Source organism: Rhipicephalus sanguineus, chromosome 4 (genome assembly GCF_013339695.2).
Source record: "Rhipicephalus sanguineus isolate Rsan-2018 chromosome 4, BIME_Rsan_1.4, whole genome shotgun sequence".
Taxonomy (NCBI): domain Eukaryota; kingdom Metazoa; phylum Arthropoda; class Arachnida; order Ixodida; family Ixodidae; genus Rhipicephalus; species Rhipicephalus sanguineus.
This window is the reverse complement of record NC_051179.1, coordinates 69,091,838-69,163,926: the sequence shown is the minus strand read 5'-3', so window position 1 is coordinate 69,163,926 and position 72,089 is coordinate 69,091,838. Positions and strand designations below refer to the sequence as shown.

At 47.9% G+C, this 72,089-nt stretch overlaps 2 protein-coding genes across 2 annotated transcripts; both read left to right on the top strand.

Annotated features, from left to right (window-relative positions):
* The first annotated feature begins 23,564 nt into the window (after positions 1-23,564).
* LOC119391281 (solute carrier family 22 member 7) lies at positions 23,565-28,928 on the top strand. The gene is made up of 2 exons (XM_049415222.1): positions 23,565-23,930; positions 27,477-28,928. The coding sequence occupies exons 1-2, from the start codon at positions 23,565-23,567 to the stop codon at positions 28,926-28,928; spliced, it is 1,818 nt and encodes a 605-aa protein (XP_049271179.1).
* Positions 28,929-32,097: 3,169 nt separating this feature from the next.
* LOC119390194 (switch-associated protein 70) lies at positions 32,098-51,959 on the top strand. The gene is given in 11 exon segments (XM_037657762.2): positions 32,098-32,312; positions 35,384-35,550; positions 35,975-36,161; positions 37,012-37,215; positions 39,291-39,437; positions 40,366-40,477; positions 41,048-41,205; positions 42,760-42,905; positions 48,406-48,520; positions 48,522-48,605; positions 49,746-51,959. Coding segments are annotated over 11 exon segments (1,605 nt in total). The 5' UTR covers positions 32,098-32,177; the 3' UTR covers positions 49,896-51,959.
* The last annotated feature ends 20,130 nt before the right edge of the window (positions 51,960-72,089 follow it).

The following is a 72,089-nucleotide window of genomic DNA, read 5'->3' as shown; positions in this document are numbered from 1 at the left end:
TGAATGACAGCAGGGAGGTGTCTCCATTTCTAAGCCGCAGCCTAAATGGCTTATCAGGGTGCTTTTCCATGATGTGGCGCATGATGTCCAATCATCATCTCTGCCCAAGTCACAGTACAAACAATGCACTTAAAAAAGCCATGATCACATCTATAGTGCTCCAACAGTACACCTGGGGAGCCAGCTCGAACCAAACACAAATGGCAATGTACGCTGTAGATCCACAATGCTTCTGCTCAAGGTGTTCGTGGAACATAGAGTTGTGAGGCACTTTAAATAGTACTCTTTGCAAAGTCCACATATTACTCCTTCAGTCTAACCAAGCATTTTGTCTCAGAATGGGAAGGCTGCGGCTCAACACTACAACTCGTTCTCATGCCATGGTACAGGCTGCACCTCATTACAAGGTAGGCATGAATAGCTAGATGAGCCTTGCCACATGCAGAGTACGTACAAAGATTACAATATACATTTGAGATGCTCTGATCAGATGACTCCTCAACTGCTGCCTGCTCCTGTTTGCGAGGTGCCAGTGCAGTTGTTCCAGAACCTAGAAACAAGTTGGAGAATTGCACAAAAGTTATTGCATCTGAGGTGCGAAATACAAATGAATATTTGAACTTGAGAACAGGAAAAGAATGCATGTGCTATGTGTATGTTCCTTCAAAAATAACAATCTCAAGCGCAAAAAATTTGAGTAAAGGTAGTGGGAATTCAGGCGTCAGGGCGTCCGCGCCAGTGGCTCGACGCCATCTTTCCTTGGAGAATTCTCGTGTCCCTCTCCTCTCGACCGGACGGGTGGCAACTGGTCATAAATCGCCGTCACTTTGCTGCCACCCCCCCCTCCTCGAAGGTTAAACCGGTGTCTCATTGGCCCAATTTTGGCGGGATTTGGACCTGGCTCGCGCTCGCCTAGAAGCGGCGGGTGCGCGACCAGGTTCGGGGGAGACCACTTGGTGAGTGGGGACCTCGAAGGGTGCGTACGTGTTTTGACCGCTCCGGCCGGCGGGCGATCCTTTGTTCTTTGTTCTTCGCCGCAGGCCGGCGGTTACGTCGTTTTGTCGGGGCTCCGGCCTCAGCGGCGCGCGCGCCCCACCCCGCGGTCTCGAAGTCCCGAGGCAGCGCCTCGCGATCGTGCACCGTATGTTCCTTTTAAGGGTTGCTATGGTCTGTTCTGTTTCCTTCTGCTCTGGGGTGCGAGATCGCGGGAGCGCTGGCCGAGGGTAGGTCGGCTCTCCTCAAACCTGGTTCTTCTTTTTCTTTGTTTGTTCGTTTGTGGGTGTGCCATTCACGCCACATTTGGTAACATTTGTATTAGCTAATTGGTGTCCTGTGTAACTATCTTACGTGCGATTGGTTGTAATGAATTATTGTTCTCTTGTATTAAAAATCCCCCGTCGTACAGCGAGGCGTAGTGGTAGAGCATCAGCTTCGCATGCAAGAGGTCCGTGGTTCGAATCCCGGTGCCGGACAATTCCCAACAGGATTAAAAAAAAATCCGCATGATGATGGAATTGTGTAAAAAGGCCTGGGTTGCAGCCTCACTGGCGACCACAGCCAGCAATGCACTCCCTCACCAGAGCAGGATTGGCCACCCTGGTGTAGTACTTGGCCACTACCTCCCCACATGAATACACCAATTAACCCTCGGCCCTCAGTCCCCAGCGGCTGCGAAGCAACTGACCAAGGCGGCGGCCAACCTGCGACGCAGCGGAGGGTGCTAAGAATCTCTGGGTCCGGACAGGCCGCCATGGAATCTGAACTTGGCTACGTATAACGCTAGAACTTTATCTAGTGAGGCGAGTCTAGCTGTACTATTAGAGGGTGTTCATGGGATGTATAGGGCTCAGTGAGGTTTGGAGGCCACAAGAGGCATATACAGTGCTGAAATTGAGACGTCCCTATGCTATCGTGGCTTAGCTGACAGAAGAGAACTAGGAGTGGGATTGAACCTTATTCATAAGAAATAGCTGGTAATATAGAGGAATACTATAGCATTAATGAGAGGGTGATATGTATCGTAATTAAGTTTAATAAGAGGTACAAGATGAAGGTGGTACAGGCCTACGCGCCTACATCCAGCCATGATGATCAACTGGTTGAACGCTTCTACGAAGACGTAGAATCAGCAATGATTAAGGTAAAGACACAGTATACTGTACTGATGGGCGACTTTAATGCAAAGGTAGGCAAGAAGCAGGCTGGAGATCATGCAGTTGGGGAATATGGCATCGGTTCTAGAAACGCCAGAGGGGAGTTACTAGTAGAGTTTGCAGAACGCAATAATTTACGCATCTTGAATACCTTCTACAGAAAACGGGCTACTCGTAAGTGGACGTTGAGGAGTCCTAATGGCGAAACTAAAAATGAAATAGACTTCATAATGTGCGGCCACCCGGGCATTGTACAGGATGTGGAAGTAGTTAACAAGATCCGATGCAGTGACCATAGAATGGTAAGATCTAGAATTCAACTAGACGTGAGGAAGGAACGGCAGAAACTGATACGCAAGAAGCCGATTAATGAACTAGCTCTGAGAGGGAAAGTACAGGAATTCAGAGTTTCACTTCAGAATAGGTATGCGGCTTTAACCGAGGAAACTGACCTTAGTGTTGACGCAATAAATGATAATCTGACTAGTATCATTAAGGAGTGTGCAGTGGAAGTCGGGGTACAGTCGTCAGACGGAACACTGGTAAGCTATCCCAAGAGACGAAAAACCTCATTAAGAAACGTCAAGCTGTGAAAGCCACAAGTGCAACAGACAAAATAGAGCTGGCGGAGCTTTCGAAGCTAATCAATAGGCGTAAAGTAGCCGACATAAGAAAGTATAATATGGAGAGAATTGAGCATGCTCTAAAGAACGGAAGAAGCCTCAAAGCTATGAAGACAAAACTGTGCATAGGCAAAAATCAGATGTATGCATAAGGGACAAGGAAGGCAATGTCACAAACAATATGGATAGAATAGTTGAGGTAGCGGAAGAGTTCTACAGAGATCTGTACAGCAGCCGAGACAGTCAGGATGATAACGTAAGAAGCAGTATTAGCGCAGAGGAATCTGACATCCCACCAGTATTGACAGGAGAAGTAAAGAAAGCCCTAAAGGGAATGCAAAGAGGCAAAGCAGCTGGTGAGGATCAGGTAACATCAGACCTGTTGAAAGACGGTGGAGAGATTATGTTAGAAAAACTGGCCACCCTGTATACGAAGTGTCTCTCGACGGGGAGGATACCAGAATCTTGGAAGAATGCCAACATTATCTTGATCCATAAGAAGGGGACGTCAAGGACCTGAAAAATTACAGGCCCATAAGCTTACTGTCCGTTGTCTACAAGCTATTTACAAAAGTAATTGCTAACAGAATTAATACGACATTAGAGTTCAATCAACCAAGGGACCAGGCAGGATTTCGTACAGGCTTCTCAACAATAGACCATATTCATACTATCAATCAGGTGATAGAGAAATGCGCGGAATACAACCAAACCCTATACATAGCCTTCATAGATTACGAGAAGGCATTTGACTCGGTGGAGACATCAGCAGTCATGCAGGCACTGCGGAATCAGGCATCGACGAAGCCTACATAAACATAATGGAAGAAATCTACAGCGGCTCCACGGCCACTATAGTCCTCCATAAAGAAAGCGAGAGAATCCCAATAAAGAAGGGCGTACGGCAGGGAGACACGATCTCTCCAATGTTATTCACCGCGTGTTTACAGGAGGTTTTCAGGGGGCCCTAGATTGGGAAGAATTAGGGATAAGAGTTAATGGAGAGTATCTCAGTAACCTGCGATTCGCTGATGACATTGCATTGATGAGTAACGCGGGAGACGAATTACAGCTCATGATTACTGAACTGGATACGGAAAGTAGAAGAGTAGGTCTGAAAATTAATATGCATAAAACTAAAGTAATGTGGAACAATCTTGGCAGAGAACAGCGCTTTGCGATAGGTGGAGAGACACTGGAAGTTGTAAAGGAGTACGTCTACTTAGGACAGGTAGTAACCGCGGAGCCGAACCATGAGAGTGAAATAACTAGAAGAATAAGGATGGGATGGGGCTCATTCGGCAAGCATTCTCAAATCATGAATGGTAATCTACCACTATCCCTCAAGAGAAAGGTATATAACAGCTGCATCTTACCGGTACTTACCTACGGAGCAGAAACCTGGAGACTTACAAAGAGGGTTCAACTTAAATTGAGGACGACGCAGCGAGCGATGGAAAGGAAAATGATAGTGTAACCTTAAGAGACAGGAAGAGAGCAGAGTGGGTCAGGGAACAAACGGGGGTTAAGGACATCATAGTTGAAATCAAGAAGAAGAATGGATATGGGCCGGGCACGTAGCACGTCGGCAGGATAACCGGTGGTCGTTAAGGGTAACTGACTGGATTCCAAGAGATGGTAAACGCGTGAGGGGGAGACAAAAAAATTAGGTGGGTAGATGAGATTAAGAAGTTTGTAGGTATAACGTGGCAGCAGAAAGCACAGGACCGGGTTGATTGGCGGAACATGGGAGAGGCCTTTGCCCTGCAGTGGGCGTAGACAGGCTGATGATGATGATGATGATGAAGCAAGCCAAACGGCCACCAGCGCACCATGAGCGCGGCACGTAAGTCATGCTGTACATGACATGCTTGTCATGATTTTCATGTTAAGTCGTGTTATTTATGTTCGTCACACAGTCACGTCGCGCAATACCAATTTCGGGGTAGATCAAGCTAGCGAAACGGCCGCCAGCGCACCATGAGCGTGGCACGTAAGTCATGCTGTGCATGACATGCGTGTCATGATTTTCATATAAGCTAGTGTTATTTATGTTCGTCACACAGTCACGTCACAAGATACCAATTTTGGTGTATATCAAGCTAGCGAAGCGGCCGCCAGCGCACCATGAGCGTGGCACGTAAGTCATGCTGTACATGACATGTGTGTCATGATTTTCACGTTAACCCATGTTTTTTATGTTCGTTACACAGTAACGTCGCGCAGTACAAATGTTGTATATATCAAGCTAGCGAAACGGCCACGAGCGCACCATGACGTGGCATGTATATCATGCTGTACATGACATGCGTGTCATGATTTACACGTTAGGACCTGTCAGTTATGTTCGTCAGACACTCTTGTCACGCCGTATCAATTTTGGTATATATCAAGTTAACGAAATGGCCGTAGGAGCACCAAGACAGTGGCATGTATATCATGTCGTTCATGACATGCATGTCATGATTTTCATGTTATGACTCGTCAATCACGTTCGTCATGCAATCATGCTATGCCATACCAATTTTGGTGTACATTCGATTAACGAAACGAGCAGGAGAGCACAAAGTCGTAGGCGGCTAGATCGATAGATAGATAGATAGATAGATAGATAGATAGATAGATAGATAGATAGATAGATAGATAGATAGATAGATAGATAGATAGATAGATACGCTCAAAGTCGCAGAAGTTCGCTAAGAAATGCTTCGCATTTAAAACAGGTCTAAAACCTGGGCTTTCCAAGGTTTGGCTTTCCTAGCTTGGCTTTCCTAGCTCTCGCTTCAGGATCCGCTCGCGGTTCGCTTCTCTACAGCGCTGCAGTCGGTTGGCTTCTTCCTGAGGAGTCCTGACTGTAGTCTTCGCCATTGCTAAGCAAACGTCCTGTCACTTGTTTCTACACGGCGAGAAAGAGGAGCGCGGAGGCGAGCCCGCGGGCGCGCAGGTTTTATCGGAGAGCAATGACGTCACAACAACCTCGTCACTCCGCTCCCTCTCACCAGCTAAGCTCCACTCTACTGTCACGTGTATATTCCTGCCTCATTCCTCCTCTCCATCTAGCATCCGCTCTCCCCCAACTCGGCGAAGCTGCGCACGACGCGGTGGAGCAAACAGCGAGTTCAGTCACGTACGCCGCTGGTTCAGTTTCTTGTCGGCTCCGCTGTAAAAAGAAACTGAACGTCTCGCTGCCTGGTGGACAAGCCTTGGTACTGCACGAAGGAGTCCTTCGGATCGCTGCACGTAATCTGCTGTCTAGGCCACCCTAAGTCGTGCTTAATAATACGCACTGCATATTATTACGCATCCCCGCATGACTCTATGCTTACTACTAGGCAAAATGGGGTGGCGTTGAGAAGCAACGCTTTCTTCGCTGCAAATAGCTTAACCGAGAATCCGTGTGTATACGCGGCGCACGCGCCTGGAGTACACGCATGCTCGGCCAACCGCAGCCGCACAAGCTTCACCTGCTGGCATTCCTCCATTGGCGGCGCATAACCGCTATATCACGCACCTACCGCTGTTTACAACATCTAATCGTGTGCGCCTTCATCAGTGCTGCAGATGGAAAGTTTTTTATAAGAGAGTTTCACGACGTTTTTCACGTTAACATTCCAGGAATAGACATTCTCAGCAGTGAGTTTCCAGTTGCACTAAAGAGGTCCAAAACAAATTGGTTATCAGTCCTTTTAAAGGCGCTGAAGTGCCCAAAGTTGACGAACACGATTACCTTGGCGTAATCATAACGCGCAAGCTAAACTGTGATCTCAAGATTACTGGTGTCACTTCGAAAGCCTTGCGTAAGTTTTTTGTATTAATACATTCAAACCCAACTATGTCAAACTCTGGTGAATCGAATAATCTTTTATATCGAGCTATTTTCAAACACGACAATGCTTTAACATCAATGCATAGGAAAATTTGCGACTACATCATGAAAAATGTCTGGAACACTTGATATATCGAACGTCGGGCAAAGCGAAACACCCCATGAAGTTGCCTTTTCCTCACGGAACGGGACGTTCCCGCATGCATCTGGGAGAGGGAGTGGTGTGATTAGGGGAGTGCCGCGCACAGCGAGTAGAAACTACCGCTTGCCGTTGTACGCTTTACCCCATGATTCCTCGTTGTCGCGCCGGTCAGCTTGTCGTGCGGGGTCGCCATTCGCTTCTCCGCTCCTTTTGTCAACGCAATAAGGGATATTCTACAGCATCATCTGTCGACAATCTCTTAAGTTCAATCCGCCATGTTTTGTTGTGCGCGAAAAAAACGAAACCAGTCGCATATCACAGCCTTTCAGGTGTTAGCTACTGCGATGACTGTCCAATGCTTCTTGCGCTGTTCAGGCAAAGAGGAATCCCTGACAATGCCGAGAACAAGTTACACTATTTTTTAATCAAATTTATCAGTTACCTGAACGAAGAAAAAAAAATGTACTGACGCGAACTTATTTCGTGAACAAGATCGGCACTGTGCTTTGGTTCGGAAATGATCGGCGAATGCAAAAGCCCCCTTTAACCTCACTTCTTATTCCTCCATGCAATGTAGTTGCTTGCCTTCAACATAAGCTAGACTTGCAGAACATATATTACGATATCATTGATCGGCAAAAAAAATTGGAGCTCATTCAGACTCACCCAGAAATATATTGCTCTGAGGGCTAACTCGCCACGCCACGGTGGTCTGGTGGTTATGGCGCTCGACTGCTGACCCGAAGGTCGCGGGATCGAATCTCGGCCGTGGCGGCTCCATTTTCGATGGAGGCAAGAATACTTGAGGCCCGTCTACATAGAATTAGGTGCATGTTAGAGAACCCAGGTTGTCGAAATTTCCGGAGCCCTCCACTACGGTACCTCTCATAATCATATCGTGGGTTTGGGACGTTAAACCCCAGATATTATTATTCTTGAGGGCTCACTCGGACTCAGACTCATCATAATTTTCCTCAGCCGGACTACTCGGACTCAGACTCACTAAACGCTTTCTCAACCGGACTCACTTGGACTAGGAACACACCAGCATATTACTCAGCCAGACTCACTCAGACTTACTGCTTCACCGGAGTCTGAGTGAGCCTGAGTGAGTCGGCTCATGAGTCCGTTAGCTTAAAATTAGGTTTTTGTATCATGGTGTCAATGCTCTTTAGTGCCAGTATCTCACATATTCGGTGCTCTACGATACGCCTTTTGATCTTGTACCTTCAAATATGAGTTATCAGGGGTTTCAAGCACTAAGGACATTTTTATGAAATACGCTACTGACACGAGATATTTTTATCAAGAACTTCCGTAAAAGAGTTTGCGAGGGGAGGTCATGACAACCCCCGCCCCCGCCCCCACTAACGCCTCTGATAAATAATATTAAGGTGGCGCATGAGCGTTAGTGCATTGAGATATGTGTGAATAGACTTTAGTATAAACGTAAGCCGATATAAGGCTGATATTAATGCTGAATATGAGTAGATAGGACCGTAGGTCGGTAACAAAATGTAGAGCTCATGAGACTCACTGAAGAAATATATTTGTCGCTTAGGGCTCACTCGGACTCAGACTCACCAGTGTTTTCCTCAACCGGACTCACTCAGACTCGCTATAATTTTCCTCAGCCGGACTCACTCGGACTCAAATTCACCAAATATCACTCAACCAGACTCACTCAGAGTCAGACTCAGAACCTGATCTGAGTCTGAGTGAGTGTGAGCGAGTCGACACATGAGTGAGTTTGCCGACCTATGTACGATATAAGCATTTTAGAAGAGACGGCCGACGCCGCGCATGCGCGAGCGAGCATGATTGATCAACATTAGCTTGTCGGTGTTGCAGATTGAGGAAAGCAATGATTTACGTATATAAACGTGTGTAGGCAGTGCCACAGACGCTGCTGCGCGCGTCCGCTGTAAATCAGGGCCGCCACACGAGACTCGATCGGCGAAAAGATTCCAACAGGCATCTCTTTGCAAGCTTCGCAGGGCAGTGTGCGCCAAAGTACAAATCCGCATGCTGCGTCTGCCCTTCGCTTTACAACCCCTTATCCCTCTCATGACGGCCAACGCAAGCGGAACACGGACGAGAAAAGAGAGTGACGACACAGGCGCTGTCTAACAACTGAATGTGTATGAGTAACAACACCAAATGTATATATGGGTAAGAAAAATTGACAACAAAACCGCGCTCCCCTTCCCCTTCCATAAAGATAACCAAAGACCACAGCAATAATATCATGCGTATAAGATGAGAACCCCACACTTTCCAGGAAAGCCACTTCCTTATCAATCAGAGCAATAGACGTGCAGCTTACGCGCGTGTCTATCTTTTTTTATCATTCCGAACGCCTCCGCGATTTCCCAAGTAAGCTGGCTCTCGTACCTAGCCACCACGACTGTCTTACTCGGCTCAGGTTCGGAGCCGTACTGTCGGCTATGGAGGGCGAGGTGTGAAGACGGCGCCCCTACAAAGAGCGAGCATGCTCTCTCAAACGGATTTGAGACACTTCCCCGTCTGTCCTATGTAGGAACTACCACGTGACAAGGGTATGGTGTGCGCAACGCCGCAGGAGCAGTCAGCGTACCCTGTAGGGTGCTTTATGGAACACTCACCGTGAAAAGAAGCCACCCCTCTTTTTTGCACCCTTCTGTCAATGGAGGCGCACACATTCTCCAGCCGGCATTGACGTCGTAATGACCGGCCACCTTCTTCAGGCGGTGGGAACCAGAGTGAAAATGGGGAATGACAGCAATCTTGCTACGCCTTTCTGGATGCAAAGCGGCTGCACCCACACCATTTCTTTGCTCCTGCTTGAAGCGGTGCAACAATCGCTGCGAAATAGACCAAGCGCAGGAAACCAGCCGCTTCTAATCTCTCCACCTGACGCACGAAGCTTTCGCGCATAGCATGCGCACATGATCTTAACAGCTGAAGAAAGACACGCCATGGCCAGCGCATTCTTGACAATTTTTGAATGAGCGGAACTATAACTTAGAAGTGTCTTAAAGAAACGGGGTTGTACGGCCAGCAAACGTGTGTCGGCTTGGAATCGAATGGATAGATCCAGGAATTGCAAGACGCCGTTCCTTGGAACTTCTGAGGTAAAGGTTGACCAAGCACCTTGTATGAATAATTCAGGCCATCAACCATTGAAGGCGTAAAATTTCCCGATCTTTATCTCTTTCGTCAGTATGATGAGGAACGTATGTACCAATAACGTTTGAGGGCTGGTGATTGCAGTGTATTGGTTAAATGAATATAACCACTTGAGGAGTTGCATCCTTAGAGCATTAAACAGACATTAAATATGGAGTGAGCTGCTCTGCTATTATCGTTTTTTTTGTTAGAATTCTGTTAAATTTGCGCAATGTACAGTCCACCTGCCTGGGCCTCGCAAGAGGCGGCAAGTATTGAAAATAAATATGTAAAAAAAAATCACAGCATATCCACGGGGTGAATGATGATGAGTGGGGCGAAGCTACGGAGGGAATCATCTGTAAACCGTGAAACTCTTCCGTGAAATGCGCCCAGTACATAATATAAAGAGTGTGAAAATCGTGTATATATTAAACATCAAACTTTTATTGTACTGTTGGTTTACGTGGTCCCTTCATATCACTTGTGATCGGTGAAATGCAAGGAAGAAGTCCGCTCCCGAGCGAAAGAGCGCCAAGAGCGACCGCATTCCCCGCTCGCCCTGTGCGAATTAAAGGCAAGCTAGAGGGAAGACAGGACGCGCGTTCCACGACGCGAGGTCGATAGCATGCCCAACGAAAGCCAACGGAACGCGATCGTGCAAGTGCTCCGGCTTCGCATCGCCTCATGGTTCCATTTAGCGTACCAAAACCAAACATATTGCTCAAGGTGTGCCTTGCGTTTTTCGTAGAAAAATTTCTTTATCACGTACATAAGACGAAAAGTTGAAGCTCACTAGAGTGTATCGCCGCAAAGTATGTCTTTTAGTGTGATTTAACTCTCGTACGGCAGGGTCCCTCGCGCCGTTGCCGGTCCACCTCGCCCGTTGACGATCGGGCGAGGGGCTACATGCAAACTACTACTACACTTTAAGAAAAACATCTGGCGTTCTTTCGTTCTGCTTTTCAAAAACATCTGGCGTCTTTCGTTGGTTTATTTCATCAATCAACGGCGTTTTGAACAAAATTTTTATGTTTAATCACGCACAGGAGAAGAAATCTCACCAGGCACTACTTGGAGGTAAACAATGGCTGCTAATGGCAATGAGAGACAGAAGAAGTCGGCTTTTAGCTAACACTTACACTTCTACTTCTACTAACGTTTCCTACTGGAACATGCCAATGGCTGCTAATGGGGAATGAGAGACAGAAGAATTCGGCTTTTAGTTAACGCGCACGCTGCGAATTTTTATTGTTCAACAACGCACAGGAGAAATCTCCCACCGGCACCACCTTGGAGGTCAAAGCGTAAGACTTGTTACTCACTACTACGACCACGACGACTACGAGGGACGAACGGGTGCCGCCTTAAGGAGCTTCGCCCCTAAAATAAAAGTAGCGTTTATAAGGGGGCCCGGCAACATTTTTTCTACTGCCTTTATTCGCCTGGTGTGCGACCGATGGCGGCGCTGCGAACGGCGCCTGTATGACGTCAGCGCGGGGATTCGCGCGCTTTCGTCTGCTACGTAGGCCCAGCGCCGTGTTGCAACCACCATTGTGCTAAATCTCAACAAAATAGAAGGTCAGTTGGTTATCTTGCGTGCGGTGGCTATGACGCTGTTTGGGTAGAACGAACAACCGGGGTCTGCTTTTAACGTTCGTTTAGAACTACGCTCTTGGTTTTTTTAGAACTGCGGCCGCTTGTCTCCGCAGCGAGTGCTGCGCAATGGTGAAGTACTGCTCTGTGCCTCAGTGTACTTCGTCCGCTCGTGAAAGAGGCGTTAGCTTTCACAACTACCCTAAGGACCCGAAGCTGAAGAAGGAGTGGATCGTCAAGCTCAGAATGGGAAAGCGCCAACGCCTTCATCGATCGTGTGCAGCAAGCACTTCGCGGACAGCGACTTCTGCTACCCACCGTACGCGCCACTCTTCGGTAAGCTTGTGACCGTGTTTAAGCGCCTCGCCAATACTTAAGCCGTTTATTGCACGCAGGCTATAAGCATAGGCGACTTACACCAGGTGCGGTGCCGTCCCACAACCTGCCGCGAAGACCCCTAGACAAGGAGCCGACGACGTGGCCTCCGAATCGCCTCGTAGGTAAGCGCGCCTCGTGAGCTCAGCTGAGCGGCGCAGGATATATGAGACTATGGCTGCGTCTGGATGGTGTACATACGTATTTCACCTAATAAGCCAAGCGCGCGCCTAGCGGACTGCTTATCATAAATTCATAGCGAAACCTGTTGCCGCTGTTCAGTGCACATTCTCTAAAAATTTTCACCTGAGGCAGTGCAGACACTTTTTAAAAGCGGAGCTCTTTAAGCTTTTCGTTAGGCTGCGTGGCGTGAAATTCGACCCAGCTTGCCTTTGCCACGTTGATCTCTGTGGCCACTGTGAGTGGTATAATCAGCGATTAACTATTTGTTATTTTCTAATACCATGCGACGGCACAGGGGCGTAGCCAGAAATTTTTTTTTTTTTTTTTGGGGGGGGGGGTTCAACCATACTTTATGTATGTTCGTGCGGTGCGTTTGTAGTGCGCGTGTATATATACGCAAGCAAAACTGAAAAATTTCGGAGGGGTTTGAACCCCCCACTCCCCCCCCCCCCCCCCCCTGGCTACGCCCCTGCGATGGCCTTGTGTGGTATTATATGAACTACGACGTAATATTGTTCTCACTGAATTAACATTATGGGACAAACTGCGACCATGGGCACGGCAGGGGGGTGTGCAACAAGGCGGCACTTGCGCCCCAAGTCACACCAGAACAGCACCTGCCCCTCAAGCCCCACCAGCAAGCGCTCACCCTCCCCTCCCGCCCATTTACTGCGATACAACACAGGCTTGCGCCCCCAAGACAAAACCCTGCCGACACCATGACTGCAATCCGAGCACGAATATCTCAAATTTGGTAATTTGGTGCTACGATGCATTTCTAGTAAATGCCTTGAACGATTGACTGCCGGAGCAGTGTAATTTAAACAGCTGCCCTACAGTAATAAGGTCGAAGTCTGGGTCAGTTGGTACATGACGCTGAGGCAAAAACAGTCAAAAGACGCGGACAAGTGTCACTTCTTCCCTTGTCCGGCGTCTTTTGACTGGTTTTGCCTCAGCACCCTACAGTAATGCCTCATGTGTTGCTCGCGAATGCCAGATTGGCAGATTAATCGACGATTTCACGTGTACACATTGCTCGTGTTCTGTGCCAAAAATTATTATTTGTAACGCTCTGTGCTCATAAAAAGTAAATGATCGTTACTGAAGATGTCAAATCTTTTTCAGTCGTGTCAGCCAATAACAGTGAAGCAATGTCTACGAGCATGCTAGAAGCGAGAGTGAACCATGCAGTAAGTATGTACTCTAATTTTTTATCCTGACGTGGCGATACGCAGATTAGGTTACTACGAGCTGTAGTAGAACCCATCGAGCAGAATGTCTCATTGCACTTGATATTACTTGCCAGAGAGGCTATAGATTTCAAAACAGGAGAAAGTGCCTCAGATCAGGCTGGCCGACGTTTCGATAGGGGACCTATCTTTGTCAAAGGCGCCTTGTCATCCCTGGCGTGTTAGGTTTATGGGGTTAGTGATGACGTCATGTCCAGCGGCGGCGCGTCTGTTGCTGTTGGTAACTGTGCCTGGAAAGGAGAGAAAACGCGAAAGCAGAGGAGTAAAGCCCTTGTAACATTTCAAGAGAGTTTGCAAACACGTTCGGGTCTGCCATGTCAGAGTTAAGGTAGCTGCAAAGAAAGAAAAAAAAAAGAAAAAAAAGAAAAAAAAAAGGGGGGGGGCGGGTACAACCAAGCGAGAGGGCGAGTGCAGCCATCACAAAGAGCTGCAGAAGGTGGTGAGGAAGAGAACTACAGGCGGGGAGAAAAACCGGGAGGCTTACGTTTAAATGTCCGCCAAGGAGCTGCAGAAGGTGGTGGGGAAGGGCAGCTACAGACGACAAAAAAAAAAAAGGAACGTACTCGGGCGGCGCGTACGTTTAAAATGCCGCCTGCCTACTTTAAGTGATATTGAAAGGGTTGCCTGAAAAGCAAGCTCCTGCTTAATGGGTGAAGTAATTGGCTGGCATATGCATCCAGTGTCGTCGGTGGCTTCCAAAAATTGGGCGCCCGTCAACTAAGAGGGTGAAGTAATTGGCTGGCATATGCATCCAGTGTCGCGGTGGCTTCCAAAAATTGGGCGCCCGTCAACTAAAGAGGGAAAAAAGAAAAAAAAAAGTCGAAAGGAACGAGGGGCGGCCGGGGGGGAACAATCGGAATAAGACTCGTAGAACTTCCTGAGAAAGCGAGGGCTGTGACAATGCTGGCCAGAAGCGGCCTTTGGAGCGCGGAAGGGGGGAAGGAACCGTGCTTCGGATTCACTAGAAAATGAAAACATCTTAAGAGAATAATATCTACACGTATGTGCACATTTATACATGCAAGGTTAAGAGATATTAAAAAGAATATTGATAGTGTATTATGGGAGCTGGTCGGGATTTTATTTTACGAATAGGTTAAGGTTTTTGAAAGCTGAGCGTACTTCATGTCTCTTAATATTATAGGAATCATGCTATGGCTTTTAACGATTCCAAATTACCACGAGCTAGATTTATTCCTGATGGGTGTAGGGATTGAAATTTGTGTATCAAATACGATTCCATGTATTTCCTCTCACGTGGTGACCGGAAGTTTGTTTGTAGAATGTAAAGTTTGGCTTGATCGAAATTGTGGTCTTGTTGATTGAAGTGGCTGGCTACTGCTTTTGGTAAGTTGTGCTTTGTGTCTGCGCGGTGGCCGTTCAGTCTTACATGAATTGGTTGTCCAGTTTCGCCTATGTACTGTTTTTTACAGGTGGCACACTCAATGCAGTAGATCAGGTTGTTTGAGGTGCACGTGAAGTTCGATATTACCTTGTGAAGGTAATCGGATGCTGTGCTTTTTACTTTGGTGGCTGGCTGTATATGTTTGCACGTAGAACATCTTGGACGCCACAGGGTCCAGACGTTGGTGTAGTTTTTGTTGCGAGTTTTGCATGTACGAGCATATCTTTAAAATTGGCGTTGCGTCTGTAGGCAACCTTAGGCGGTTCGGGGAAGATTTTTTTAAGTTTCTGGTTGGTTTGTTAGAATCGGATAGTATTTGCGAGGATGTTGTTTATGTTCGGAAGTGCGTTGGAAAATTTTGTAGTGAGAAGAGGCATTGTTGTTGTTGTGGTTTTAGGGCGTGGTTTGAGTGTCTCAGTGCGATCTAGCTTTAGTGCGTCCGTGTAAGCCTTATGAAGGAACGCGTTTGGATGGCTTCTGTTTGCTAGTGTTTCTTTTAGGGTAGTAAGCACAAGGTAACATCGAACTTCACGTGCACCTCAAACAACCTGATCTACTGCATTGAGTGTGCCACCTGTAAAACAGTACATAGGCGAAACTGGACAACCAATTCATGTAAGACTGAACGGCCACCGCGCAGACACAAAGCACAACTTACCAAAAGCAGTAGCCAGCCACTTCAATCAACAAGACCACAATTTCGATCAAACCAAACTTTACATTCTACAAACAAACTTCCGGTCACCACGTGAGAGGAAATACATGGAATCGTATTTGATACACAAATTTCAATCCCTACACCCATCAGGAATAAATCTAGCTCGTGGTAATTTGGAATCGTTAAAAGCCATAGCATGATTCCTATAATATTAAGAGACATGAAGTACGCTCAGCTTTCAAAAACCTTAACCTATTCGCAAAATAAAATCCCGACCAGCTCCCATAATACACTATCAATATTCTTTTTTAATATCTCTTAACCTTGCATGTATAAATGTGCACATACGTGTAGATATTATTCTCTTAAGATGTTTTCATTTTCTAGTGAATCCGAACCACGGTTTCCTTCCCCCCTTCCGCGCTCCAAAGGCCGCTTCTGGCCAGCATTGTCACAGCCCTCGCTTTCTCAGGAAGTTCTACGAGTCTTATTCCGATTGTTCCCCCCCGGCCGCCCCTCGTTCCTTTCAACTTTTTTTTTTCTTTTTTCCCCTCTTAGTTGACGGGCGCCCAATTTTTGGAAGCCACCGACGACACTGGATGCATATGCCAGCCAATTACTTCACCCTCTTAGTTGACGGGCGCCCAATTTTTGGAAGCCACCGACGACACTGGATGCATATGCCAGCCAATTACTTCACCCATTAAGCAGGAGCTTGCTTTTCAGGCAACCCTTTCAATATCACTTAAAGTAGGCAGGCGGCATTTTAAACGTACGCCGCCCGAGTACGTTCCTTTTTTTTTTTTTTTTGTCGTCTGTAGCTGCCTTCCCCACCACCTTCTGCAGCTCCTTGGCGGACATTTAAACGTAAGCCTCCCGGTTTTTCTCCCCGCCTGTAGTTCTCTTCCTCACCACCTCCTGCAGCTCTTTGTGATGGCTGCACTCGCCCTCTCGCTTGGTTGTACCCGCCCCCCCCCCTTTTTTTTTCTTTTTTTTCTTTTTTTTTCTTTCTTTGCAGCTACCTTTAACTCTGACATGGCAGACCCGAACGTGTTTGCAAACTCTCTTGAAATGTGACAAGGGCTTTACTCCTCTGCTTTCGAGTTTCTCTCTTTCCAGGCATCAGTTACCAACAGCAACAGACGCGCCGCCGCTGGACATGACGTCATCACTAACCCCATAAAACTAACACGCCAGGGATGACAAGGCGCCTTTGACAAAGATAGGTCCCCTATCGAAACGTCGGCCAGCCTGATCTGAGGCACTTTCTCCTGTTTTGAAATCTATAACGTGTATCCATCCGTCGGCTCCCTTCTTGATCTTGGACTCTATGGGACACCTTGAAACTTACGAAAAAAAAAAAAAGAATTCAGTGTCTAATCGAAGGCGAAGAAGTTTTGAACGCTGCAGCCATCTAATTTACTGTGTCGAGTCGCTGTTATCGGACCTTCAAGTTTCTCTGCCGTGCTTAGCTTCCCCAAAACCGCGTTTGCTGAAGCTTAACTTAAATTTCGACGACATTTTTTCTAAAAAATGCTAAATTGCTTCCAAAGCGTATTTTCGAAGTTGTGCCTCAAGATCACCTCGGTCAATTTCCTGCTCACTTTGTAATTTCTACGGACGCAACGCAAAATCTTCAGAAGGCCGGAGTGGGCACCTTACCCCATCAGCTGAATTGGTATTTTGCTCACCGACTGCCCAGCTTCACCCCAATATTTCTTGCAGAATTTACGGCAATCACATTGGCTGTTAGAAAACTACATTCTCAAAAATCGCAAGTTATCATTATTACAGATGCCTTGTCAGTTTGTCCGATTTTAACGTCCGCAAAACAATCACATCTACTCAGGATATTTTGGAACCTTGTACCATGCAGCATATCAGAAGTTCGGTTGCTATGGGTCCCCGGACACTAAATGAAGCAGCTGACTCACTCGCTACGGCGTCTTTAGATGGTCCGGTGTATTAGCACTCCTTTTGCAGCACCGCTTTTTTCTTTCATTACAGGATAGAGATTCAAACGTCTGTTATTTTTTTAAAAACACTGAAACAACTCTCATACAATCAGAGGAGTACCGGCACGTACAGTTCCCATGGAACACCACCAAATGCCTTTCACGTGAATGCGAGGTGACCCTCACAAGCTTTCGAAGTAGAGTTCCCCGGTTAAATTATTACCTTCACAAATCTGGCTCCTCATTAACTAATCTCTGTGCAGTTTGCAATGAACCGGAAAGAATGGATCACTTTTTCCTATCATGCCGCCGTTTCGCCTCACTTCGTGGAATGTTTCTGGAAATGCCGACTGGTAGGCTGGGTTTACCGTTCACTACTTCTAGCCTGTTGCCGTTTGGAGCCGATCAGTTTGGGACAAGCCGCAGTGCTATTATGACTTCACTACACAATTTCATTCAATCAACTGGAAGATTACGCTGCTAGTGCTACCGACCACTGAAACCAACATTTTTTCCCCTTCTTTTAATACTTTTCTTTTTTTTTTCAATATTTATCTTACGGCTTCTTGAATTTCTTAACTCTTTCACTTTTTATTTACACCGCGTTTCGTTCTTCTTTCTTTTTGATGTTTCACAGAGTTTACATTTCCCTTTGTATTTGTCAGTGAGGCCAATCCCCCTCGTGGGTGTGAGCCAGCATCCTTTAGGTGACAAAACAAAAATACAAATACTATGGCGTCAAAACATGGAGTGTTCGCTCTGTTACGGTGTAAGGACAGTGTTCACAGACGCGTTAGATCGAAGCTTCATGAATTGAAGTTTGCTTTTGACGGAAGCATTACGTGACGCAAATGAGATTTTTCTTGGTTGTTGCAGCCGCAGTGCACGGTCGCGCATGTGTCCACACCGTGCTGCCTTCACACCCCGCGTATATGTGAATACACTGTAAACCACTTTGCACCCTTAAGGGGGTTTCAAGCAAGCAAAACACCCTTTTGCCTAAACAAATCAGCAAAAATTAGGGTGTAAGGGTGCTTTCCTTCCCCAAAACAGCCTTTAGGGGGTAATGCTCTAACTAAACACCCTTTAGGAGTTAAGGGTGTTATGTGTTATCGAAACACCCATGGCCCATACCACAGCGTGCCAGATGATAACTGGGACTCGCTGATTAAAATGTCGTTGGATCTTCGGCGAGTTTAGATTAAAAGATATGTCTCTTTTAGGGCTATCTACAAGCGTACCATAAATTTACGCCTATTCTCCGAATGTTTAATGTTCATTTATACGGAACAGAAATATCTCCACCGGCACTGAACGGCGGCTTAAGATACTATGGCTATATATACCAGATGGTCAGTGTAAGGCTGTGCAGCACGAGCGCTCCGTCCATGTGGCATTTTACAATACACTTTGTTGTGTGTGCCGCGGTGTGGTGCGTGCGCACACCTTCTACGCTGATGTCATCTATAATTGCATGTTCTCTAACTGGTAGATTTTTTTTTCAAATTTGTCAGTGATAAGGGTGTTTTGGTCATTGGAAACACCCTATGGTATGGGTGTTTTGATACGTGAAAACACCCTTTTCCTAGGGTGTAAGGGTGTTATAGACACGGCAAAACCCCCTTAAGGGTGTAAAGTGGTTTACTGTCTACTTAGCGCGCACAACCAGAAGTGCATGTGTGCCTGTTATTTTGCGGCGAACGACGCGCTTTACTATAAAGTATTTTTGCGACGCGAAGCGGGTCTAGAACGAATGCTATGGCTTCAGTGCAACGGTTTACGTTTAAGCCAGGAAAAGTACGCAGATCGTGTTTCCAAGTTAGGCTTGTTTCGAAAAGGGTCAGTGCAAGCCAATATCCCACAGAGCTAGCGATAGTTACCGCGGCCGGCGCAGGATGCCGCGACGTGCCCGCGCGCTCGCTCGCGATCTCGCTGAAGGTAAGCGGCCAGTTCGAAGAAAAAAAAAAGTGCTCAATGTCATTGCGCGCGCAGACGAACTAGCATTCAATAAAGAAATCGCAAACGCCACTGATATTTTCACTTGCCTACAAATTATCGTTTTAGGATGTTCTTTTTTCTTTTTGCACAATCTATACTGCCGCACGATTCATGGCCGATTTCCCGTAGTGGGTTGAGCCATTCCTCTAGGAACTAGGAGGAGGAGAGGTTGAGGAAAGGAAAAGGCGCAACTTCTGCAACCCTAAATGGGAGCACGGCTCAGCGCCTTCCTCTAGGAACCAACCAACCAACGGACGTAGCTTCTTGCTCCCTTGTCTACACCCCCCCCCCCCTCCCACACACACCTCCCTGTGCGTACCTCTGCGTAGCTTTCAGCGCGCTTGCTGGTGCGAAAGGAGAGAGAAAGCGTTTAAAGCGTGCGACAAATCTCTGTAACTCCGCTCGTATTCGACGGATTCAAAAATGTTTGCGGCAGTTGATTCGTAAGGCAATACACTCCTTTAATGTAACCATTCGATGATTACTTGGAAAAGTGGTAGGCACGCGGGGTTCTCTCTCTCTTTTGCATTTCGTCTCCATCAAATTGCGCTCGCCGTGGCTGGGGGTCCAACTCGTGTCGTCGAGCTTAGCAGTTGGCAGCACCTTAGCCGCTGTAACCTACCACGACGAGTGAAAAACTTTACTGTGACTCCTTTCGGTATGCATGCAGCAGTGAGGCTGATGATTCACCTGGGTTGATTGGCACCTACCCACACGGGGAGATCGGCCAAGATTGGGGCGGATCGTATGGAGCTTATGGCATCCGTAAGAAAAAGGAAATTGTTCCGATTAATCCTATAATTTTATATTGCCCAGCGAAAAATATGACTGTCATGTAGCATGGCACGCCTTCATCGTCCTCATCATCCGTAAGAAAGCGGTGGGATTTGTCACTTGGACCACTGCGGTCCACGTAAACCATTGAGGATTTGTGTACTTGTATGGTCCACAGCACTTGCGAAACCTGCGGTTAATTTGGGTTCCGGGGCATAAAGGAATAGTATCGAATAATGTTGCGGACACTTTGGCAAAGGCTTCCCTTGCAGGCACAGTCCTTGATCTACTTCCAGTTACGGCGTTCGTCGCTGCGACCAGATTTAAAAAGCACGTCTTATCATTGCTTACTCCAAGTCTCGCTTCATCACCGGATTTTCAGCACCTTCAGTTTCCTTGGAGCAGAAAATGGTGTAAAACAAGGCAGACAGAAGTAGCAATGAAGTTGCGACCGGGTATTTGGATCCATCCCACCGCTGCAACCAGTTGTTGCGACCGGTATTTAGATCCGTCCCTCCTCGGCAACCAGGTTGTTGCTACGATAGGGCAGCGTCGTACCCGGACTCCGTTTGGTAGCGTAGTCGAGTCTCCGGGTTGAGGAACTGATGCTAGCAAGATGGGAAAACAATAACAGTTTACTGGCACTTTTTGTACATTCAATTACATCGTGACAAGGTCAGAGTTCAGCGACGAGCGAATTGGATGAGCCTGTTACCGAGGGCTCAAAGCCCCATTTCTCACTTAGCACCGTCGTTTTAACCCCTCAGTATTCGCAACTTTCAGCTATGGTGGCGCCGCCACGCGGCAACCGGTGAAAACCGCGTTCCGGTGATAGAACGAAAACTTGCCTGGCGACAACGTGCGGGCTGTGCTTCGTCGTCGGTGTGTCCTACAACTTGTTGTGCGTGTGGCCAGTGAATTACGATGGATTTTGTTGGTGCAACATTGTGGAAGTTTTGCGGTTCAGTAATGGGTAAACAGCACAACAGAAATCGCGTGTACTGCGTGCCAAAATGCTCAAACCGTATACTGTGAAAGGCGTCGTAAACGTGGCTGGTTTTCCCTTGGACCGGCGGCAGAAAAGGCAATGGGATATCCACGTGCGCATCGGGAAGCTTGTCATACGAGAAAATTATGGTTTCCATCATGCTTCTCAAATCGTCTGAATTTTGGGACACAACTGAATTCCTCGGATATTACGTGCCAATACCACGATACGATTATGGGACGCGCTATAGTGAGGAGCTCCGGATGAATTTCGACCACCTGGGGTTCTTTATTGTGCTCCTAAATCTAAGCACGCAGGTCATCTTTTGCATTTTTCCTCCATCGAAATGCGGCCGCTGTGGCCGGGAATCGAACCCGCGTGAATATGCATCGCAACACCTTACGTACTGCGCTACCACGGTCCTGGGAGACAGCAGGCGAGTGCTCTTCTTTTTTTTTTTTGATTAATTTAGAAGACGACGGTCAATAAAACTATGCCTTCGCGAGCGAAAGCCACATCAAAACAGCCTGCCGCAACTGACACCGGCGAGTGGCGGCTAGGCAGACGCCGCTGCCGTCCGCGATCGAGCGCGAGCACGCCGTAGAGTGAGCAAATTTTGCTAACACGATTGATATTGTACTCTTATGTCAGGCGTCGACATACTCAATCCGTTTTCTCGACACCCTCAATATTAAGAGCAAAGGTGCAAGCGAAGCAAGCCGGTTAAGTAAGACGGCCTGCAGTGTCACTGCTTATCTGCGAATGCATCGCAGGTGCCTTCGCATCGTGGTTCCCGATCTCGCGAGTGGTGTGGACACCGGTGCTTTTTTTTATTAGTGCCACACTGGAAGCACCGCATTATTGAATTAGGAATTAGCTTGCATGATAAAATAATTGTAGCACATCTTTTTCATGCCACCGATAGCGGCGATACCGGCAAATACCTCGGCATCCTCGGACATGATGATGGGAGCGGTAAGAAACTGAGCAGCGGCACGACGTTGCTTGTCTCCCGTGCTGCTGCCACTATGGCTATACGGCCGTGCGATCGCCGGACCGGGCGGATGAGAAAAATCTGCCGAGTTTAACGCACGCCGTACGCCCGATCCAGCGACCCCGTACGGCGAAACATCACCATTCCGGCTGCTACACAGGCGCGTAGGACGTCAAATCGGATGCAAAATCGTGCCGTGTGTCTCGCAGTTTCTGCTCTCAAGCGTTAGCCACTCCATGCATGGGAAGTTCAATGCGGTGGGAAATTATCCTAGCCGGCAAGCGGCAGCAACCAGCGACAACACATGCGGTGATCGCTCCGTGTGTACGGGTGATCACCGCATCGACAGCCATATTGGATTTCTTGTGGCGCCCCCTATAGTTGCTGAAAGTTGCGAATACCCTCAGGCTGGCTCCTCATTCTTGATGACAACCAATCACACACACGAGACACGACCCTACCCAACATGGCACAGTCCATTTCACTGTCGCTGAGGGGTCATTGCACTCTTGAAACAGCAAGGGTCCGGCGGTCGACGGCACGCTTGTGGGGGAAGCAAGGCAACAGGTTCCTCGGGCTTGTCCCTAGGACTCTTCCCCGAAGGGCAGAAAAGGGTCTGCGGCGACTCCTGTCAAAACATACAGGTCAGGTCGTCTCGGCAGCACACCAAGCCAAATCCAGGTGGCCCATTGTCGGTCGTTTCCTGTCCCGGGGATTCCGTTTCTAGGAAGGATGCAGGTGTTCTAGCCGTGTGAGAACGCATTGCCCGTCCATTCTTATGGTCAGCGCGTCGCCACGTACTGCCAGTCATAACAATGACAAGATTGCGATGTAGAATCCCAACTCTTAATTTACACATGCACAGAGCTGGTCTGGCGATCTCTCCCACATGTTCCTTTTGCAATGAGGTAGAAAGAATCGAACATTTCTTGCTGGACAGCCGACGTTTTTCCTTTCTCAGAAAACGAACTATTGAAATTGTAATGCGGCACCTTGCTCTGCCGGTTACTTCTACTGTACTGCTGTCATTTAGGGCTTCTGTTCGGGGCACTCGGGCGGGAATATATGCAGTGCTAAAGAGAAATTCATATGCGAATCAAATCGTCTTATTCGGCACGTCAACCGCTAATAATTTTTAAATTGTCATAATGAAATAATCATTTTGGTCACTTGGGAGGTTACGCAACACCGTCTAATATAAAACTGGAATTCATTAAAAAAATAACCCTTCATTCTAATTGACACTGCAACGTCTATTAGCACTTAAAAATTTCAGACTCTATGATCCGCCCGACTCTTGGCCGATCCTCCCCCTAAGTGGGTAGGTGCCAATCATCCCAGGATCATCATCATCATCATCATTTGTCACTTCCTTGTCGCACGAGCAAACGAAGAAGAAGAAGCCACTGAAGGGAGCCAACGATCGCCTTTCGGTCTCGTCGGATTTGCGCTTGATTCAACCGAACCACTGTGAACGCGCACAAGTCGTTTCGCATAATGAGCAACGTGAGTCTCGCTCCCACCGCTGGTGGAACAGTAGGCGCCGCCACCGAGCGGAGCCATACGTGCGGCGTCTGCGTCCTGCCCGACCCGACGACCGAATTGCACGGCGTCATCACTGGCCTGCACGACGTCGTGGGTCACGGGGCCTTCCAGCGGCGCGTGCTCATGTTTGGCGTACTGTCCACGCTGGTGCTGCTGTGCCACGCGTTCTCGTACTGGCTGATCGCCCGACCAGTGGACCACTGGTGCCGATCGCCCGACGGCCTGCTCGAGCCCAGCGGAGCGTGGAATAACGCCGCCATACCGCTTCTCGCTGACGGCAGCTTGAGCCAGTGCACAGTCTACGATACGCCATCACAGGTGGGACTGCTGCGTTTTTCTTTTTACTGCGAAGCTCCATACCTCTAGCCCATGCGCTCCCAGGGCGGAAGGGGAATCGTCATAGGCATAGGCGTGCGCAAAGGGGGGGCTGGGGGGGGGGGGGCGGCCGCCCCCCTAATCACCTAAGAGGGGGCGCAAAATCTGCCCCGTACTTTGACCCTTCTAGTCACCTAAGAAGGGGGAGGGGGCGCAAAATCTACCCCATACATTGACCTAGTAGGGTGGGGGGGGGGGGGCGCTGCGATGTACCTTCGCCGCCCCCCCTGATGGGGAACCCTGCGCACGCCTATGGTCAAAGGAATCGGCATAACATGAAAGCGAAACGTGTCTTCACAGAAGCAGTTGATTGTTTATTGTACATTGATCTATGGGAGCTTGTACATCTAGTGTTTGGCAGTCATAACATCGTTTGACGTGGATGCATCCACGTTGACGCCTAGTGGCACATCTCCATCGACACGACTAAGCCCATATGATCATGATTTAACCGTTGTGGTAGCTGAAGTTGTGAACATATATACCTGGACACAGCATATCGTGAATCCTTGCAAAGATGGCATCAACGAGCACATAAAAACACTGGTACTCGATATGCACTTCTTCAAAGCGTCGTTAACCCACATATGCCCAAACTCAGAAAAAATGACAAAACAAATATTTTTTTTCACAAAAAGTGTACTTCTACTCTCAAGAGAAAGCACAAGTTCTTTATTTACTGCCAGGCAAACGCAACACTGTTTTTCAAGCCGTCTTATACATATAGGACACTGGGCATTAGGGATGCTATATGCGGGTGTGGTAAGCCTTGAAACATTTCACGTGCACACCGACATTGCGCTTCTTCCTCTCCATGACGTCTTTCATACAAAGCACGCGTTTGCCCGGAGAAAGCGGTCAGCATTTCACGTGCACTTCTTCCTCTCCATGACGGCTTTCACGCAAAGCACGCGTTTGCCCGGAGAAAGCGGTCGGCACGTGGCAGCATGAAAAAGCACGCAATGTCTAGGCTTGCACACGTTGAGAATGAGGCCTGCTTGATGTGCTGTAGGTGGCGCTAGTCATCAACTCAAGAAATAGCGATGTTAGAGCGCATCAAAGAAGCGTCCTATATGTAGGACACTGGGCATATATGGGTTAAATGAGGAGAGACACGGTGTGGTGTGCGCCTCCGAGTTATAGGGTAACCTTTGCCTGTGCTCAGGCATACACTACCACACAGCGTTTCAGGAACACGGGAGGCAGAGATTCGTAGCTCGAGCCGCCAATGCGCGAAGGCGATATCGTCCCGCTGCCCTCCGTATCGCTCCACGACGACACGACATTCGCTCGTCGACATCGTTGCCTTTCTGCGGCGCATATTGCGGCAGTTTTATTAGTCGGTGCTATCACACTCAAAGCAGTAGGCGGCGAAGAAACAACGGTGCATGGTGTATGTGGAAGCTGCACTACTCCGACAACGAGCTGTCACACGCTAACACGAAGCGAAAGGCAAAGAACGTAACCGCGTCTAGGGCGGCTCCTCAATACTAGTGCGGTCAGCGTCCCCCGCTGGCATCGAGATGCTCTAACCTAGGCGAGGCGGTGCCGCCGTCTGTGAGCGGTGAAGTGAAATACTGCGTCATGACACTAACTATAGGAACTCCGCAAATTCATCAATAGATATAATAAAGCTTTACAACGTGCTGCCGCACAATCTCAGCAGGCGCACAATCTCGGAGGCCACGCTCTAACTGCGTCGTCGCCAAATCGCCCCCTATCGGTGGTCGCTGGTTGGTTGTAAAACTTGGCTGGAGTCCCTAGTTAGTGTCATGACGCAGTACTCCACTCAACCGCTCACAGACGGCGGCACCGTCCTGCCTAGCCCCGCCAACAAAGAGCATCGTGCGAGAGAATGTGTTAGACATATAAGGCGCGTTTGTGGGACCTCGTGCATGTGACTCAGTTGCGTAGTCGTTATAGCGCTGTGCGCTTATCGTCGCGGACCGAGGGGCCATAAACTCGATTCCCGGCGGCGGACCTTTCTTTTCTCTTTCTCATCCGTTAGTTTACATTTTACGAACGTCATATCCGTGACGGAAATACGTCAGTGAAGTCTTGGTGGACCCCGGCATAAAACACTCTTCGTGTTAAAAAGCGGAGAGTCGTCGTCAGCAGCAACGCTAATACACACGGCAAAAGCGGGATCGTTCAAAAGTGTCGAATGATCGTGAGTCCGCAGAAGCACGTCACCGTCTGCAGTCGCTCACGCCGGAGAAACGAGCGAACGGGCCTCTACTGCAGGAACGCGAGTACAGGTTCGCTGTTAATCACTCCCTATATGAATGTTGCGGTTCCACGAAATTTATGCATGGCTAAGTAAGGAAAGCTTCTGTATCACAAATACTCTCTGAGCTATAGCCCCTGTTGCATTCGTTTGCAGGTTGCCTTGCCAGGCGCGCAGAAAAAAAAAATGCCCCATTGACGTTATTCTCTTGGTGCGCGCACAACTCCCGAGATGTAGACCACCACTGCTAAAAGACGCCAATAGCTGGCGGCTCGTCTTCGAGATAAATTTCGGAGATATTCGTTCGCTTCCCAGTATTTCCAGATGTTTCCAAGCGCCTCGTCCCTTTGTCTAGCCTCCATTCTCAATGTTGCTGCTCTGCAGTCTCGTTAGCCTATACTTCCTCCGTCTTTATTAGCAGCTAAACTGTGGCGGCGACAAGTTGTCACTTTTTCCGTCTCTAAGCTTATAAGCTTCCCCCCCGTTAGTCTTTTCCAAGGTACGTCTAGTCCTCCGAATTTGCACACGACACGCACTTCGCGACAGTTGGTCCTCTTGCGGACTAACGACACGATTTGAGGACTAAAGCTGACTTTACTCCCCCTTCAGCCGGTTTTTTTCTTAGAGTATACTTGACCTTGCTTGACTAAAGAGTACTTGGGCGGTGAGAGGACCAGGGATTAGAGGACCTGTGGTCGTTTTGTCTATTAGCCCTCTTTCTCGGGGAGACTGGGTTGCGCGATTGAAACGTTTGCATGCTGTTGCTGAGCTGTCAGTCAGTCAGCAAAGCGTCGAGCCGTCGTCGACACCTCTTGTCTGGAGTTTCGAGGACCATGGTCTTCCCGTAGCAGCGTTATGCAACTCTTCGGATGCTACGCGGCTTTTCTGTGGGCCTGCCTCGTTCCCACACTTGAGGTCTGGCACTCAGATTAACTTGTCTTTATTTTTCTTTCCTCTTTTGTTGAAATTTTACCTCATAAGGGAAGCTGACATGCTCTACTTTAGTCAAAAGTAAGTGCAAATATTGTGTGTTTTCTTGAAATCACTCGCTTCAAATAATTCATTATATTACTCAATACGGCAAAATGTAGTTTAATCTCTGTCACTTCATTTCTGACAACCCTGGAGGAAATCCATGTAGTCGAAATTATTCCCAATGCTTCCGGGTACTATACGGTGTTTGCCGTAACAGCTGATAACCTCACATTCTGTTCCTGCCTGATTTGCTAATTCTCCTTTCCCGGTGCTGATATCCCGCGCAGAAATTGAAGACGCAGGAGGAGGTCCCGTGCAAATCCTGGCACTACAACACGACGAGTCCGCAGGACAGCATCGTCAGCGAATGGGACCTGGTGTGCGACCGATCCTGGATGCTGACTTTCTCGTCGGCCGTTTACATGTCGGGAGCCATAGCATGCGTGCCTGTCTCCGGCGTCGCTGCAGACCGCTGGGGCCGCAAGCCCGTCATCAACGCCTGGGTGGTCGCTCTCCTGGTCGCCGGCTTCGGATGCGTCGCCGCCAGCTCGTACTCCCTCTTCGTGACGTCGCGTTTAGTCGTGTCGGCCGGCACCAGCAGCATTGCGGTGATCACCTTGATCCTGCTCTTCGAGGTGACCCGCGAGGACCGACAGGTCCTGTTCGTGCTCATATACGCCAGCAGCGGCCCGTTGCTCCTACCCGTCGTCTACCACCTCATCGAGGTGTACCGACTCAACTGGCGGATGACCCAGATGATCCTCATGCTGCCGACATCGCTGCTCGTCACCTGCGTTTATCTAGTCGAGGAATCGCCCGCCTGGCTGCTGGCCAATTGGAAAACGCGAGCAGCCCAGCAGGTCGTCCTCCTAGCCGCCGCGGTCAACGGAGTGCCCGCGCAAAGCGCGGCAGAGGCGTTCCGCCACATCCGCGAAAGATTCGAAGGGACGGACCTGGGTCGAGACACGACATTCGTGGCCTCTCCCAATGCGTTATTCCGCAAGCTTCGCTGGGCCACGCTGCCCGTCGAGCTGTGCTGGTTCACAACGTTCTTCGGCTTCTACGGGATCAACTTCCGAGGCGCCGGCGCGTCGCCGGTCGTACCGACGGCTTCAGGGTACCAACTGTTCGTAGCCCTGCAGGCACCCCTGGTCGCGGCCACCTATTGGAGCATCCGGCGTGCTGGACTACGCGTGACGCTTTGCGTGCTGCTGTGCCTGACGAGCGCGGTCTGCGCCATACAGAGCCTCCTTAAACCAACCCCCGCCGAGGGTGACGTCATTGGCGTGGTGCTTCGAGTCCTAATCATCTTGGTTCTGTGCCCAGTCTACTTGCACACGGCCCAAGTGTTTCCCGCGGAGGTGCGCTGCATGGGCTTTTGCGTGTCGTACGCCATCGGTCAGTTCGGGGCGCTCGGCGGTTCTCTGTTGGCATCCTCGAACGAAATGACGTTCGACACGTTCCTGGGCGTGACGTCCTTCGCCGCTTTCTGTGGTATCCTGTCCATAACGGACTCGCGGCCACTCGCAGATGCTCCGAAAGCATTGAGGCCTTTCACGCCGTCGGAAGGGATCAGCGCCTTTCAACACCACGGTGCCGAAGAGGCGAACAAAGCGTGGGAGGCGGTAGAAGCGTGCAGGAAGACCTCCGTTGTTTCCTTTGCCGCCGTGGACGTAAAGTCGGACCCTACACGGCCTTCTTTAGCGGCGACCCCCAGGCGCAGATCGGTGTCGAAATAGGCCAGTCCTTGAAAATTGGAAGGGCGATGCCCTTTCAATTTACTCCGTTATGTTCGCGACGTGGGGAAGAGTACCATATTAATAAGGTCGACTATGAGACACCGATAGATTTTGTGATCGTGGCTTAAAAGAATATTTTTTTACGAACGCCTTGCTTTCGTGAGCGTGTGATATGCTGGTACCTCATATGTTCGTGCACTTGTGGCCAGGCTTGCTGTAAAATTGGCCACAAAACAGCAAACATATCAACTCTTTCGAAAGGTTAGTCTGGTGCACTGAACATCAGTGGACGCAAAATACATTGAGCTTATCGTTAATAGAATGGCACTTACACACACAGCGCGTTTGTCGCTTGCTTTTCAACCCTTCTAGTTGCGTGTGCCTGCCGCTCAAGTAACTTCTTCAAGCCTTAATCTTTTACAGCGTAAGCTCTTACGAGCTCAAAACAGCATATTTGTATGGCGATGTCGTCCGCCGCCGCCGGTGCACGTCGCATCTATCGCGCACAATGAGAAAAATAGCAGGGTCCGAGCCGGAGTCGAACCCGGACATTTGGCGTGGCAGTCAAGTGTTCTACCACAGAGCCAGCCAGTGCATCAACCTGCTTTGCAAAACGACCCATGCATCGCGTCGGGCGAGAAGACGCGTTAATTAACAGATGTAATAATATTGAGTGGAACTGTAGAGTCGCACCAGGTCTCACACCATGGTTTAAGGTGGCCCACCCACTACGAGGGGCTCGGCGATAATTTATCACCATCATTTGCCACAACATCAATAAAGTGCGCAGCTGTGTAGTGCACATATTGCCTTACGCATGCGTAGTGGATGAAAACCCATTTGAGGATCCGTTAACTTGGCCTTCACTCACGATCGCGATCGTGGATTAGGTGGGTTGCGCGTGCATTGGTGAATATTTACCCCAGTTACCGATAGAGCAGCGCGAACTCTTTGCGCATAATATTGTGCGCACTTCTGCCGATGTTCTAGGAGAAGGGAGTAAGACGCGCCAAGAACCATTATTGACTGACGCCACGCTCTGCAGTTGAACAGTATATCGGCACCGAACTGAAAGAATTTAGCTCAATGCTCCGGTAACGATCAGGATACGAAAGACAAGGAAGAAGCTGAGTCTCCAGTTGTTTCCTCCAGAGACATTCACAATTAAGTAAGCGCGAGGCTAAATCGGTCTCGCGCTTACTTAAGTAATTGTGAATGTCCCCCTCCTATCTTCCTTTCCTCTGTGTTTCCCCCTTCCCGAAGAAGCAGGCAGGCTTTGTGCCCCTTTAGGTGGCAGTTGTCAGCCTGTTCCCTACCTATTTCCTCTGTGTCTTCGTGTTTTCTATGTATTCAAACCAAATAAATAAATGAATAAATAAATAAGCTTTGCTACATATTTCTACAAAAAAGCAATAAAAAGTTCGGGAAGTTTGCACTCAGTCGCGCAAAGTTTGGCACAGTGAAGCACGAGCCCGTCGCCGCTCGTATACTCCCCGTCGACCGACACGTACAGCTGTAGTACAGCTTCGAGATGCGCAGCTTCCTCCTCGGATAGTGGCGGACCCAGAAGGGGAGGGGGGCGGTACGGGCGATCGCCCCCCCCCCCCACTTCCTTCAGTGCGTGTCGTCCATCCCCTTCGTCAGGTTGCTTCGGCTACCACTGCACAAAGGAGAAGGAGAATCTTGCCCCGCCCTCTACCCCTCTCCTCATCTCCCCCCCCCCCCCCCACCTCAAAATCGACACCTGGCACGTCGGGCGCAGCCAATCTTCCTTGGGCGCAGCCAGGCTGTCGTATGCACTGTAGAGTGGAGGTTGCGCGCGATGTCTCCGTCGGTAGGCGTAGCTTAGCTACTGCGCATGCTTGAGTTAGCCAGGTGGTGCGGTAACCGGTCGCTAGACGACGCGATGCTTATTTCCTCTTTCTTTCTATCTTTTGTAGCGTTAGCTACGCTTGCCTAGCCGGAGCCGATTTCGCGTGGATCCTCATGAGCCGTGCTGCGCATGCGCAAGGATCAGTGATGTCACACAGCTGGCTCACCGGAGCCGATATCTCACGCGCTCTCCGCCACCGCCGCGCGCGACTCGCCGCTGCTGGTCTGCGCGCTCGGGAGGAGTGGCTTCGTAGTCGCGGCAGACACACTGGCGCCGGCGCGCGCGCAGACTCCGCCACCGCCGCGCGCGACTCGCCGCTGCTGGTCTGCGCATTCGAGAGGAGTGACGTCGTAGCCATGGCAGACACACTGGCGCCGGCGCGCGCGCAACTATTCGCCTTCGCTGTGCAGTCGCCGCCTGACACTGCTCTGGAGCCGCTTGATAGCGCCTCTGACTGGCGTTTGCAGGCGGGTAACGCCATGGAGAATGAGACCGCAAATGCTGCTCAACGGCGCAGAAGAGCCGAGAAGCTTATCTCATCGGATCCTGAAGTAGTTGCCTGGCAATTAACGGTTCAGCGTACGAAGAATGAACAGAAGAAGGCTAATAATCCTAGATAATCTGGAAAACTAAGAATAATCAGCTGAACCTTTACTAACGCTACGTGTATCCTGGCATAGCCGAGCTGAGCCACTGCAAATTTTTTCTCTCTCTCTGTTTTTCGCGACTAACGGAGCTTCTCCGAGCCTAAACAGCTCCGTGTTAAGTTTAACATATCCGCAACCTGCGCTCGCAGCCGCTATCCGAATTTGTAACCTCTTAATAACATAGATTTGTGTCGCACATTTCGTTGTGCTTCATTTATTTTGTTGAACGTCGTGCTTATTAGTTATCATTTGTACAGTGCATGACACACGTTCACAACTTAGTCGTTGTGCACAACTCACGCCTATCTTTTCCAACTGCAACGCTACATTTTCGCATGCCAGGGAGCACTCAAGACAAATTTGAATTCAGCGCCAAGTTATTTGAGTTCAGCGTCATCTGGCGTGTGGGAGCAGCCGGCAGCACCACCGCGCAACCGTGGCTGGCAGCGAGCGCAGCAGATTTGCAAAGCGAGCAACCTTTGGCCCAAGGTGGTGTCAGATCTCACGATCTGGGCGAAATATCTCAGCGACAAATCTCAATAGCAAGCGCTCAATTCAATGTCGAGAGGCCGAAAACCGTGACCGAAGGTACGTCATGGCCGCCATGTTTTACGCCATCATGGGCCGCTAGCGTAACTCAACAGGTGGTGCCAGAGTCGCGTGGACCGCCGCAGCCGTGGTCGCCGCCTGTCACCCACTCCCGCAGCTGAATGCGTGTGCTTTCAGATTATGGCGAAGCCGAGCGCTGTTGACAGCAACGGCAGCATGGGTCAGCTGGAAACGGACGTTACCAACGCTATATGGCACGCTTTCGACACGCTCGGCGATGGCAACTCGGGCAAAGTGGCCAAGTCTCGCCTCAAGGTAGGCAATTATATCGAACCGCGCCGCAATAATATACGTAGTGCCCGTGACTCACGAAAACGCGAGAAAAAGACGCCCACAGCGCGTCTGTTGTCGCGCTCCCGTCGTATTGTGCGGAAGAAACCAAAATTTTCGTGTCCCGTGCATGCTCTTCGTACCGAAATCGGTGGCAGCGCGCGTTGTCCAGTGAACCGTGCCGAACCGTTAGACGCGTCGCGCTGCTCCGGATTTGCTTCATTGACAGCAATAAAAAAACTGAATGCCTTTAGGTGGCGGATGTCGGGTTTCCACACGCTCTGTCCGGCTCGCTGATGTCACTCGTTGATAGGAATATAACGTATCTGGCGGCGACGGAGTGACCGCGGGTCTTAACACGTACGACATGCACGTAGGCGACATTGAAAAAAGGAAGATGAAAATGATTAGAACAAGACCGTCCGTGCGTGTGATACAAATCGCGGCACGGGTGGGAGGTCGTGCGCGCAGCCTACGAGATTTCTTTTCGCGCTGCTTTCATTTGCCCCAGTTTAAACCGGCGCGAGATGCGTTGGTTGACGCGATGCGTTCTTCACAGCGTGTGCTCTCGCTTTCTAAAGTCCGGGCTGCCGCAACGCACGCTCGCTGTAGCGACGCGCGTTAGTTCGTCGCGGAAGTCTCGTAATGTCCACAGGTCGGGCATGTGTATGTGTGTCACAGAATGAGGACCTCGTGCCCTCTGACTTACACTTTTGTTTTCATTGTCCGCGGTGACTGATGGCATTGTACTGCGCAAGCATCGTTCGAAAAGTGTTCGGGCATATGTATTAAACCGTCTCTGCGCTCGTGAAGCGTGCGCGTCAGTATGCCATTGAACCTAGTTTAAAGCTGGAAATAGCATGCTACATCAGAAGTCGATGCAGGTTTTGCGTTCCTTTGTGGATCACTCCGTTGCAGGTGTTGATTGTTTTGTCCATTGCAAATTCAGATTCGACAGTCCTAGCATCTTTAAAATTCATGTAGAGGCAAGAGAGTTGCTTGTTGGGTATGTTGGCACATGGTTACACTCGAAGAAAGCCACTAAAACGTGGAAATGAGAAGAAACTGAGATGCAGAAGCTGAGACAGTGACACAGAGGTGGCTACCAACAACCGGCATTTAATGTAGAAAAAAAAATGCCTCCTCTAAGTCCATACAGAACATGTGCAAAAGCACCCTAATAAACAACTGTGCTAATCTTATCGATGCAAATCACCACTGTTAAAGAAAATCTCACTCTTTTTTGGTCAAGAGCACAGAAGTGGCGCCTACACATTTTTCAGGGCCAAGTTTCCAAATGTGCTGCGCCTGTATGCAAAAGCGCGCCGCCACCGAACGGATTGCCAAATTTAATCATTTAGTTTTGTCAAGCTTTGCAGATTGTCTAGAAGTACATGTTGCTGGGCTAGTCGGTTCATGTTCAAGTACAAGCCACAAAAGTATTGCTGTTTTTGCACAAGGAAATAAAGAGAGAAGGGGTCCCCTGGACGCGCCCCTGGACTCCTTCCCTCGTTATTTCCTTGCGCAAAAACAGCCATACTTTTGTGGCTTGTTCTTGAATTTGCAGATTGTGCACTCTTCAGGAATTTCCTACAGGAATGTCAGATACGAGATCATCGAACTTCTTTATGTGCAGAGCACTTGCAACTCTGTATTTGATGCCGCGCAAGTTTTGCCATTTATTTACCTGAACCTCGTGGCGCCAGCTGTGTTGACATGTTGCTGTGTCAACGACTCTGGCAAGCGGATGCACGTTCCTTTCCTTCATAAAGTTAGAAAATAAAGAGCAGGGTGGATGTCGTATGTGCAGCAATCTGTATTGAATCACGGCTTGCTTGTCTGACAGACAGGACGTATGATGCCACGAAAGGGAAGTTGAGCCGTTAAAAAAGTTGCGCTGGTAGCTCTTGCCTAGCTTCACAGGAAGGCATTCCATCACGCAAGCTTGTTGCACTGTCGGAGCCATTAGCAGTTTTCTAGTAGCAGCAAATTCCAAAACTTGAAGCTCGTACAACCAGTAAACAAAGAAAGAAAAAGAAACATTATCCAGCACTAGCAAATAGTCAGGCCACACTAGCCAATGCTCGCATTGTACAGGCAAATATTGTACAGGTTGTGGCAGTGTGTGTGTCATCTCATTCATGTTATGTCACATTCGGGTATCTCAGTCAGAGTTGCCAGTTCTGCTTATAATAAGTGGATTTGGGATTCTTCTTACACCGAGCCCCTTGTAGAATTTTCCAGTTGCTTGTCGAGTTTTTTGGGCCTATTAGTTTTTTTTTCCGGCAAATATAGTTATTTTACTGCTCCTCATGTTCATTATTAGAGCTTCTGTCGTTGACTTTGTGTAGCTGATTGTTGTAATCAAACATATGCAGGAGTATTCAACAAACATTATTCATGCACTGGTGAACGTGCTTTGAGAAGAGACTATGTTAAAAATAAATGTGCTTTTTTCTCATAGCTGTGATATGTCCGCTGCACCAAATAATTTGTTATTTTTACCTTCTCTTCGTATTTGAACAACTTCTTATTGTAATTAAAGAATATTTTGAAGAATGAGAAAACTTATTAAAGCTTCCCCTTCTTTTGGGCTTTTTCACAAAAGTCGTGCCGCTTTTTTGGGCCTCCTTTGGGATGATTATTTGCTTGTTAGCTCGGCAGCATCTGGCAACTCTGATCTCAGTTAAAGGAGTGACCATTGTATCTTGTCACTTAAGCCATTTGCGTTGTGCCACGCACATTCTATGTGTGCCATGTTAATGAAACGATGACAGATTCATGGTGTAAGCATCATGTCATTTATTCATGTCACAATATAGATATCATGCATGCCACTTCATTCACATCACGACATCAATCATGAAGGGAAGAAAATCCTTCGCACCTGTAATTTCATGCCGACATAAGGGCTGTGTGTCATGCTTATACTCCCTGAAAAGCTGTTACAGTGTCACTTTTCTCTTCATTTTACCACTCCAAATGCTTTTCACTTTTGAAACTGAGTCTATAGTCTTTTGTAACTTTTTTTTTTTGTGCCCACTTTTCTAAACCAGGTGTTTACGTCAAGTTTAGGAACTGTCCTCGGTTACACGAGGGCAGAGGCAGCTCTGGAAGAATACTGCAGTACGCAAGAACTGCAGTTTGAGCAATACATGGTGTATTTACTGAAGGAGCTGTTCCAAGGACTCCCCAGCACCCTTGACCTCAAGACCATTAAAAAGTAAGCTCTGTTGTGGATCTGCTTTTTAGCAATGCGTTGCAGGTCAAAAGCAAGTTCCCCATCAAAAATTTTTGTCTGGTGTTAGTGAATTTAGAGATTGCATGGGCATGGGTTTGGTTCCCGGCCATGGCAGCCACATTTTAAAGGGATTGAAATGTAAAAACTCCTGTGCACTTGATTTAAATTTAGGTGCATGTTACAAAGCCCCGGGTGGTCAAAATAACCGGGAGTCCCCCATTACGGCAAATGTCATAATCGTGTCATGGTTTTGGCCTATAAAAATACCCTGAATTTAATTTCTGAATCTTTGGTTTAAATTTGAGTGTCTGGGAACCACAAACACCGTTCCTGTTTTGTAGTTGCCTTATTTTATTGAAATGCTGCTGTTCTTGTGTTTAAACTTTTCTGGTTATATGTCCTCTAGATACAGGGACCACATTGAAGAAGTGTGCTGGCTTGTCTGCAAGAAGAAATACCTGGACCGGGAGTTTGTCGCATTCCCCGAGAAATGCGTTGCGCAGCTCTTTCGGGTGTTCTGCTTTTTGGGAGAGCTGCGAACATCTCAGAAGGACATGACCGAGGTCATCATGGTCGCAGAAGAAGTTGAAGAGGTTAGTTCTACAATGTCGCATGGCATTGCTGCACCATTTACTGCAACTTAAACGTGCTGTATTTTCAGCAGCAAGCGTGCCTAAGTGTGTCCGTCAAAAGAATGGCAGTGGTTTTTTGTAATTTGCTTGTTCATCAGTTTGTTGTTCTCCTGTTCTTAGCCTGTAATAGAGGTGCTCGCTTTCCATGTAGATTCCATTCTCTTGAAGCCAGATATATGTGCATATACGTTGTCTATAATTAAAAGCTTATATGACAACTATCGATGTGTTCATGTGCATAAACTGCCTGTTCGTTGTTCCATGCCTAAGTTGTTCATGTGCACTTGCATATGTTTCTACAGTGACTCCATGTTTTCAATGTAACCAAGGGATTGATATAAGATTGGCAAGGGAACTTCATTGTTGAGAGAAACATACTACACTTATACAGACATAGAGCATACAGATACGTACTTGCTCCCTGTATGGGTGCCTTGATTTCAAGTACAAAATGCACAACAAGCATGATAACGGTTATGCTAAAGAACGTAATATATGTCTGTAAATAACGGGAAAGGGGCGCTTTATTCTGACACTGGCCTAAGTATTTTGTGCAACTCTGTTGTAGTTGATTTCTCTGCAAAAAAAATAATTATGATACGCAGAAAGCAACACTGCACGGGAGCTCACAAGCTGTCTGTAGTGTGTTCAGACTGTGGTGCTATTCACAAGATCAAATGACATCATGCAGCTGTTGAGATTACGGCAGTGACTAAATGTTGCCGGTGCTGTTTGTTGCATTGCGTGTGTATGGGAAGGGTGGGGGGCAGCATGGAAAGTGCTAAGCAAATCATTGTTCTAATCTTTTCAGGTGACAAGTACATTTGTGAAAGCCTTGGGGAAAGAATGGGACTCTCAAGATTTTCGTCAGCTGGCCACTCTGCTGCCCGTTTTCCATTTCCAGTCTTTCTTGGCATTTCTCGAAACACGTTACACGGCGGCGTCTGAGCCGTGTGGCCTTGTTGAAGCATGTGCAGAGGTGTACGACATCTACGTGGGAGACGTCATCAAAAAGGTGAACCACCATTTGAAAACTTGGCCTCTGCATTGCGCTGCTTGTCATTGTGAGCAGCATCCTGTAATGCCATGCAACCTTGAAGTCCTTGTGCCAGCTCTTCGTGTCATAGACTTTGCTGGTGTCTGCTATGGGATAATTAATTTCTCATCAGTAATAGAAGGTTGTGTAGCATTATACAGTCAGCTGACATCAAAAGTAGCTAGCTCTAACAGTCTTTCCTCCATCTAAACAGACTAACTGTGGGATGGTAAGCTGAAATCTATGACCCAGCAGTCTGAGAAGTCGAACCATTGTTTTCTGAGCTAATGATAATTAGAGCCGTTCCCACTCCGCTGTGAGTTTGTTTTTAGCCTGTCTTGCGTTTTGCCGTGGACGATGGGCCGAAATGCAAGCTACACGGCCGGTTTCAAGCTGCAGGCTGTGGAGCACGCACTTGAGCATGGGAATCGTGCTGCCAGTAGGCATTTCGGAATTGACGAAGTCTGTGTGTGTTACTGGCAAAAGCAGCACGACAAGCTGCGTGCTATGAATAGGGTGTGGCGTGCCTTTAGGGGACCGAAGACCGGAAAGTTTCCTGCTGTGGAAAAAGAGGTCTTCGAATATGTCTGGGACCTGCGGAAGGAAGGCTGTGTCATTTCACACGAAATGATCTGAACGCATGTGCGAGCCACAGCCGGGAAGCATGGCCTCGCGAGCACCGCTTTCAAAGTGAGTGATGGGTGGACGACACGTTTCATGCGGCGCAACGGACTGTGCTTGAGGAGGCGCGCATCACTTTGTCAGCCACTGCCTCGTTGCTACAAAGAAAAGGTAGTGGACTTTCACAAGTTTGTGATACACCTGCGGCAGGACCGAGAATTTCTTTTCTCCCAAATCGGGAACGCAGACCAGACGCCCATCAATTTCGACATGCTGATGAGCAGGACGGTCATTGAGAGAGGAGCACGCAGCGTGCTTGTTAAAACACCAGGCGCCGAGAAGCAGTGTTTCATGGTAATGCTGGCTATCATGGTAGACGGCAGGAAGTTGCCACCATACGTTATCTTGAAACGGAGCACCGTGCCGAAGGCCAACTTCCTATCCGGCATACGCCCTGCTTCTCCCATCTCTCCTTGTGCTCGACAGTTTTCGTGGCCACCTGGGAGAGAAGATACCGCCAGGAACTGAAGGAGCTGTGCACCGAGATCGCCATCACTCCAGGTGGACTCACTTTGGTGCTGCAGCCCCTTGATGTTTGTGTGAACAAGCCGTTCAAAGACAGTGTGCGCCAGTTGTATACAGACTGGATGGCCATGGAGGGCACGCCCTGACGCTGACCGACAAGATTAAAAGAATGTCCGTCTAGCTGGTGTGCTTCTGGATCTTGGATGCATGGCGCTCGCTGCCAGCTGATTTGATCGCAAAGAGTCTTAAGAAGACTGGAATTGCAAATGCGTTAGACGGCAGCGAGGACGACCAGTTGTAGGGGCAAGATAACGAAGTGGCCAGCGACCTGGACGACAAGTGTCGCAATTCTGACAAAGAGTGAAGGGCAATAAAAAAACGGTTTCCAAATAGTGTACGCATATGTTTACTGCAAAAGGGAAGCTACCTAGCTTTTTTCTTTTTAGCACATTTTTGCTAATCCCGAAAAAGTTTTCGTAAAATTTACCCCGCATAATAAACGCACCCCCCAACTTTGCTTCGGTTTTTCAGAAAAAAAGTGCGTACGTTACGCGAGTATACACGATACTACTTAAACATACCGAGCATTTTGTCTTTTTTGAGCACTTGTGGTAAGACAAGTTTTCACAGTACCCAAGAGCTTGTCAAGGGAGTCAGCGGTGTAGCGAGTGGGGAGGGGGGGGTCAAAGGCGTTTCAATGTCTTCCCCCCCCACGCCCCCATGAAATATTTACATTTTGTATGTGTATATACACACACACATAAATAGGATCGGACCCCCGGAAAAAATTTCTTCAAGGAAGTGTACCATATGCACAAACGAAGCCTCGCAGACGGAAGTGTTCTACACCAAGGACATTGCCATGTTTCTCAAAAGCTGTCTTTTTTTCCGCATTTATATCATTACAGGGCTTGCTCAAAAAGAAAATGTCTACTTTGGGCCTGTGGTGGGAGATGTACTTTGTGCTGCGCCCTCACAGTTTCACCTACTTTGGCACCAAGGAAGGAAGCCGCAAGAGTGGCGAGATTTGCATCACGTCTCGCACACGTGCCGAGGTACGGGCAGCTATGTACTGTAGTTGTTAGGAATCAATCTCCTTCGCTTGCGAGAGTTCCAGAACAAAGATGACATACAGAAAAAGGAACAAAAAAATAAAAGAAAATGGCGCAAGTATGCAGGACAGATTGGCTCTCACAGTAGGGTGTTCCGAACGCAGTTGCGAGTTCAATTTTGCTTCCGATTACAGTGCCCAACCAATTCTTGCGCAAATTTCCTGAGAAAGAAAGGGTGTCTATTATAATCGGCTGCAGATATTGCAGCTTTTACCCTGCTATCCTCACCATAAATGGTACATTTTTATTTTTTTCCTCCTTCTTCTTGTTCTCGATCTTAGTTACAAATGTATCGATTATGGTGAAAATAAACCAAATCTGAAAGTGATAATTCATTGGGAGCTACCATTTTTGCAGTGAAATGTTTCTAAGGCGGGCCAGAAACAGGCATCATGATGAGGGTTGATGCGGGTTCGATAAACTCGCAGTGTTCTAAGCATTGCCAAGATGAACACTGCTGCTGTTAGAACTGCCAGCATGGCCACCATAGTGGTTAGGCACGTGGCAGATGACCAACTTCGAGTTATTCGGTGGACACCGATTTCAGTACTGAAACAATGGAAGTTCATCCCGTACAATTCTGTGGTGCCGGCTGGGTCGTTCGGTCAAGATGGGCTTAACGGAGGTGTACTGTAATTCAAAATTCAAATATATGCAGTATCTAATTTTTTTTGCTTATGAGTGACAAAAAGATAGCTCTAAATGATCTGACACTTCACAACAGGAATTAAAGGGAATGGTTTCCATTATAGCACTTGCATTGGTGTAAGCAGAACATGAAGCTTGACCGAGCCTGTTTTTTGTCCCACTTTGTACTATCTGTAGTCGGAAGTTTTTGTGCTAGGACCAACACATGATGTTTTCTATACAGCCGGTGGGTGACTCCTCTGCTCGGAAAGGGCATCGGTTCCTTGTTACCACGGATGACAAGGTCGTCGAGCTCTCTGCCTCAGATTACAAGTCTAAGCTGCAGTGGATGTCAGGTAGCTATTGTTTGATGTGTTACGCCTTGCCACTCACCTCACTGACTGACATGCCGTCTTCTAGGAAATCCTGGGGTCCGACAATTAACCTTACTCAGTAAGGCATAGCAACTTTTTAAGTAAGGTTGCTGTGATAATGATGTCATGCTTTGGCATATGACACCCCATAAGTTAAACCTTACTTTCTTTTACTAATTTCTTCCTTCAGTCCAAGGCCTTGTGGGAGCGCATGACTGAAAGTGTTCATCTGAAACAGCAATTTGAACATGAGAGTTACAAACCTAGCCCAGGGAGGTCAATAAAATGCACCATTAGACATGAGCTACTGTTGCTAAATGGATGGCAGAATAATCATTACTCTGAGAACGACGATTGGTATCATTTCCTTTAAGCTTTGCATGCTTCAGCAATGAGTGAACTAGCTCTCATGGAGTTTGAGTGTTTTTATATATATTCATTGGTGAACTAAGTGTGTGGGCAGTTTCTTCTAAAGGCAGGACTCGCTATATTAACATGCGTCGGGAAGTCGTACTCAAAAGCGATTAACATCTGACCACTTGCTGCACGCAGCCATCCAGACAGCAGCGCAGCACTCGTACACGTACCGCTCCTACCAGCGCCAGCTGGCCATCAAGCGCCGGAACGAGAGGCAGGCCTGTCACACCAGGAAGCAGGAAGAGGAACGACAGCGACTGCAGCACCTCGCACAGCTCGAGAAGGAAAAAGAGGTAGCATGTCTTCACTGTAAAAGAACAGTTGACTCCCGTTGAGTCGACCCTGAAGGGACCTGTGAAATGGGTTGAATTATGGAAGAGGCAGGAAAAATAGTAGTCCGCCGACTTGTTTGGCAGTACAGTAGACTCTCATTGAACAGAAATCTCTTAAACAGAACTGCGGCTCAATTGGAACAACCGCCTCTAACATTATTGGTTTTGTACTTGAATCCTTCACCTCTCATCTCTCAGTAAGTGGAACTCTTGTTAAACAGAAAATATTTTCCTGGTCCCTTGAGGTTCCGTTTAAGTAGGGTGTACTGCATTTGACCCTGTTGTAAGACATCCCCAAATTGAAGACGTACCTACAGTTATGGGTCAAAAGTATAAAATTAGCTTCAATAGCATGACACTGGAGAACCTAAACTACGTAGGTATTGAGTGTGCACTCGATATTTTTAGCAAGAGAAACAGCATATACTATCTCTGATCCTGGCAGCAAGAAAAAGATGGCTGCTATGGTGGCCCAGTGGTTACGGCGCTCGGCTGCTGACCCGAAAGATGTGGGTTTGATCCCGGCTGCAGCAGTCACATTTGTATGCGCTAGAGGCCTGTGTACTGCGCGATGTGAGGGCACATTAAAGAACCCCAGGTGGTAGAAACTATCCAGAGCCCTCAGCTACAGCATGTCTCATAACCATATCATGGTTTTGGCACGTAAAACTCTACAAATTTTTAAGAAATAGATGTACGTTAGACTGGCATCATTGCTGCTACAGCTTGAGCACCCAGTTCATCAACAGATGTTCGATATATGTTTTCTCTTCTAAGAGTCTTACTTTTTGCAAGGCAAAAAAGTAACTCTTAGTAAGACAGTGCAATGTCAATGTAAACTCTAATAGCTTTACTCTTTAAGCCCAAACACCATATGCGCAAAAATCACGTAGCGGCTATGAGAGATGTGACAGAGGTCACTGTCACATGCACAAGCAAAGCCCATTCACATGACTGCTCTGGTGACAGATCTCTAACGTTGCTGGCATGAGGGTGGCTGCTCTGTACTGAAACTACAAATATATACATAAATATACTACAAATTGACATAATATACCTGCGGTGTATTATGTAAAAGCAATACTATGTCTTTTTTGCACAGAACATTTCTGAAGGTCTTGCATTAAATTTTCTTTCTTCTGATGCACATGAGGGTTATTTCCATGTTGTGTGCCCGTGATAATTGAGGGTGTGCAGCGGAGTAGGGGAGACGGCCAATAGTACGTGGCGGGTGTACATCCTATTGCGGCTTTTCGCTGCTTGTTACGCATAGCACTTCCGGACAATGAACGGCAAATTCTAAAATTTCAGAACAGAGTGATCGAGCAATTTTGACCAAGCGACGCGTTGCGCAAACAGCCCGTTTCTTCGCTCATCGCATCTGTCGTTGCTGTCGTGTGGATTTTCGTTCGTATGGGGTTTGGGCTAAGCATGATGTTGTGTTCAACGCCCGAGCCTTCGTGCTTCAGAAACGTGTCTGAGCTACTCTCTCGTGCTTTCCAATGGTCCTCCCAGGCTCGCAGGCAGGCAGAAGAGCAGCTCAAGAGTGAGCACCAAAAACGACAGGAGTTGGAAGCAGCTCAGCAGGAACTCGAACGGAAGCTCGAGGAAGAGAGACAGGCCAAGAGGGACGAGGAGATTGTGCGGACCTTGCAGTCCAGGTATTTGTCGGCGTTGACTCTCTTACCCATCACTCCACACTGCCTCTTCATTTGGTTATCTCAGCATTGTAAGCAAACGATTCTAATTCACACTTTTACAATGTTAATCAACATTGACACGCATACTTGTTTGTTTTTCCGGTGCCCCATTTTTCACTGGCTGACAAGGGTTGTTGCTCAGCTAAAGACGCACTTTGATATGTCAGAAGCTTCTCGAATAACCCGCCATGGTAACTTAGCCCTGTAGTAAGGTGTCGCGATGTTAAAAGGACCCTGCAGCACTTTTGTAAGTAATAATCAAATTACTTAAAGGAGTGGTGACAGAAAATTTGTGAACCTCTGTTTTTTGCTCTTAATCAATGGCTACTGACTCGATAATAGCGGCAACGAAACTCATTTGCCCCAGCGCGAGACGAACGTTTAATTATATGCTCGTATGTTACGACCGGAGGCAGTTTCGATTTCGAAGAGCACTCGGTAGCCCCGTGACGTAGATGGTCTACTTGGTAAACAAGACCGCAAGAACCAGTGACGTCACTGGCCAGCTTCTGCTATGTTGTCAGTGCTGCTGTTTCGTTTGCTGTGTTGAGCAGGTGTTGAGCGTTGCGAGTGCTTGTTTCCTCGATTGTCAAACTACGTTGCTTATCTAGTGCGACGATGGACGAAAGAGCTGGCAGGAGTGTAAAAATCAGTAGGAAAAGCTCGATTCACTTTGCGAATCTCGCCGGTAGCCGCGATTTTGTTCTTGTCGTTGTCCAACTGAGGCGACGTTTTCCGCCAGGCTTGGAGTAGCCGTAGCATTAGACGTGCTGAAACATTTTCGCTCCAATCATTCGTAAAGTAGCAGGATGAGAAGTGACGAAGGAAGCATTGAAATCACAACATTGGCGCTCTGTAACAGTGTTTATGCGTAACATGCAAATGACGTGATGTACGCTTTACTGACTCGTATTTACATCGGGGAACGCCGCGTTCTCAAGGCATACCAATCCCACGTACGCACGTCGGAGGGTCGAAGCAGTTATCTGTCCACTACGCAATATGATCCCGGCAGCAGAGAGCTTTAGTTCGTCTGTAGACTTCCTATCATTTGCGGGTACCTAGTTACCGGAGCTGTTGACGGCTGCAGCAGCAGCAGCAACTGCAACTGCGGAGCCCGTAGCGACATCTTGTGGCGTTTTGTCCAACTCCAATAATTTTTTCTTTCGATTTTTTCCGTCGCGTTCTAGTTCTTGTCGGGAAAAAAAGCAATGAGAATACTGTGAGTTGCTAATTATCTCACTGCAAATGCTTTACATAGAATCAGTAAGCGGGTAAGTCGCTGCGATGTTATATTGTAGGTCTCTGGTTAGGCTACGCATCATCAGGTGTCGCTACCAGCTTTGTCGGTCTCGTACACGCCTCCGGTAACCCGGCCAGAACTCGTGACGTACGTGGTATCCACTCGGTGACCTCATCGTCTTTTGCTTATATTTCCGATCCGGCACTTTCACGAACTTCAAAACTCAATTAAAATACCTTTTAGGCTGTATTTGTGGCTGATATTGTACAGATGGCACCTATATGCACCCATTAGTGTGATTCAACAGTCCAATTGTGTCCGAATTTTTGTCACCACTCCTTTAATTAGGAGAGTTTACTGCCTCATGACTCGACGGCCGCAAAAAATTTTTAGAATCCGTCCAGTACGAGCGGAGCTACAGGGATTTGTTGCGTGATTCATTTGCTGAAAAATGAGTTATAGAGTAAAAGCTTGTTAATTTAGATTTCACGGGACTGGAAGAAATGTCCAAGTTAACCGAATGCCAAAGCCAAATTATTGAAATTGTGAAGAAAACAATAAGTGTCTATTACATCAATGCGTTTTAATTTTCTTGATGAACATGTAAATTTAGTACTTATTTTTCATGAGAGCAGTGTAAAAGCCTCAATTTTCGTCATTTGCAACTTTGTTCACAATGTGACCATGGCTCAAGATCCCCGTGTCTTAAAGGGGCCCTGCAACACTTTTCCAAGTAAGCATCAAAATGCTTCATTAAAGGGGCTTATTGCCTCACGAATCGACTGTTGCAAGGAAGTTTAGAATCCGCGAAGTACAAGCGGAGTTGGAGATTTGTCGCACGCTGTAATTGCTTTCTCTCTTCTCTCATCCCTATGAGCGCGCTGGAAGCTAAGCAGGGAGGGATGGCATGGGGGGAAAGAAGTCACGTCACGCGCGCGTCATGACCTTGAGCACTTCTTCTTTTTTCTCCTTCGAACGCACGGCTTACTTTCAGTACGATTGGGAGCACGGGCACGTTGCGGCCTCTTGCAGCGACCGCATTAACTATGCAGTGACGATGCTCAAATTAGTCCATGGCCTTGGACTTTGTGTTTATGACGCGGTCATTTTGGATTATGGCATCGTTTGTCAAGAGGAGAGCGGGCGATTTCTAGCTGACCTTCAAAATTAATTGTAAATTCTAGGCCGTATCATAGTCCTTCAATACTTTTTCTGGTCACGAAACTGCCACCTCAGTTTAATATAGAGCAACCACCGGCCGCTGGGGGCGCTACAGTCAAAGAAAGGCCATCTCGGCTAGCGGCCGCCGCAGGCAACTCTTGCATTTTTTTTCTTCTCGGGTAGTTATTTCCTCCTGCTCGGGTACGTCGCGGCCGAAAGTCCGGCTCCTTCTAGACATTATTTAGACTACTTTTTCTCACCGCAATTATACTAACATACTAACTAAACTTAAACTTTTGAGAATGTTTGCTTACCGAAGACAAGACGCATACAAAAAAGCAAACAATATCAGTCAGCTGGCGGCTCAGTGTGCCAGCAGACGACGCTCACGGACCTTTTCCCACTTTGAAGTCTGTCTTTAGTTAGCCCAACAGGCCTCGAATAAAAAAACTTCCGACGTGACTGTGATACGCTCACAGGATAAGACATCAACGGCGCTATCAGTAAATGACAAGCTGAACTCAATATCGTGCAGTGTTATTTTCCGAACTCCGATTGCACGCGAGTCGTTGCAGCAGTGGTGATGGTCTCTAATTTTACTCAATACAAACTTTTCTAGGACGTGAGCTTCCACTTGACGGCACACTGTTTCGAACAAGTACACTGGCGACTTGTAGCCCTCAATGGAACGCTTGCTTGACGGCAACTATTGTCGTATGCAGGCCTCGCAAGCCTTGATAGCTTTCGTGCGTATCAGTCCAAGTGTGCGACAAAGTTTTTTTTTGTCGATGAAAACATCATGAATTAATATGGCCCCTGTCTCAGCACCGCGCTTCTTTATCTCTAACTCATTCGGAGCAGGAGCCTTTGTCATGCTTTGGTGCCTTTTGCTCTTGCCACCTTTCCGTAATGTTACAGAAGGACTAAAGTCTTTTTTCTTTCTTTCTAACTCGCTCCAGCAGGGTGACGAGGATTGATGCGTGATTGCATTCAGTACCATATTGCCTTGGTGAACTAAGAGGCATAACAGGATTGTAATCGCGGGCTTTCTTTTTTTGAAGGAAATGAGGCCGTGCAGATGCTTAAGAAATAACATCTAATTTTCGCCTTCACTCAGCACTGCGGTAATCTAAAGCGCAACGGCAATGGTAAAGGCGTATTGACACACAAGTCTTAGACATTGTTTTTTCTTCCTGTTGCCACAAGTTACGAAATGACCCATTTATCACGGCTGGAAGCCTACCTTGCTCAGGAAACGAAATCACTTCTGTGGGATGGCCTTTTTGCAAGCAGCACAGAGCTGCAGTATTAAGCTAAAGGAAATGTTAAAATTGCCAATAGCTTTTCCTGTCAGCATACAAGATGCATATTGCCACGCCCGCTTCTTCTTTTATTTTGATGTGTTCGAGTTTGACCAGCAAGGACGGTTATCAACGCTCGACGCTGGCCCCGAAGCAGTGTTCGAGAAGCTTCACGATTTTGGTAGAACGTTTTGTTAAGATTGCGCGCCGCACGCGAATGTTCCAGCTTTGTCGAGAGATAACGACGCCACCAGCGATATTGCTGGAAAGTTCCATAGCGCCTGTATAAAAGCCGAAGCGCTTGACCGCTTGTCAGTTGATCGACGGACGACGCCCTGTTCGCCGCTATCATTGTACAGCGTGTATTGCTGTAGCTCTAGTTCTCATTTTCCGGCCACAAGTTCGGCCAAATAAACAGTTTCATCCTGCAAACGCCGACTGCTGTCTTCGTCGACGTCACGACCACGTGACAATATGCAGGAACTGAAACTAAGTAGTTATGCAAATAATTTGCTGTCTATACTGACACACAGAGAATGCAGTCAAGGTTACGGGATGAAAATACTTCATTGCTCAAGCAACAAAGCCGAGTTTTTTCTCTGCGTTTGGGTTCTCTTGGTACTAATAGGCAGCGATTTTATTTGTAATATTCAAGCAAAAACAAATCATGTAAGCAGTGCAGGGGCGACATGGGCCTGCTGCTTCGGACAAGCAGAATTTTTGCCTCCACTTGCTGGACAGGTTGTTCGCACTGATGCTTGCATGCGCTTTATTCTTTTCTCTAATAAGAAATGCAGCGAGTCCTAAGAAAAAATGATCTCAGCATTGATAATAATGAAATGTAGTGTGCAACCAACTGCTGCCGAAGCCGTGCGGCCATCCAGAAAAATGCCCTCAGGCCGTCTCAGCGCAAACGCGCAGATTACCGTCGTCTGCCGGCGCAGTAGCGAACGTGCTCGTAGGCAACGCAGGAACTTCGACTGCTTCCCTTGCACATGACGGCTCTCTAGGCCGTTTCAGTGGCGGTCGAACTGTCCGTGGTCGGGGCTTCGGTGCCATGAAGTATTCTGGTAGGCCGTCGAAAACACCGGGAATGGCGTTAGGCCTGAGGCGCAGCTTGTGCCGTGGCAATGACACGGCGTCACCGTTTATCATGAAATCATCCGTACGGATGGTGTCCGATGAGTCAAAGTGCTTCGCGCACACACGCACATGCTTCGAGTCGAAGCTGAAGTCGTCCGCTTCTCGCCGCGGTATGGCTCACTTCTAGTGCTCCAACTGCTCGCGAACACTCGGCATGCCAAGCAGCGATACGTTTTCGCTAGTGCCATTGTAGCCGGAGCAGCACCCCGGTACACAGCACCTGAACGGCATCGTCACGCCAACGTCCCGCTTCGAATGTACAATACTAGAATTCGGCTCTCACCTAAAAAGAAATCAGACACACAAAGTACCCGTGCACACTTTCCGCTCGCGCTGGCGCTTGTGCGGTCTCTCAAACAACCCGGCGAAGTGTGGCCTCTAAGCTGCAGTGGCGCCGCGGCGCGGCATCTTTGTGCGACATATGAAGCTCCCCCATAACGTGACGGCGAAGTTTCGTGACCAGAAAAAGTATTGAAGGACTATGGCCGTATCCTGTGCTGTAATGTTTGGCTCACATGTTCTCAGGAACCTCTACTACCAATTGGCAGCATTTTCTGACCATGCTCAAAAAGTGTTGCAGGGCCCCTCTAAGCACTTCTTGGCATTTCTGCAGGATCTTAGCTGAGGAGTGGGAGAAGCGAGAGCAGCTGGAGCAGGAGAGAGCCGAGCAGCAGAAACAACTGGAAGAGGAGTCTCGGCGCAGGGAGCACCTTGAGCAGCTGCGTCGTCCAAAAAGACCGTGAGATCAATTCCATCGCTCAAAAGCTCTCATCGCTGAAAACAGAAAAAGTGCTGCTCAACTCGCAGCTCGAGGTAAGTCTCTTGCTGCTTTGCATTCTTGTCAACCTCGTCTTTTCTTGAAGGGACACTGAAGTGCTAATTGATGGTGCTTGTAACTGTAAATAACGGTTCTACAATACCAAGAACACCACTCTTGCCATGCAAAGGCTTTTCTCAAGTCGGGAAAAGTGCAAGAATGAAATACGGGCGGCAATGCCGCATTGAAGTTCTCATTGCATCAATACATCGACTGAGAAGGAAAAGAAAATGACTCACAGTTATACCAATGCCACACGGGCATAGAGAATGGCATGAACTTCCTAATGCCTTCAGATTTAATGCCACTTGCGCGGTGCCACATGGGCAAATCAAATACCATTTGCCTTGATGCCAATCATCACCTAATGCCCTCACTAAAACTCATTCGACTGAGAAATGCGTACTCTCAACACCAAAGCTTGCTCAGTGCAGTACGCATAAAACATTTCAAATAGCATCTATCGTGTCGAAAATATTTTATGCATGACTTAACACATAGCATGTTACTTTGCAGTTGCACTATAGCAAAATTGCTTCAGAATTACAATGGCTTTGACATGACAGGCGCCATGTCGGATTCTAGGCTTCGGATTCAACATGCAATGGCTGAAGTTGCTGTGGTTGGTTGCAGTGTTGTAAAAGATGGGAACAAACTCAAGCTAATGCCACCATAATATCATTACTTTTACGTTTCGCTGTCCTTGGACACAGGTTAGAGTTGCTAATATGCATGTTTATATTTTATTATTGCCCTAGAATTGCTCATTTCAAAAGTCGCTGTTAACAACATTGTCAGGTCGAATACCACTAAATTTAGACGTATAGCAGCTCGACCGAAAAAAATGTCATTCAGGAGCTTGCTGCCTTAAAACTACTGCATGTAATTTCTTGTGCCCATCTGGCACAGGTAAAAAAAAGTTGGCCAACACATTCAGTGCGAGTGCCACTCTCTGGTTCCTAGGTATTGCATTAGGGTCGTTCTACTTTATTTGCTAATGGCATAGGAAGACTCACTGAAGCATAAAACGTAGCAAAGTAGGTTTATGTTATTGTATAGTATTAAAACGTTCCGTGTGTGATAGATTTTATTTTTTAGATGTAGTTTCGATTGCACTTCCTTTTTTTTTCCCCTAGCAAACACAGAAGAAGCTCTCTGAGGCAGAATTCGCCAGCAAAACACTGGAACGGAGACTTCGAAAGGCCAAGAAGAATCAGTCACCGCTCAAACGCGCCGTGTCTGTGGATCTGACAGACTTCGTGATGTCGCCGACCAACAAGGTTTAGCTTGGCACTGCTGCCAGGCCTACCTAATCCCGCTGAAGTTCTTCTTTGTTTTGCGTTTCCCTTCCAAGACCTGCGTCTTGCGACCCGCTCAGATTTGTTGAGTGATACAGTGCCATTTGTATCGTGTTCCTGTTTGCTAAACACTCTGCCAAACGTGCAGGTAACTTTTATGTTGCTCTTAGAAGATGGACCACACATGGTGAGATTTTAGTCATGATATTACGAGATATATATACTATATACATATATAATAGTGCTCGCTTAAACTTTCGGCGTTAAGTTCGCAGCGTAGCGTCGACGCATGTTTGAAGTGGCAGTGTGCTCGGCCCTTCCTCGTAAAATGTGTCTAGTGCGTCTAACGCGAGAGTACAAGGCAGCTTTGATCACGAATGCCGTTGCTTTTTTATCGCTCCTTTCTTTTGTTGTTACGTTGACGTATCTTAGTGTAAGTTTATTATAACACAAAGAACGTAGTGTCACTGTCATTTTCCAAGCGCATAGACCATTCCCACCTTGCTAACTTTCCTAAGACAACTGAAACATTTCAGGACCTCCTAGTGCGCTAAGTAACAGGATGTGCTGCTCATAGATTTAGTGTATGCTGTAATTCTGGGGTTTGGAGGGAGAAAATGCCTTAGATTGTACAACTTTCTTGGACAATAGTAACATACCACAACTGCACGCATTATTCGGAAAGCATAATTTCTGTTGTAAACAACACATTTTATTTCAAGAAAGAAACATTTGTTCTCTACGATGAGTACGTAAAAAAAATTAACGCAATGTCGAAAACAAGTTCATGGAATGTTTCATTTTGCTTATCATAACTGGACTGAGAAATCTCTTTTTATTGTAACTTCATTAATATGCAAGGCTCTTCTACTCACTGGTGTGCACCCAGCCATGTCTGGCATCTCTTTTTTTTTTTCAAGGATCAAAGTGCTTATGATTGTTATTGACTTCATGTGACGCAGTCAAAGTATTTTCTACAGTGTTAGCGTTTTCCTTGCCTAACAGGTGGGCCTGCATTCATTTTCGTAGCCATCCACATGCCTCGACGAAAGCCACTACGAAGGCCTCAATTTCCCCTTTTCCTGTTTCGTGTGCGCTTCTCAGTACTACCATACGTTGTCTCATTTTATGTGTGACATATCTGCTTTCGGCTGCTTCACTGATATCTGCCACCTTATCATGCGTCACCTAGCTGTGAAATCGTGGTACTGTGCCAACCCTACTCAGCATATATCATTCTCATACTCTTCAAAGCAAGCAATGAACAAGGAAGATGAGCCGCCCGAACAAATTTTGCAACACGTGAGTCTCCTCCTAATCTCCATCACAAGACTACTCGAGCGTGAGCTACAAGAATCTGCTGTGCCTTATGGTGTTGTGTGCTTAATTAAGCTCGAAGGCATATGATTTGCCCCCCATGAGCTAAATGTGAAGTGCTGATAAAATGTTTTTCCACAGGGTCAGTTTTTTTTACGTTCCATAAAGAAGCATGCCTTAATTGAGCTTAGCTTTGACTTTGTACGAGTAATGCCCAGTAACTCCTGGGAGCACAAGAATTTGTTTTTGTTTGTTTATTATCTCATTTGCAGGGTGCAAATGGGAGTTTTCACGATATGTTAGTTCCTAAACTGCCAAGCTGAGCTGTAATGAGTCTCTTGCATGCGTTTGCTTGGTTTTGCTCACTGAAATCTGCACTGCACTGGCATATGTCTGTTTAATGAGAGTGTGTTAAATGTTCTGTCACTTGAAAGTTTTTCAAGCTGCACCTTCTTGTGTATTTTTTTCTACTAAGCAGGTGCAATGGCTGTGATAGTCCTCCATTGTTTTACAGCACAGGGCCTTCTTGCGTACTGGTAGCTTTTGCTGTAAGGACTTGGCGTTTTGAGAAAACGTGTGTGCGTGTGTTGCTTTAACTGATGTGTGTTTTTATTAGGCACTCAGGCTGCTGTTTTGATGTGTTTTATTGGCCCTACTAGTTGTTGTTCATTTGGAGATGTCGAAACTTGAGATGGCTTTTATACTCTTGCATATGAAATAAATTATTTTGTCATAGGTGTTTTGTCATTGTCATGCATCAAGGACGAAAGTGGCATAGCTTGTTTGGTTTTACCTCACCTCATTATCATTTTACATTCTATACTGCATGCATGCATATATATATACACACACACACACACACACACACACACACACACACAAACAAACAAACAAACTCTACCTCGGTAAACGGAACTGCAGTTGAATGGAACATATTTTCCTGATCCCTTCAGGTTTTGTTTAACAAGAGTTTACTGTATATATGTGTGTGTGTGCGTGCGTGCGTGTGTAAGGTGTGCAAGCTTCTATTGCTTTGGCGCATTCCTTGAGTAGCTGCGTTCATCAACTTGATTGCAGCAGGGCAACATTTCACTGCTAACATGGCCACCATGCCAAAATACAGAAAAGTTAGAGCACTTGTTCTATGCAGTCATGGAACAGCAGTGTTTGTCATTTAGCATGCCATTAGATTGTGCCTCGGTGAAACAGTGGGGTGCGTTATGTGGGCAGTTGTTCAGGGTGACAGAGAGAGAGAGAATTAAACTTTATTGTCCGACCAGGCGCGCGTTCTCTTCGCCCAGAGGTGGGTGGCTTCCTTATTCCAGGTAGCCATGGCTTGCAGCTGATGCCAGAGCCCTGTCCACCAGTCGGAGCTGGTCCTCAGGGTTTAGTAATTCATTTTTTTTGCATTGTGCACATAATACAAGCGCATGTATGTGTCTTGATTATTCTAGAGTTGCCGAACAATTGCTTACAGGACATCTTCACAGATTTCAGTCATTGCGGAACTCAACGAAGATTTCTGCTTTTATTATTTTCTTTATTGTGTGGATTTTATTGTTGAGCTGTGCACACTTCTAACTAGAGAGCTGGATTAGTGCACTCTGATACAAAGAAAACGGTATCTGCATAGTTTGCTTGTTTGCAAGGCATTGCCTGTGAACCGCGAATGCCTCGTAAATAGGATGGCAACACCTTTTGATCCTGGTATCTGAGCTGAACATTAGCACTTGTAGGTCGGCAAATTTGTTCACGAGTCAACTGACTCCGAACAGCCTACGAGTCTGGGGTATCCCAGCTGAGCCAAGTTTTGGTGAATATGGCCAACTGAGTGTAGTTTTGGCGAGCGAGCCCAACATTGAGTCAAGAAAAAAAAAACGTGTATGTTGCGATTGATTCTAAGCAAGTCCTGCTTTTCCTCCCGAAAACGTATGTATTCATCAACACCTGTGGGGGTTCGGTTAATTGTGTTGTGCATATGTATAAAATATTTAGAGCTTCTGTAAGGAGAACATAGCGATTAGAACTGTAGAGGTAGTTTTCCCAGAAGCTTCCTGTTATCTCAAAACGATAATTCAGTGAACTTCCAGAAATCTGGGAGTACATCCACTGGACTACCTCCGTCCCCCTCACGCTTATTATGAGCCCCCCTCCCCCCCCCCCCCCCCCGGCTTAAAAGAGAAAGCTATGGCCGAGCATTAGTTTTTTTTTTTTTTCCACGATGTAGCGCCGTAGAAGAGCCGGTGGGAGAAGCAATCGCTTGCTTAGCGAGACGGTGGCGCCCTCTCTTGCGTGGCGCCGGAGTCAGCCGCCAGTTTTTAGCGATTTAAAGTTAATTATTCCGATTACTTCTTGGTTACCTCTGTTAATTATTTTAAACCTCGCTCGTTTATTTTAACCCGGTTTTTGAGCATTGCTAGCCTTGTTTTAGGCCTGTATTGACCACTTGATTTCGAGCGTGATCACGCCACACGAGATCTATGGATGGACGACAAGCCGGGTTATAGTTAAGCACTTCAATGCAAAATAAATATGAAAGGCAATTCACAACCACATCGTTTTTTAATCGTTTGAAAAGGAAGCAGGTGTTTTGCAGCGCAAACAAAAACTAAAGAAGAAAAAGTGCATTTGACTGGTTGCACCGCCGTGTGAACAGAACAGGAGAACTTTAGAAGCTCATATGGTGACGAAGAGTGGCGCCGATAGGCGTCAGGCAGGGGCGTGCAAAAGGGGCACTTGCCCCCCTCAAGCCACACCGGCACTTGCCCCCCACCCAAGCTATGCCAGCTCTCCCCCCAACAGGGGCGTAGCCAAGGGGGGGGGTTGGGGGGGTTCAAACCCCCCCGAAATTTTTCAGTTTTGCTTGCGTATATATACACGAACACATACAAACGCACGCACGAACGTACATAAAGTATGGTTGAACCCCCCCCCCCCCCGAAAAAAATTTCTGGCTACGCCCCTGCCCCCCAAGGCAAAATCCTGCCGACGCCCATGGTGGCGCCACTTACCCAACCTCATTTATAGTGGTTTGAAGCCTGGAATAAGGCGTTTATGTATGTTTACTATATTGCGCGAGCCTTATTGCCGATTTTTGTCTCTACGGTTTCAACGAATATCGGATATAACGAACTAACTTATGGTTCCGCTGCTACTTCGTTATAACGTACGGGATTCAACTCTACTGCATAACCGCGATCGAGACACTCGGTGTGCGCTATATAGAGCGTCGCCTTTATTTTTCAATAGCTATAATTCGGGACAAGTTCTCGTCGCGGAACGCAGTTTGACTGTATGAGCGGCAGCTGGGGCAGACCCGCCGTGTGCAGCGCCATGGTAACCCGCTGTTGTACTTCCACGGGCATCGTGGTCCACGGTTCCAGGGTGGTGAACAGTATCTTGGAGTTGCCATCTGCACACACATGAAGCAAGTTTTACAGTAATCTCGCCATATATATGTGTGTAAAGTAATAATAATAATAATAATATCTGGGGTTTAACGTCCCAAAACCACGATATGATTATGAGAGACGCCGTAGTGGAGGGCTCCGGAAATTTCGACCACCTGGGGTTCTTTAACGTGCACCTAAATCTAAGTACACGGGCCTCAAACATTTTCGCCTCCATCGAAAATGCAGCCGCCGCGGCCGGGATTCGATCCCGCGACCTTCGGGTCAGCAGTCGAGCGCTATGTGTGTAAAATGGACTGCGATACCACGAGAGGTCATAAGTGCACGCTAACTTGCTCGGCTGCTCTGCGATCATTTCGCCACTAGATTTACTCGAGAAAAAAAATCAAACCAGTTCCACGACCTGAAAACCGTCGCACAGCGAAGTTGTCGCCCCTCTCGTCAGACATTACATTCCCCCCCCCCCCCCCCCCCCCCCAAGTTTCGGCAAAGTTTTCACTAAGTATTTCATGTACCCCCTAGCTGGCTCGTGATAAGCGTCTCTCCTCAAAGCTCGCGTTGGCACCGGCGAAACGACCGGGCGAGCGTCGTCGCCGTCGTTTAGTCGTAAGCGCTCGGCGTCTCGGGCGCACCGCGGCCTCTCAACGAGCGTGACAACGTCGGAGCGAGAATGACTACCGTAGACGCGCACGTGATTCGCTGCGAGGGAGGAGGGGCGAGTAGCCCACGTGACCACTCCCCTCTCGCATTCATATGCTTCACATAAGTTAATGTCGTGCAAGCTAAAGCCCCTTGATCTTTAGTGCAAGCGTGTGTGCACAGCCGAGGGGTTATGACACTTAAGACCGTGAGGGCTCGGGTTCAAACCTTGCCTCGCCAATGAAATTTGCTTTGTCTTTTTTATTTCTATATCTAGTTACATACACCTCCTTCAGTTACACCAGGGGTCTTGAACTCAAAACAAGGGGAGGGGAGTGCGTAGTTGGTGCAGAATGTCAGAGCTAACGTTGCCATTTGAAAGGCAACCTTCCCATATCTCATACACGGGTGCGTCAGGGTTCGAAAAACATATGCGAATCTCCCGAATGACAAAAACCCGGACGCCGATGAAGGAAGAGCGGAGCTGGGTGACCTTCATGGAATTTCCTTTTTTGTCTTTCTTTCTTCTTTTTCTCTCCATTTCTTGTATCTGTTTCCTGTACCCTGTTTCTCTCTATTTCTATGTTTCTCGCTTTTTCTATCTTTATTTCTCTTTCTTTCTATCTCTGTGTCTTTCTCTCTCTTTGTTTCTTTTTTATTTCTCTTTCTTTCTCTCTATGTCTTGCTCTCCTTTTCTTCTATCTCTTTTTCGTGTCTGTTTCTTTCTATTTCTCTGTCTTTCTATCTTTTGATGTCGCTATTACCTTTATTTAGATCTCTTTATTTTTCTCTTTCTTTCTCTCTCTCTCTTTCGCTATTTCCTTCTCTCTCTCTCTCTCACGTGCTCTACTTCGCCGAGCTTGCAGAGTCGTCATTTAACGCTCGCACCTGCTGTACTCGGTAGTGGGGCTTGCCCGATTCCTGTGGCTCGTACCCACCTGTGGTTTTCTTCGGACACCAGAGTTTTTGTAGCGTTAGCTGCACTGGCCGAGCCGGAGCGGTTTCGCGTGCCTGTACAAGAGCCGTGCTACGCATGCGTGAGGAGCAGTGACGTCACACAGCTGACGCACCGGAACGCTGGAATACTCTAACGCTATGAGCCCGTGGCTGCGGGCGGGCTGATCGCGTCCCTGTCGCGTGTGCAGCGTCGACTGACCGAGTGCGTCCACTGCTGCCACTGCAAGAACGCGCAAACTGCCCCCCTCTCCGTCGGGAAAGGTCTTTGACGTCACGGAGGGAGTGCGCAGGCCTTCTCTTGTCTTGGTGGTGTTGACCGGGCATGAGACGCTGCCATAGAGACGCTGCCGTCTCTATGGTAGCGGCCGGCTTAAAGAGCTCCGCTTTTAAGAGTCATATGGGACGAAGACAGTCATGTGCGGGCCGGGCCGCTAGCGAAAGGTCCGCGGGCCACGTGCAGACGGTGTGTTTGAGAACCCTGAGTTACACAATCGGGAAGGAAAAAGAGAAGAAGAGGATGGCTTTCGCCTTGTGACTTGTTCTTCATCCACGCAGAAAGAACATAAAAGTACCACGTGATTCCCTTACCGTTTACGGAGCACACGTGAACGAGAGCCCAAGACTGGTTGTCGGTGTCCAGTATCTGCTGAAAGAACTTTCCTGTAACACGCGTAGTAAAACGGTAATTAGCTCCGACTGTATAGAAATTTCATTCACAGATTTCTTTTTCTTTTCAACCTAACCAAGGTTTCATCGCTGTAACCATCTGTCGAAGCTGTGTGTGTGTGTGTGTGTGTGTGTGTGTGTGTGTGTGTGTGTGTGTGTGTGTGTGTGTGTGTGTGTGTGTGTGTGTGTGTGTGTGTGTGTGTGTGTGTGTGTGTGTGTCAAGCAGGGGCGTAGCCAGAAATTTTTCTAGGGGCTAGGGGAGGGGGGGTCTCTCTACCATACGTTATGTATGTTTATGCGTGCGTTTGTATGTGTGCGTGTATATGTACCAGGGGCGTAGCCAGAAATTTTTTTCTGGGCGGTTCAACCATACTTTATGTATGTTCGTGCGTGCGTTTGTATGTGTGCGTGTATATATACGCAAGCAAAACTGAGATTCTCCGGGGGGGGGGGGGGTTGAACCCTCCCCCCCAACACCCCACCCCCCCTTGGCTACGCCCCTGATATGTACACACGCAAATTTGAAATTTCGGGGAAGGGGACGGGGTTCGAACTATACTTCCTTCCCCCTTGGCTACGCCACATGGTGTTGAGCCTTAGTTCATGTGTGAAAAAACGCCAATTTTGCCCGAACGACGTATAAAACAGCGCATTAGACTAGATGCAAAGTAAGGTTCATAACTTTATGGGTAAACATTCGCGCAATAATTTACGAGCTTGGTGGCACGCGCGTACAGGCGAGCGCGAGCACGTCGCAGTGGAAGAACACGAACACTGGCTCTAATTCACAACGCTGGCGCCGATGAACAGTGCAAAGATAAGTGGGCAAGCGCGTCACGTTGCCTCTCATCGTTGCAACCGGAGTATCCAAGAAAGGTTTGTAAATATCCACCGTAATATTTATGCAACGATGTCGAAGAACTAGACGAATAGAGAATAGCAAAAAATCACATGTCCCTTTTAACTACAGTAAAACCTCGGTGATACGAACACGGCTCGTACGAATTTCGGGGTGATACGAACTTTTCTGTGGTCCCGGCCAAGGCCCATTAGCCTGTAATGTATTGGCGTACGGTTGTTGCGAACCGATTTGCACCACGCGACGTTTGATACGAACGTTCGCTAGCGCAAAGGTACGAACAGGTGCTGCCCGCGCTGTCGCGGAAGACCCGGCAGTCACGCGTGGGCGCGGGCATGCGCTCTGCGCGACCATCAACGGTGCGTCGTTGCCTCCGAGATAGTGCACGCGAATCTTGGAGGCCTTTAGGCGCCTTCGTGTTTAGGTTACAGATGACGTTGACGTCGCGCTTCTTTTTTTTTCCGACGCGCTGACTCGTGCTCCTCTGCTCGAGGCAGCAACGTCTTTGTACTGTGTTAACACGTGCATGCCACGTCGATGCAAGCCATGTCCCCGCAATCAGACGTTATATGAAACAAGACTGAAAGTTGGGCTGCGGGTCCGTCATGATCGAAGTCCCACTAAAGGTGGACAAATACACCGAGAGACGAAGCGGAGGGTCTTGGTGAAGGAGCTTGGTCTTTACTATCGTGTGCAAAGCGCTTCTCTAATCAATTAAGCCGCAGTACTCTAGTGTCATGCATAAAAGCGTAGTAAGATTAGGAAGGGGCTACTAGCGGTCACGGGGCACAATAGATCTGGTTTATTAATTACACACGCGCGCATGCACCGTATATTTACGAGTACAAGCATGATCGTTGACGTCTAAAAACTTTACTGGCAATCTTTCAGAGCTGTTCATGACGTCGCTGCGGCCCTGAGAAACACTAAATCAAAATGTATGCCAACTTTTTTTTGTCGCATACTCATTTTCCATGTTGTCTGGTGATACGAATTTCGGATGATACGAATATTTTTGGTAACCCCGCGAGATTCGTATCACCGAGGTTTTACTGTATATACGCTACAGCTAACCGGGGAAAAAAAGAGACTCGAAGTATGCAGCACTTAATATCTAATGTTTAAAACTCAGATCTGAGAAAAATTTTATGCTCGTTGATACCAACGAAGACGACTAGGGCTGAAAATTACTAGTGTTGCATTATATTAAATCTATTAAGACGAAAGCCTTATATGTCTCATGAGTTAAGAGATTTTGAAGATTTGGAGCTTAGAATAACAGAGAGCTGAGCTAGTTGGTAAGTATTCATTCTAAAAAGACAGGGCGTACAAACACGGGCACAAGAAAGAAGTCAGGACACCACAAACGTTTGTGGTGTCCTGACTTCTTTCTTGTGTCCGTTTTTGCACGCCCTGTCTTTTTAGATTGAAGATTTGGTAACACCTGCTGGTACTTCGCGAGACTTCAAGAGTTATTTTTTTAAAAAGACTAATAAAAGTCGGTTAAAAGTCACGTGATACTCTATAATGAATGTGGTGCCGTCGTCGTATCAAAAGTCACACGACTTCAGTGTCACATGACGTCATCCGCGACGTAACCCTTCGACGTCATGATGACGTCACAAACACCATAATCTGGGGGCGTAATCATGACGTCACGTGTTGACGTCATGACCTGACATCGTCGCTTGGTCAAGGGTGGACCGATCATGCATGGGAAGAAGTGCAGCACGACGTGAGGTGCAGAAAGCTTTCTTCAATATTTTTTTTTTTTTTGGTGGGGTGGGGCAGGGGTGATTAGTACAGTCGACTGAAGAAAAAGAGGATGGATTTCACCTTGGAGTCTGCTTTGGCGAATGCATAGGAGAGCGTGTGAGTTTTTGACTTTGAAAACTTCCCAAAGGACTAATCAGAAAAAGGAATATCGCACATGATTTACACAGAATTATTCAAGTTCGAGGTTATGGCAGTTAGCACCTCATGCAGTCAGCACCCAATACATTGGACTTTGCATTCAGGATGGTTATATTTCACTTTATTCTTTTTGTATGCGATACTGAAGATGACCTAGGAAAGCGAGGTACCTAATAACGTACCGTACGACTGACAAGGCTATGTTCTATCAGTTTCCTGTGCCCGTCCGAAGAACCTCTGCCATTGCGAGCGCCCCCTCCTGCACACCAGGCCCGTAGACAAGGGGGGAGGGAGGGGGGGGCTTGGGGCCTGCCTCCCCTTCCCTCCTTGATAAAAATTCCTAGCTACGGGCCTGCTACGCACATATAAACACACAAACGCACGCACGGCATGTACAGCATTACACAGAATCAGTACTCTCAGTACCACAATAACAAATTAGGTAAACCATCTGTCAGTGTACGGCGCAGTGTCACCGATCCAGGGCCTTATAGCAGCTGGCTATGACAGAGGGCTTTTAAGTGAAAAGTAAACCTAATTATTGGCTTACCGTCCCTTTGCAGGAGCTGCACGTTGTTGTTGATCAAGAAGTCGTACTGCTTATTCTTCGTTACCACTCCACCGTATCTGAAAATAAGACGAGAGAAATGTACTATATAATTTTTTTATTCAGCCGTATTGTACCACGAATGTCATCACCATGTCACCATGTTGTCTCGTAAACAGTGCTTGCATTAGCTTGTTGGTCGTACGTAGTGAGGAGGGTTTCCAGGCAACCGCGCTGACGAGGACTCAAAAAAAAGAAAGAAAACGACACACCACTGACCTAGCAACTGAAAGTTTATAAATGTCTTTGTCTCAAGGTCCTATGAAGTCCAAAAATATGGTAAAAAATAGAAAAATGCATGAGCTGCCCGTTTACTTCGTTCACATCGTCCTTGCACCGTTCGCCTCCGTACATTTTCAACGAACACAATAAAACAATCTTATTCCCAACCTAAACCTGCAACGATCATCGAAAGCTGGCCAGGTTAACCTGTAGGGGCGCGACCACCGTCGCTCACCCCCGCGGTAAGAAAAAAAAAAAAAAAACATGGCTGATCCCTCTGTCATAGTAATCGGTATAACACGAAAGTGAAACGTGTCTTCACTGGCGTAGTTGAGCGTTTGTTGTGCATTCTTTCACCCAAGGGCGAAGGAATGAATGCTACAGCAACAAATTGTATTGTGACGTGAAGAACGGCAAGCAGCTCGAAACTTGCAACGCGCTGCTCAAGCAGAAAGGACGCACGGAACGAACATACACAGGATGAGAGCGAACTGTCACATTTGTAACTTATTTCTGCGTGAGCACCGCGCTCCTTTCGCAAAAGCGGCCACTGCAGTGGGCCAAGTGACCTTCGTGCTCTCAACGCGAGACGTACGAACCACTGCGATCACGAGATAAGCGCACGCACGAGCGACCACGCCCTGTAGAGGCGGGCGCTCGTCGCAACGGCGGCGACTTTTAAAGCGCGCTCTTCTAAAGCCCCTGAAACTCTTCGGTAGCGAGATGGCGCGAAGGGCTCGAATAGAGTTCCTATATATGCTACCTTTAGGTAGCAGAGTTGCGCATATGCCTTCCAAACGCTGCTAGCAACCATGCATCGCGGAGAAGCTGACGCTCGGGCAAATTTTTGAATTTCTTGACGCTGCCGCTGCAGTGAACTGAATTAACACTAGTCATCGACAGCCAATGTTTATCGCTGGTCTTCGACACGCCAGACAGGTTAATTGGCGACACGGTAGGCATGTCGCCTGCAAACACGGAATGCGACTTCACCGCATAGCTGTGGTTGCTAGCCGGACCTATGCGCAACTCTGCCACCTAAAGGTAGCATGTACAGTAACTCTAGGCTCGAAGAGCCCTTGGCGCCATCTCGCTACTGATAACGAAAACACGCTGTAACACGGATCTCTGAGTATCGCGACCGGCAAATGGTGTATATAAATAGCTCGCCGTTAGCATTGCGAAGAGCGTGCCGTCCGTGGCCGAATCGTTTCGCGCTGCGGAGCGAGGGGTCGTAAGTTCGATTCCCAGTGACGGAACTTTGTCGTCTGGTTTTTTTCTTTGCCCACTGTTAGCCTTTATATTTTACAACGTCATATCCGTGACGGAAATACGTCAGTGGAGCCGTGGTGGACCCCGGCATAAAACACTTTCGTGTTTAAAAAAAAAAACTGCCGGACGTCTCGGGTCGCTGCCGGACTGGGAGCTCTCTTTTCTTTCTGCCTTTACTAGCATTCCAAGCAACGTCTCCTCTCTGTTTCTCCTTCCTCTCCTTCCTCTCTTTCACTCTCGCAATTTCCGGCACACTGCGTGCACTTGCTCTACTTTCCTCTCTCCCGTTGTCAGAATAAACTATAGTCGGATTAGAGAGGCTAGAAGGGTTACAACTTTAGAAGTCAGCGGCATTTCCTCCTCAAAGGCGGATGAACACAAGCCTGCACCAATGGGCGCGCACTCGGGACTGACTTCATGAGCGGGACGGTCGGTTAACATCGGAGAACATCGGCGCGTGCATGAGCGGGACTATTTCTGTAGTCGTGGAGGCGATCGGCTGCCGCGCTTCGGTCGTCTGGGCGGGGCCTCTCCTAACTTTAATGTTGTATCCGACACGTTGTTACAGAAAAGACGTGACCGTCTCGTACAACCCGGCTCTACAAACCTTAGCCCCTGGCGTTGCCCCAGTGGCGCTCACTCTTCACACCAATGTGTTCACACCAATGTGATAGAGAACGCAAGATGACACTCGACCACACTTGCCTGCCCGGACCACACTTGCGTCGGATCAGGGGCGTGCCATTGATCAGGAGTGTGCCTCAGAAAAGTCTGCCATTGGTTCCTGTCTTTCCGGGAGTAAAGGTGCGAAGTAAACAGTTCATGGAATGCAACATAAGGGGCCTTCGGCTGCCATTGTCGTGAAAAAGCTGCGTGGCTATAACCCTGCCCCACGGAGAAAGAAGTGTCCTGCCCTTAAAACAAAACAATGACGGGACATGTCCAATTGAGCAAAAGTATGCGATAGATTTTGCGCCCCTCAGCTGATTAGGTGGGGCGGACGACCCTCCCCTCTCCCCCCCCCCCTCCCCATCGTGCGCACGCCTGTGGAGGCGCGCGAACACTGCAGAGAATGACTGCCCCTGGGAGCTGTACTGAGGGCAATGACATAAGATAAGTTCGATGGTTGCGTCGCTGCCGCAGTGGTCGCATGCAGCACTGTCGACCATTCCGATGTAACATAACCACGTATAAAGTGATGAGAACTGGTGTGTGACTTACCCATCGATTTGATACCACAACATGGCGGCTCGTCGCGGGTAGTAGACCCTCACAGTGCACTGAGGAATGGGCGGATGTGTGGCTATCTCGAGCCAGTATTTCCCTGCGAGCTGTCACCGCGACGAGAACGGGTTAAATCCATTGGCCAAATTGATTCGTTCGAAATGCGCGTGTCACTTTCTGTCGAAGAGGTTCGCTCAAGCTTTTAGGTGATAACGCGTCCGCGTCAGCATCCGTCTGCTTCAGTATTGCATGTGTGTCCTTAGCATATAAATATCGCTTGCGTTAATTAAGGTGGGACATTTCAGGCGTATGGTAAGGCGCTGAATGAACAGAAGGGAGCTAAGAATCTAAATGAACAATGATTGAGACTCTGTGGTAAGTTGCGTGCAACTGGGTTCGACACACTTTCATTAATACTGCCAACTCGTCCCTGCCACTGTAAAGAACAAATGATGACCAGTGTAACTCGACATCTCGGAACAAAGTTATTATCCATGCAAAAATGCGTAGATACATGCATGTCAGAAAATATGAAAGTTGTTTGCATGGACGCTAGGACGATAGATTTCATTAAGCAGTAACCATGAACATAGGTCGGCAACCTCACTCATGAGCTAACTCAGACTCACTCTGGCTAAGACAGACCCCTGAGTCTGAGCCTGAGTGAATCCGGTTGAAAAAAATGCTGGTGAGTCTGAGTCCCGGTGAGCTCGGCTGAGTGCCATATTAGTGAATGTGAGTGCAAGTCCGGCCGACTATTATTCTTATTAGTTTGAGTCCGAGTGAGTCTGGTTGGGTGGAAGCATGGCAAGTCCGAGTCCTTTTTCTATTTTCTTTTTTTTTTTGTGAGGGAGTCTGAGTGAGTTCTGACCGTGACACACGTTCAGGTTGACAACTATCTCATCTGAATCAGGGTGACAACTATCTCATCTGAATACGTCGCTATCAAGATACACGCGAAACGTGTTCTTGTAGGACACAGTAATATGATAGATACTTATGACCGAGGGCAAATCTATAGCTATTGTGTGCAGTGTACTTATACAGGATGATATTGCCGGTTTATTAACCCAACCTATGCATTATGCAAGTCACTTTACGCGCGTTCACTCTTAAATTACATGTACGTACCGCTGACCAGTCCACCTGAGTCGTAGTACGCAGTACAGGACAGCGTCCAGCCACGGCTAGTCCAAGTATAGCCAGAAAGGCGCATGCTACTGGTAGCATCCGCAACACCGCGATACCCTTAACGCGAAAACAAACAAACAAAAAATAAGCAAGACGAAGAACGCGTACAGTTACACGCAACTCAATCCCAAAGAATCCTGCATCAAAGAGAGCGCCCGAGTATAGCACGTACGTGTGAGAAAGAGAGACAGAAGTTCTAATCGGTGACGCGCGCTAAGAACAACGCACATCGTATCGTAAAACAGGCACTGAGACTCATTTCCTTCAAGTAATTCGGCTAAAGGGTTACGGCTTTGTAGGCTTACAAGGAATGAAGCCAGTTCCTCCGGAGCGTGAGATGTTAAAGTATAACGGACCATGTTGGCTGCTTCTGGCACTACGCTCCACAAGAAATGCAGCGTGAAAATTGAAGGAATTCTTGGTGTTGTTGACGGTATATGTACGGCTGACATTGATGGACTCTTTTCTGTGTACTTCAAAGCGTAGAATAAGAAAAGGTTTGGGTCAATATACTATACAGCATATAGTTCTTATAGTATACACACACGTATGCACGCATTCCAGACGTTACAAATGCGCCACACATCGAACATTATGCCCCTGAATGTGTACTCACCCGCACGTCATACTGCGGCATAGTGCTGTTCAAGGCAGCTGAGTCGCGAGCTTGGCCTACACGCTGAATCGGGACGGACAGAAGAGAAGCAAATGGCGCGAGAAATACTTCGCGCGCTCAGGTGGTCGCACAGTGTAGAACTGTGCCATAACGTAGCATTAGCTTACTATTTGTCTCTTTTTTTCTTTCGTTCTTTGGCAGTGAGAAAGAGGAAAAGAGAGAAGAAAGCGAGGGAAGGGTGTTCGGACGATCCCGCTCGCACACCGGGTGTCGCTACGTCTTCGTTCGTCTTTTCACGGTACCTGCTATGGTCACGAACACCGACAGCTTACAAGCTTTTTTTCCTTCTTTCTTTACGTACTCCCGAATAACCACTAAGCCGCTCTTTTAAGCCCGCCTCCGCTGAATCGTTCCTTTCTGAAAGTGAGTTTCACTCTTATTTTATTCAGAAAGGAAGTTTTATGTTAGGAAAGGCCGCGTGTGGTTGCAAAAGGCGCGCGACAGGCTTCCTTAGCAAGAAGACGACGTGTACACATATTCTCTGCCCGCCAAGTCATTATTCTTATTACTTTGTTTCAGTTTTTATTAGTGCCGCTGTTGTCGTAACCGTCATCTTTGTTGCCTTCGTACTTGTAACAGGATGGAAGAGGTATAGGTCTGGATCAAGCCCGTAGCCAGGGGGAAGAGGGGGGGGGGGGCTGCCTCCCCCCCCCCCTCCGTCTTGAAATTTTGATGGAGGGGGTGTTTTACGGAAAACAAATAATGAAAATAGGTGTTTTTCAAGGCCTTCAGCAAGTGCCCCCCCCAACCGAAAAAATTCCTGGCTACGGGCCTGGTTTGGGTAGCATTACCCAAGCCTACCTCTTCCATACTTGTTTGGTTCATATAGAACAGTTTTTAAAAAAGGAAGGAAGGAACGTCACAGGGCCTCGCGACACGTGCGAAATCCGTCTCTTTTTTATATTTCCTTCTTGACTCCTCGCTCGATTGCGTTTATCCTTACCACGAGTACTCTCACGAGTCTCGAAGCACGCATAGCTCAGTGAGTAGTACGTAGAAGTAACATTGAGAGGGGGGGGGTGCATTTTCGTCGGAAAAGGCTTCGTTCTTTAGCGGCGGAGGAGGAAATAATATTGAATTTTGTTCGCTCAATTGCAAGGGTAACGTTAAAACGGCCCCTGTCGGTGGCACGACGTAACAGAAAGGACGGGCTCGCAAAGCGCAGTTTGGTGTTGCCCCGCAGCCTGTGCACGTTACCGTGCTATAGGTGAATCGCCGTATGAAAACTGGACTTGATCATGGTCTAGCTAAGCCGACGGTACTCGTATCTTGCAGTGTTAAGCTGCATTTTAATGCAGTCGAAAAAGTTGGGCAGAGTCGAATCGATCTGCCGGATTCATTAAGGAGCAATTATGGCGCCTAAACCAATGGCATTTTTATATTTTTTCCTCTGTTTATTATCACCTTTATATGCAATAAACAATATAAAGTACTAACAAAAAGAACTGAAAACCATGTCATACGAATAAACTAACTCTTTTCTTATGCAGCAAATTCAGTTGGTTTGTATTGCATCCTCAGCAAAAAAATGCAATGGTGGGACTAAACTTCAAAAATTATTTTCTCGACTAAAACAAAAACTACTCTAATTAAACTTTCTCTGGACAAAGGTGTTATGATTTTCAATCGTATGCGCTTTTCCGCTTATTTTTTCTTGGACCACCTTAGGGTGCTACAGACGTCTCAACATTTTTGCCAAGTTCGGGATTTTATTTTAGAGCCTATGCGCCGTACACGGGCAAAACAAAAAACTTAGGAGATAGTACATTTTATGGAGAGTTTTATAAAAATAATTTTTGCATTTGATCAATAATTGTCTTTTGTAAAAAAATTCCCGAAAACAAAAAAATTTACTCAAATTTACCTACGCTCTAAGGAGTAAAAAATATAAAGCTGCTATAAGGAACTGCCCTCTAATGAAATAACGATGCTCGAAAAACACATAAAAGCAAGTGTTGAAAGAATGCCTGGAACGGTCGATTTATAGCGAATTTTTTTTCGTACCTGGTTTTCCGACATTTCGTGAAGTTCAAATGGCGCTCACGTGCCGAAAAAATTTTTGCCGCTCAAATTATTTTGGAAAAACACTGTAGAACTAATGCCTATATGTGTGAAATTTTCTCAGACTTTTTGAGCGAAATTGATTTTTCTCGAGCGCCCCAACTGGACCATATATATATATACATATATGTATATATATATATATATATATACATATATATATATATATATATATATATATATATATATATATATATATATATATATATATATATATATATATATATATAATATATATATATATTATATATTATTGTAAGCACATTTAATGCACTTCATCGTTCTCATTTGTACATAGCCATCATCATCCCTGTTCTCTTCTTCTTCGTGGTTCTGTGCCGAGGCAGACACTGGAATAAACGGTTCTGCTGGCGTTCTCTGGTCTGGTCGTCCTGCGTCTTTCACAGTGGTGGAGGTTCGTCAAGATCCCGACGTCCCTCCTGCGTTCCCGTCCTACCTGGAGCTTCGATCCGGTCGCCGCTTGCGCACGGCCACACCCTACAGCTATGGCAGCCATCGGACCACACCGCGAACCCTAACGCTACAACGCCGATGTCACACCGGCTGCCCGCTCTTCGTCAACTGTAACAAGCCCTCAACGCGAACCACCCGTGTTTGCGGGTCTCCGCGGTGACGACGTCGACGACTGGCTCGACATTTACCACCGCGTGAGTGCAGTCAATCGGTGGACCGAGCAGAGAAATTGACTTATGTCCCATTCTATCTCACCGGTGTGGCGAAAACGTGGTATTTTAATCATGAAACTGACTTCGCCGATTGGTCCGCTTTTACCGTCAAGCTGCGGCAAATCTTCGCATGCTCATCGGGCCGTTCCGAGATCGCGCAACAAAAGCTGGCTGCGCGTGTTCAACTCGCACACGAGTCATACATCTCGTACATCGAGGATGTCTTGGCCCTCTGCCGCCGTGCGAACAGTGAAATGACGGAAGCCGAGCGCGTGCGCCACATCCTCAAGGAATAGGCACGATCGCGTTCAACGCCTTGGCTGTTCAGAACCCTACAACAGTAGAAGACATTACTTCGACATGCCAGCGCCTAGACGAGCTGCAGTCTCTGCGTCTTCAGCAAGGCAGCGATCCGCACGTTCCGCCTCACTCTGATTTACGAGCCCTGATCCGCACCATCATCCGCGAAGAACTTCAAGAACAGGAACAGAGGCAATTCACTGCTGCCTCCACTCCATCGGCACCTTTCGACCTGCGCAACCTTGTGAAGCAAGAGTTGGCAGCCATGACGTCACCGACAGCACCTGTCGCTCCACCGGCACGCCCGATACCCCTGTACGCTGATATGGCAGCCATGACGGCACCGACAGCACGGTTGCTCCAACAGCACGTGTGATGCCCACATACGCCGATATTGCTGCAATACCGCCTGCTGCCGTTACATCTGGGCCTACTGACCTTGCCTGTGGCCATTTGGCTTCTGTGGGCGGCAGAGCACCCACCCTGCACCTTCATATCCTGAGTGGCGTTCATCCCGTCCCGTCTGTTTTACTGCGGTATACGTGGCCACATCTCTCGTTACTGCCGTCGCCGCCAGCAGGATGACGACGAGGTTATGCTGACTTCGAGCGAGACCGGATCCGCAGACCCGATCCTTATTGCCAGATTCCTATCCGTACACGTCGCACCGGTCTCCGTCTCCTCCAGCGTCCGCGCGTCAACGTCAGGACTCCCGTTCCTCTAGACGACGCTCTCCTTCGCCCTACCGCCGCTCTGCATCACCGCTTCGCCCCATCTCCCGCCTTGTTGACCAGCATTCGGAAAACTAAGGATCGCAGTTTTTGGAGGGAAAACTGCATCCTGTCGACTACCAAAATTACCTCCTGTCCGCCCGGCCAATATGTTGTCAGTGACTATTGAAGGTGTTCCTGTGCAAGCTCTGTTGATACCGGTGCCGCCACTTCGGTTTTGCGTCGGACTTGTGCTCGCGGCTCCGTAAAGTAAGAACACCTACGTAGGACCTGTGGTTGCGCGGCGCAAATAACGTACAGATTCAACCCGATGGACAGTGTACGGCTCGTGTCTTCATTGACGGCATACGTCACCACATCGAGATGATTGTGTTGCCCACGTGCATCATGAAATTATCCTCGGCTGGGACTTCCTACATTCTGCCTCCGCCGTTATATCGTGTAAAGAGAGCGTCGTTCACATCACGGATACAACGGATGCATCTATATCGGCCCCGTCGCCCTCGATTTTCAACTTGGCTGTCGCTGAAGACTGCGTCCTGCGCCCTGGTCACGAAGTCGTGGTAGCTGTCACATCTAGCCAAGTAGCCGATGGTGACGCACTAGTTGCCCCTTCTGCTCGCTGCACTTCGCGTGGAATTCTCGTCGCCTCGTGTCTTCTCCGGTTGTCCTGTGGCCGCGCCCTTTTGCCTGTCTGCAACACAACTGCAGAATCCATGCTGGATCCATGCTGCAGAATCCATGCTGTACATAGCCATCATCATCCCTGTTCTTCTTCTTCTTCGTGGTTCTGTGCCGAGGCAGACACTGGAATAAACGGTTCTGCTGGCGTTCTCTGGTCTGGTCGTCCTGGTCTTTCAATATATATATATATATATATGGTCCAGTTGGGCACTCACACACACACAAGGGCTATTCAAAAAATAAAGGCCGTTTGCTAATGTTTAAATATTTTTACACATCGGAATAACAATTTCTTTGTGCAGCGCCATCTGTTAATCCTTCGCAAAGGTACTGAAGTTATTGTGCTGACTCGGTAGTCGTCTGCTTGTCGGGGAATGCAAACTACATTGTCCGCGAAAATCGTTGCTGCCGCCTGTTGTGAAGTGCGAGCTGTAATTCGATTTCTGCATGCAAAGGAATCATCAGCTTCTCAAATTTATGGGAGTTGATGCCTAGTTTATGGACCTGAAGTGATGAGTGAAGGAAAGGTGAGAAAACACTTTCGAGACTTCACAAATGGCCGCACAAGTGGGTATACGATGAAGAGCGGAGTGGCAGGCTCAGAATCCAGACCAATGAAACTGCTCAACAAGTGGACCGGGAATTGCGATGAGATCGACGACTGACAGTTAGAGGCCGGTCGGATGAATTTCCTCTTGTCGGCCACACTACAATTTGCACGATTGTAACTGAAAAGCTCGGATATCACTAAGTGTGTGCAGGATGGGTACCAAAATGCTTACGGAGCAACGAAAACAGCAAAGAATTCTCAGGCGGCGAACTTCTGTGCAGAGGGACTAAAGAAACAGGTGCAGCGGTGCGAAAAGGGCCTAGAAGTTAACAGTGATTATGCAGAAAAGTGAAGTGAGTTTGTAATAAACTGAAGCCGCCAATAAATTATTTTACTATAACTGATATTTATTTTTTGGGGACATATATATACATATATTTGAAATCATGCTCTGAAATAGAATTAAAAAAAAAAAGAAAGCACGGATTCAAGCCTCACCTAATTGTATTGTACTATTGAGTGTTTTCGAAGGCCGACTGAACGGCAGTTCCAATTTCAGTGCAGTTTTTACAGCTGAGGGATATTGAGCGCGGTTACTTAAGTACTGCAAACTAGGCAGGCGTTAAAGATGTTAAAAGCGCTGTACTTGACTTTGAAGCAATGGATGTATGAAGCCTGTAAAAAATTACACCATCTCCCGCTAAAGGGGACCATGAGGCGATGCGAAGCCGGAGCACTTGCACGATCGCGTTCCGTTGGCGTTCGTTGGGCATGCTACCGACCTCGCGTCGTAGAACGCGAAGAGGGACGCTACGCGCGTCGTATCTTCCATCTAGCCTGGCCGTTAATTCTCACAGGGCGAGCGGGGAACGCGATCGACAGGCGGGCGAGAGGGGGGCAGCGTAGGAGAGGAGAGAGAAGGGGAGGGGACGCGCATGCGCTCGAGCTCATCGCGGCGTTGCGCAGGAGAGAATTTCGGCATGTCTAGCCCGCGTTTCAGAGGAAGAGTGGAAAGGGGGAGGGGAGAGGGGTATGGGAGGGGAAAAGTGGGGAGGGGAGAGGGTGAGTGGAGAGGAGGTGTGTGGAGAGGGTATGCGCATGCGCAGTAAGGGTGGTCACGCCGCACACCACCACCACCACCACCACCGGATTGAGCTCCGCCTTAAGATACTTCGCATCTAATAAATCTCAAGGGGGGGGGGGGGGGGCTGCACTTGTAAGGGATGTCCCCCCAGCCTGAACACAAAGGGGGTCCGACCCCCTGACCAGGCCCGTAGCCAGGAATTTTTTTCGGGGAGGGGGGCACTCGCTGAAGGCCTTCGCTATTCGAGAACAACACCTATTTTCATTATTTAATAATGGTAAAACACTTCCCTCCATCAAAATTACCCCCCCCCCCCCATGATTTCCGCCAGTAATCCAGGGTAACAGCTGGTTGGTCTGGCTGAGCGAGCCTATAAGAGGCGAGTGCAGTCAATCTGTTCGTAAGGGGTCGAATCGCCCAACCCGTTTGACAAGTTAACTTCTGACTCGACTCGTTGCATAGTTTCGAGTTGAGGTAAACGAAGCTTCTGTGAGATTTTGTCCGCGGCGATGGAATTCTTAGGGGGATATAATTTTATCATTAATTTTTTTTTTCTAGGCCTCTTTGGCGATCAAGTTAAAGGGGTCATGAACTACTTTCCCAAGTAATCATCAAATGACTTCAGTATCCGAGTTTATTGCTTCACGAATCGAATACCGCAAAAATGTCTCGAATCCATCGAGAACGAGCGGAGTTAACAGGAGTTTGTCGCGCGCTTCAAGCGCTTTCTCTTCCCTCGCCGCGACGATCGCGCTGGAAGCGACACAGGGAGGGATGGCACGGGGGAAAGAAGTTGCGTCAGCGCGCTTCATGACTTTGAGTGAGCATGATGAAACGCGATCGCCCTCTCCCGTTGTGATTCCTGTGCGCGAGTGTGGCGCACTGTGTAATGCTAGCGCGGAGTCAGCGCGTGGCGGCACCCCGTGTCAAGAAGCGCATCTGATCCAAACGACGCTCTTGATTTATGTCAGCTATTGGCCAATAGCATGCTATCCGCTTTTCGACGTCAAACAGCAGGCGCCGGCAGCACCGAAGGGAGTGAGCACAGGGCTCTGTATGAAAAGAGGGCGCCTGAGAAAATGGCAACTTCGCACTCCGCTTCCAAGCTCTCTTTGCCGTTCCCGACGGCAAA

What these genes read in the sequence shown, in the direction of transcription:
- LOC119391281 (XM_049415222.1), top strand. Translation starts at nt 23,565, where the DNA reads ATGAGCAACGTGAGTCTCGCTCCCACCGCTGGTGGAACAGTAGGCGCC. An exon ending in TCTACGATACGCCATCACAG is followed by an intron (nt 23,931 to 27,476) that starts GTGGGACTGCTG and finishes TATCCCGCGCAG; the next exon opens with AAATTGAAGACGCAGGAGGA.